Source organism: Eumetopias jubatus, unplaced genomic scaffold (genome assembly GCF_037043125.1).
Source record: "Eumetopias jubatus isolate StellerSeaLion01/CBP00866 unplaced genomic scaffold, mEumJub1_p1.0 scaffold_4, whole genome shotgun sequence".
NCBI classification, from domain to species: Eukaryota; Metazoa; Chordata; class Mammalia; order Carnivora; family Otariidae; genus Eumetopias; species Eumetopias jubatus.
Window position 1 is genome coordinate 41,934,348 of NW_028274810.1, and position 72,089 is coordinate 42,006,436.

At 38.2% G+C, this 72,089-nt stretch overlaps 1 protein-coding gene across 1 annotated transcript; it reads right to left on the reverse strand.

Annotated features, from left to right (window-relative positions):
* Nucleotides 1-13,643: 13,643 nt before the first annotated feature.
* PTGFR (prostaglandin F receptor) lies at nt 13,644-53,358 on the reverse strand. The gene is made up of 2 exons (XM_028102591.2): nt 52,561-53,358; nt 13,644-13,946 (listed from the first exon to the last, which is right to left on the reverse strand). The coding sequence occupies exons 1-2, from the start codon at nt 53,356-53,358 to the stop codon at nt 13,644-13,646; spliced, it is 1,101 nt and encodes a 366-aa protein (XP_027958392.1).
* Nucleotides 53,359-72,089: the final 18,731 nt, after the last annotated feature.

Below are 72,089 nucleotides of genomic sequence, written 5' to 3' on the forward strand. Positions count from 1 at the left end.
TTAAGGGATTCCAGTAAGTAGTCCATGCAGTCTTTGCCCTAGCTAATGCATTTTTAAACAAAATTTTAAACAAATTAAATAGGTTTTTAATCCTATTGAAGATTTTGGCACGCCTTGGAAAAGATTTAGAATGTGTTTCTCAAATACATTTGACCAAGGAAAACTTTGTTTAAGCAACATCAATTAACGGTTTATCTTTTATGCATTACAGTTTTGAAAGAATACGGAAATCCTGAAGGTACAAAATACCAAAGTCAAAGAGAAAACATAAACATTGCACTCTTTCTAGCATACCAAAAATTTCTCAAATATATAGTGATTTCCTACAACTGTATCTTCTGCTGTCTGCCCCATGTGCTGAAATAATCCAGTCTTTGTGATTTTTCTTTAGATGACCGTCCTTATCTACACCAGTGAAAGAAAGTGATACAGATAACTTTTAAAACTGAGGATGTAGAAACTTCTAGCATCACATTTGCTTGCCACAGTTCGGCAATTCTCAGAGTAAAGTCATTTCACATTCCCATGACAAAAATTAAACAGATCTCACTGGAGAGATTGACTGTCTTAGATTTTTCTCTTGTCCTGCCAACCAACACCCTATCAGTGCAATTGTCTTAAAGGTTTTTTTAGATTTTGGTGGGTTTTTTTCTAACATAATCCTCTACAACATTTAATATTTAATAGTATGGTTGTGATGTGATAGATACACAAAGCCTTTTAGAAATCTACAAAGTACTTTTTCTTTGGCTTCATTGTTAAATAATGATAATAATACATGTCTCTTGAGGTTTCATGAAGATTCAGAAACGTGTATCAACTACAATGACTGGGAGGGAGCATACTCAAAAAACGTATCTCCCCCTTTCTTATCTATTCACACTTCTATTCCTCCTTTCCCAGCTGGCCTCTCGCATCTGGTGTAGAAATATATGAGCATCAGAAATGTCAGATGACTGCCCCCCAATTTTTTAAAGCCAGTTATCAACTGGAAATCAATGTCTTTTAAAAATTTACATTCATCCTGATTATTCATTTATTCAATATACTTATAATCAAGATTAAAAATGGCTAGGTGTAATTCTGGAAAAACAAAAAATTTATTTTTTTAAAGATTTATTTATTTATTTATTTAGAGAGAGGGAGAGAGCCTGTGCATGCATGCCTGAGCAGGGGAAGGGGCAAAGGGAGAGGGAGAGAGAGAATCCTCAAGCGGACTCCCCACTGAGTGTGGAGCCCAACACAGGGCTTGATCTCACGACCCTCAGATCATGACCTGAGCCAAAACCAAGAGTCCAGACACCCAACCGACTGAGCCACCCAGGTGCCCCAAAACAAAAAATTTAATGAGTAGTATTTGGGGTAGATAACTAAACATAGAATTTCTTTTACTATTTTTTAAATTTCTTTAAGTTTTTGTTTTAAATCGTTAGTTCACATACAGTGTTATATTAGTTTCAGGTGTACAATATAGTGACTCAACACTTACATACAACACCCGGTTCTCATCACAGCAAGTGCCCTCCTTAATCCCCATCACCTACTCTATACATCCCCCCACCCCACTCCCCTCTCATAACCATCAGTTTGTTCTCTATAGTTCAGGGTTTGTCTCTTAGTTTGTCTCTCTCTCTCTCTTTTTTTTTACCCTTTGCTCATTGGTTTTCTTTCTTAAATTACACATATGAGTGAAATCATATGGTATTTGTCTTTCTCTGATTGACTTATCTCACTTAGCATTATACTCTCTGGCTCCATCTGTGTCATTTAAAATGGCAAGATTGTATTCTTTCAATGGCTAAGTAATATTCCATTATATATATATATATATATATATACCGTATCTTCTTTATCCATTCGCAATCAGTGGATACTTGGACTGCCTCCATATCTTGGCTTCTGTAAATAATGCTGCTATAAACATAGGGGTGCATATATCCCTTAGAATTAGTGATTTTGTATTCTTTGGGTAGTAGTGCGATTGCTGGATCATAGAGTAGATCTATTTTTAACATTTTGAGGAAACTCCATACTCATTCTTCAGTGGGTACACCAGTTTGTATACCCACCAACAACATAAGAGGGTTCCTTTTTCTCCACATCCTCACCAATACTTGTTGTTTCTTGCATTTTTTATTTTAACCATTTTTTATTTTAACCATTCTGACAGGGGTGAAGTGATACCTCACTGTGGTTTGATTTGCATTTCCCTGATGATGAGTGATGTTGAGCATCTTTTCATATGTCTGTTGGCCATCTGGATGTCTTCTTTGGAGAAATGTCTGTTCATATTCCTTTAATCACTGTTAACATTAGACAAATGGAATTCTTGCTAATGATTCTGATGTCCAGTCTTACAAATTAGGTAATCCATGTGGAATTTTAATTATACAACCACATTTAAAATGTTTTTCATGACAGCAATGTAACCTGGATTTTAAGAGACTGGTGTTTTAATCCTCTCTTTGTGCTTTTAAGCAAATAACTTCTTCAAGCTCTAGATTGTGTCTATTTAAAATAATATAATAATAGAATAGAATAATAATATCACAGTAAGGATCAAATTAGATAACTGATAAGCTCCATGAGTCTAAAAATTCCACTCAAGAGAATTTGAGTTTCACAACTTGATAAAGAGGCCTACTCATGGTGAAATCCAGTTAGTCTTCAGGTACAAGCTAGTTATTGGTAAGTACCCCTGATAATGATAGAAGGAGATTTAGAAATCTCAGAGAAGAGAGGTTAGAAGGCTGCTCAGACTCTAGAGAAAAGATCCACTACAGACAAGACAATGAAGAACTGTTTGTCATGCTGAATAGTTTGGACCTGATTTTGAAGGCAACGAGGAAAGGAATAATTTGAAAGCAGGTGGGAAAAGTAGTCATAATTATTTTTTAGGAAAAAAAATACAAATTCAATATGAAGAGACAAAATGGTGACTCTTGGGAAACAAAGTGGTGAAAAAGAAAACAGCTAGGCAGCTAGACATCAGGAAAACCAGGATGATGCTTGACCTGCAGTGGCAATTGCAATGAAGAGCAAAATCAAGAAGCTTACACGTTGGGACTCATCAGCCATGTATCATCTCTTAATCATCAGAGCAAAGAATGACTTCTATTCCATAAAAAAAAAAAAGTGTCATTAGGCAAGTGAAGGTTAAACCACAAGCTTTCCCTCAGATGGTAGTAAGAGTTACAAATTTAATAATGACACTCTTACCTACTTGCAAAACTTACTCAGAATTCCAGTTGAAATGTGAAATTTCAGAGGGTGGTTATAAATCTTTACCAGTAAAGAATTACTGGTATTACTTATGAGAGTTGAAGTATTTCCAAGAGCAATGTTGTAATGTGATGGTTGATCATCTTCCATTCTTGAAATCTGCAGAGTTTTTTCTTCTGAGGCTAGAGATATTAAAACCATCTCCCTCTTAATCCCACTCCATGATTACTCCTCACAAATCAGAAGTGTGAAAAGTTCTTAAACACATGTACAAGTGAATAACAAAAATGCCAGCCCATAGGCTAAGGCTTGATAATGCTTCATTAGGTCAAAATGAACTGCTGCCTCCATTCTGGATTGAATCACAATTCACAATAAGTTCTCTTCACATGTGAAGGCAAGCTGGTCCAAAATACATTTATATTTTAGTTGGACATAAGCAGTAATGGGCTTAAATCAGAAGGGGACCAACAACCTATCTTCTCAGGCCTGAAGGATGGGCTAACATGTTTAGGGAATGTAGGAGACAGAAATCAGTTGACACCTGTTTATTTAGCACAAAACCACAGCCACCACAAAAATTCAAGCTCCTTTTCACCTCAAGACCTTGGCACATAGGGTTCTTCTTAGAAAATTCTTCCTGGTGCTTAAAAGTTGCTGATTAGTGCAATTAATAAAGGCTTAGGAGGTGTGTACCACAAATCATACAAAGGGTAAAATCCAAAGGGCTATAGCTAGATCTTCTGGAGAATTCTACCTCATGGGAAATGCCATTATTTTCTAAGGTATCACTAGAAGCATCACAACAGGACAATTTTAATATCTGCCTAACCACAATTTAATTCTCAGAACATTTTTGAGCTCTCTGTTTTGCATTTTCTTATGAGTATTGCTCTGAGGAAATCACTAATCTTATAAAACCATAATCGTAAGTGATGACAAATGTGACAATCATCAGGAAATTATATCCTGTTGTTATTTTCAACTCTTCTAACAGTTGAAATTTTACAAATTGGTATACTTTACTCTGAGATTGTAGAATGATATATTTAAATAATTGACTACTTGGGTGCCTGGTGGCTTAGTCGGTTAAGCTTCTTCTTCAGCTCAGGTCAAGATCCTGGAGTCCCAGGATAGAGCCCCTCTTAGGGCTCCATGCTCAGCAGGGAGTCTGATTCTCTTTCTGACCCAACCCCCTCTCATGCTTTCTCTCACTCACTCTCTCTCAAATAAATAAATATTAAAAAACTAAATGACTACTTAAAACGTTTTTATCTGTGTTTATGTTTGATATTCTTTGTAAGTCTCCCAGAGGCAAATGACATACTCTTCTTAAGAGAGAAAAGAATTTTCCCGAGTGGAATCATGTCTTGAGAAACTTCAGCCTGGGCTTTTTCTTCTGTAGTTACTTTTTTTTTTTCCTGACCTTAGAAATGCTACTTACTTGGATTTATACAAAAGATGCTGTATTTTTAATGTCTTTAGAATGAGATTTTGAATTCAAGTATTTTTATTTAGTTTGGGTCCATTTATTCTCTACTGTCATTCTAATTGTTCTGAATAAAATCCACTATAATAATTTATTTGTCCCAAAAGTATTAGTATTATATTTTATTTGGAAACTGAAAAAGCTTCAGTACTCCCTCCTCCCCTTGGAAACCAACAACTGACTCAGGATTTATTTTACTGAAGTAGGAAATTATTTTAAGACTAACTGGACTCAAATAAGAGTGGAAAATGTAAGGATCAAAGAAGATTATAAACATTGGAAGCATAAGGAAGAAAAAAAATGTAAAGTTAATCCAAATAGCATTTTTCTTTTTCCTTTTTTTTTAAAAAAAAAGAGGTTTTTGTTTAGTGATAAAACATAAGCATTTCCAGACTACTACGGGAATTTTGTCTGTCTATATGACAACAAAAGTCTTTTTGACACCAGTAAGGGACATGTGACCAGCTAAACCATAGCCTCACTTACATCTGCTTTCTTTTTGTACGTGACTCTTACTTAAGTCAATCTGTAGCATCCTGCATTCTTCTAGCTCCTTCTTGCATAACTCTGACATTTTTCAGGTCCAATTTGTTTCAGGTTAGAGAAAAACAGTTCTTAAGAAAGGAATTAAATTGCCAGTACCAAAATAGTGGTACAATTTTGCATTGTCTAAAAGTTTCATTTTTCTTTGTATGTTTCATATCATGTCATCTGTGGCTGATTAGCACAGTTGATTAAGCCAGTGGTTCTCAAAGTGTGTTCCTCAGATCAGCAGTGCCTGGGACCTTCCCCGGGACCTTGTTAGAAATATAAATTTTCGGGGCGCCTGGGTGGCTCAGTCCTTAAGCGACTGCCTTCGGCTCAGGTCATGACCTCAGGGTCCTGGGATCGAGCCCCACATCGGGCTCCCTGCTCAGCGGGAAGCCTGCTTCTCCCTCTCCCACTCCCCCTGCTTGGGTTCCCTTTCTCACTGTGTCTCTCTCTGTCAAATAAATAAGTAAAATCTTTAAAAAAAAAAAGAAAGAAATATAAATTCTCTGGCCCTACTTAAGACTGACTGAATCAGTCACTGGGGTGGGGCCCAGCAATATCATTTAGCAAGTCTTTTATGTAAAACAGATGCATGCCAATATTTGAGAACCACGGGATAATAAACTTGTGATAACAAGCTCAATCCCTGTGTGGGTCAGTTACTGTAACTTTATCTCAGGATTGCAGACTATACTCTTGTTAGGGCTGAATTGTGTCCCTTCAAAATTAATATGTTCAAGTCCTAATTCCCCAGTTCCACTGAAGGCCACTGGATTTAGAGATAGGGTCTTCAAAGGGGCAAGTAAGGTTAAAGGAGGTCACTAGAGTGGGCCCTCGTCCAATAGGACTGGTGTCGTTATAAGAAGAGGAGATTAGATACTGACGAAAGACCTTGTGAGGGCCCCGGGAGAGGACAACCGCCTACAAGAGAGGGAGACAGGCCTCAGAAGAAGTCAATCTTACCAACATCTTGATTTCAGACTTCCAGCCTCCAGAACTGTGAGGAAATAAATCTCTGTTGTTTAAGCCACCCAGTCGGTCGTACTTTGTTATGGCAGCCCTAGCAGACTAATATAGCTCATAATGAACCCACTTAACCATCTGGAAATTGTTGGTCACATCAGACATCTGGCAAAAATGAAATAGCATTACATAAAATTATGTGGCATACACATAAAATTTCTTTACTGAAGAAAAAGAAATCCAAAGCCTGTTTCCCACTAATGATAGGTCTTAGGGTCATTGTTGAATCCTAAGAGTAGTATTACTTTTACAATTGTGTGGTCTAGACTAGTATTCTCAACCTGAATTAGTAATAGAGGCCAGGTGAGCTAAGTTCAATATTTCAAAAAGCCTAATAAAAGGGTACCCCAGATAAGACTCCAAGGATATAACCAAAAAAAATATTTTTTCTAAAATTGCTGTCATGATGTTGGGTTTATTGGTTACACATTTGATATATATATATATATAATAAAAAAATGTCCCTATCTTACATGGCACAAAAAAATAAATAAATTCCATGAAAACTACAATATCTAAAGATAAAAAACAAAACTCTAACTGTAGAAAATGACAGAGGCAGATATTTTTATAATCTTTGAGGACAGAAAGCTTTTCTAAACAAGAAACAAAATAAAGAACCCATGAAAGTTTAGCTCTGCCTAAGTAAAAATGTAGAACTCATCTAGTATGCTGAAAGATGCCTTCAGCACAGAAGAAGATGGCAGCCTTGGAAGAAAAGTATTTGTTAACATTCATAAAAAATAAAGTCTAGTATGGACTGAATTGTGTCCCCCCCTCAAAATTCATGTGTGTGAGCCCTATTCTCAGTGTGATGGTATTTGAAGACGGAGCTTTTGGGAAGTAATTAGGTTTAATGATGTCATGAGGGATGGGATCTTCATGATGGGATTTGTGCCTTTGGGACAAGGGTTCTCTCTCTCTCTCTCTCTCAGTCTCTCCTTTCCCTTCTATCTTCTCCCCCTCCCCACACTCCCATCCCCTATCTCTCTCTCCACCATGTGAGGAAACAGAAAGAAGATGGCTATGAACAGAGCTCTCACCAGGTGTCTAATTGTCTAGCACCTTGATCTTGGACTTCTGGACCTCCAGAACTGTGAGGCATCAATTCCTCTTGTTTAAGCACCCAGTCCATGGTATTTTGTGATAGCAGCCCAAGCTGACTAAGACAATATCCTTAATATACACAGTCTTCCTGAAAGTCAGTAAGAAAAAAATTAACATTAAAAATAGATAAAGGTCAGGAACAGAAAATTTACAGAGGAAGTGGAAATGACTAATAAAGGTATGAAAAGATGCTCAGCCTCATTAGCAATGGGAAATACAAGTAACATAACAAAGCTAATATTAAATATGATTTATTTTTGCCAATCACATGGGTGACAATAAAAAGACTGCTGAAATAAACAGTAGGTGGTGTCAGGAATAGGGCCTTTTCTTAAGAAGAGAAGGAGAGTACACACGTCACAACGGGGCGGTTTCTATGGATATTGAAAATGTGCGTGCCCTTGGGGCGCCTGGGTGGCTCAGTCGGTTAAGTATCTGCCTTCAGCTCAGGTCATGATCCCAGGGTCCTGGGATCGAGCCCCGCATTGGGCTCTCTGCTCAGCGGGGAGCCTGCTTCTCCCTCTCCCTCTGCCTGCTGCTTCCCCTGCTTGTGCTCTCTCACTCTCTGCCAAATAAATAAATAAAATCTTAAAAAAAAAAAGAAAGAAAAGGTGCGTGCCCTTAACCCAGCAACCCCACAGAACACAAGAAAGGATAAGGATGTGCATATTGAAATAGTGTAATTGGAAAGAGGGAAACGACTGAAAACAAAAACAGCTCTCCTTCAATAGGAAAATTGTTTTTTATAGTACACTTCTCTTATGTAAGAGTATTAAGTTGTTAAAAAGAATACTCTGCATGTACCAACATGGGTTATGGAAAAAACAAAAGTTTTACAACACAACAGTATGTCTAGTAGAATCTCATTTTTTTAAACTAAAATTATTTAGGTGTATACTAGTATAGGATTCCCTTATTGAACATGGGGAAGTTAGCACTACAACAACAGAAGGCATTTTGTTAATTTGAGGTTTTACCAATCGGATATTAAAAAAGAACTCAAATGTTATTAAATACAAAACTCTAAGAGTTTATATGCTTGTATAAGTGGAAATGTAAAGCACACTTTAAATCTAAAATACAGTTCCTCTAGATTTCAGTAATTCTGCTTCTACTTTGGTATGAATAAGGATATATATAAAATGGCATTTTCAGGGTGCCTGGGTGGCACAGTCGGTTAAGCATCCAACTCTTAGCTGAGGCTCAGGTCGTGATCTCAGGGTTGTGAGATCGAGCGCCTCCATGTCGAGCTCTGAGCGGGGAACAGAGTCAGCTTGGGATTCCCTCCCTTTGCCCCTCCCCCTGCTCTTGTGTGCGCATGCTCTCTCGCTGTCTCTCTCAAACTAAAAAACAAACAAAACAAAAAAACAAGTGTTTTCACTTATTCTATATTGATTTTTTAACTTCTAAAATTCCTATTAATTGCAAACAGCATATGTGTTCATTCTAACTTATCTTTATATTTTACAAGCTACTTAGAAGAATGAATCCTATATGCTTTCATTCCATGATTTTCTTAAATAAATAAAAACTTTAAAATAAACAGTTCTAGTTTGAATTATATTAGAAGGGCAAGAATGAAAATATTTGACCTAATATGGAAATCATTTGTGCTGTCCACCAATTATTTTCAGTTCGCCTCCAAGGCATATCATAGTATTGCCTGCACTAACCTGCTTCCTTGAAGGAGGTAGGCCATCACTTGCTTTGGCCAGAGATGTGTGAGCAAAGGAATACTTCTTACCTCTAGGTGGAAGCCCCAGGAGCCAGTTCATGATTCACCAGGCCTTTTTCCCTGTAGCACGGCAAACAGCAACCTAGAAAACCGTGGCTGCTTTGTCACCTAAGGTCTCTGAGTGATTACAATGGACAGAGCTCCCCTTCTGACTGGACAGGAGCCATGGGTGAGATATAAACCTTTGAAGGTTCATGGCATGAAAACTTGGGCGGCGATTTGTTATCACAGACATTTCTCTGCTATCCTGACACATCTAGGTCAGTGTGTTTTGGAAATTATCAGATTCCCATCAAAATTTATGACCTGCCTGGGTGAACCCCAACAACAAGAACAACAACAACAACAGGCAGGAAACAGATACCAAAGGTAATAAAAGAAAACAAGTTGAAATTCTTCTAACCAGTAGCAGAGCTTGCAAACCCAGGCCTCAGGTATTTAAAAGCCATGTTTCATTCTACCTTGGACACTGAGGGGTCTTCCAGCTGGGAGCGAAGGGGTTTGTTTTTGAAGCTGTTTCTTTTATTTATTTATTTATTTTTTCTTTTTTTTTTTTTTTTTTGGAGAGAGGACGAGTGGCTGGGGATTCAGTCATCCTTGTTGTCTGCATGGGCAGGGGGCTCTTTTGGTGCCGGCCTCGGAAGAGGGGGTTCAAGCAGTGAGAGGGTTAGGGTGGGGAGAGGGTTGACTAGGTGAAGGTTCCATTTAAGAAGCGGGGTCTGTCGAAGAGGGGGCTCCCATAAGCAAAAGGATGATCAGCTCGGATGAGGAGGGCTCAGGCGGTGGGAGGGTTTGGACTGGGAGTTTGAACTGCTGGTTGGAACAGGCGGCGATCTTCCCACCAAATAGATGAAAATGGAAGTTTAGGTTCAAGAGTTCCAAGCTTCATATGACCTTCCGAAAAATAGCCACTCTTGATAAACACTAGTCCAAGTTTATTGTAAATCATTTGTTTGAAGTTTTAAACTAGTCAAAACACTAAAATTACATGAGTCGTACACTGATACAAGTCACAAAATATACATATCACTGTTTAATCTCATACAGTCCAGCAAGTATGAAGAACACAAAATATATTTATTCACATAACACATTGTATCTACTGTTAAAATACCTCAGTAACAAGTTGAAGTCCAACATTATTTGCCATGTGGTGAAATATTTGACACCCAGATGAAGAAGTAAGAAAATGGACATTCTCATCTTTCATATTCTGACCTTCGTTTATTAATTTGGAGCAATGATGTGATACAGGCGAAGCTGGCGGCAAGTTTCACACAAAGTTCATCTATGTGTTTAGCAAGTGCTCTTATCTGGGATCTAAATTCAGATTAGACACAAAGCTAAAGTGGGTCTTTCTTTTAAAGACTGAAAATGAGCAAACAAGACCATTTATTGCGTAAGACAGATACATCTGTGTGCGTGCGTGTGTGGTGTGTATGAGTTAACTTTTAGGTATTTTGCACTTCAGCAATACAAATAATTAAAAGGAACTTTCAGCCTTTAGAAAAAAATGTAGAATATTTGTCACTTAGTTAAAGCCTCAGTAAAAAGTGTGATACACTGGGATGCACCTACAACTAATTATGAGTCAACATTATCTGTCTTTGTATTCATAATCATAAAAACCCATATGCTGTTGGCTTTTTTTTGTCTCAGTTTTTAAATTCACTAACAAAAGGAAAAGCCTGGCATTTGCAAGTCATGTGCCCAGAATAATAAATTCTCCCAGAAGTAATATGATCAAATAGTAAGTGAAGTGATGTTGATACTACTTTACCCAATGAGAAGGGCAATTCAGTTGCTCTGACAGTTTAATTATAAATTTTAAAACAGAGCTTAAAATTTCAAAATTGGTTAACCTGGTGAACACTATTTGTACTATTTATTTCTAGTAATCGGAACAAGTATATTTTCACTTTGAACATTTCTATGAAAGTGGTTGATGGATGTTACAGTCTATTATTCAACACACAATAAGATGCTGAACTACACTGAAATATATATAATAACAGAAATAAAATTCTGAAGTGAGATATATGCATATTGTGTTCACTTTATTTCATTTTCCTTGGACAAAAGGCCTAACACAATGTAAATGCATATTCTTTTACTCCTTTTTTTTTTTTCAATTTTTGGTGTCTACTTCTTGGGTTTAACCTCATTATAAACCAACTTAGTTGCCCTAAGCCTGTGCTCAGATAATAAAGAGAATCCTTCCAGGATATGCAGAGAATGACTGCCCTGTCATTCCCTAACACCTTACATGCCCATGCATTCCCACATATAGTAAGGTCACAGTATCTCCTCACTATAGATACATGTGGCCAGGGTGACATCATGGCAATAGAACAACCATGATGCCATTTACTTAGAAGCCTTGAAGAGAAGAGGCCGGGAGGCCTGAATGAGAGTTTCTCTGCACGCCTCTCCCGGGCCACAATACATGGAAATGTTTGCTACAGCATCCTATCTAGCATGAGAAGGAAGGATGAAGCTGTGGTTCCTTGTGCCTCAGCTGCCAGGACACCAACACTCTCTTAAGGAGCTGTGGGAAATAAATGTCTCCTCTAAGCCATCTCAATGCTCTAGGCTTTAAGTGCTCTTGAAACACATGAGAACATTCCTGTAATGTAACAGCAATCAGAAATTGCAATGGCTTTTTTTTTTAAGTATATACACTGGATATTTAAATATACATAGACACACACATATATATCAAAATAACCAATATGTAGTTGTCATTTTAAGTAAAAATGCACAAAAACTTTGCAAGTCCATGCCCATTTTGCATCAAAAAAACTCTTGTCTGTAACTCAATTTTGCAAGTGTTTTATGAGCAACTACTATGTACTCTATACATGAGAATAACCTAACTTTGTGTGATTCATCATTTACTGGTCTTAAATTAAGAATATCATGTGCCCCTGTGTGTGTGTGTATTTCCCCTCTTTAAATTCACTGGAAAAAAGTGGTTTCCTTTAAATCTTCAATGAGGTTATTTGCTTAATTTCTTTTCATTTGTTCATAAGAATTTACCAAAAGTCACAAAAGTTGACAACAACTTCCAATGTATATTACCAGTCAAAAGCAAAAATTTGTGAATATAATAATTTAAGTCTAGCTGAAACACATAGATTTCCTGGAGAATGTGAAATCAGGCTCACAGAGAAGGTTAATTTTTTTAAGTGGACCACATGTAATGAAAGCAATAAATCTTTTACAGAAATAAATTTCCTTACTGTGAAGCAGAACTCCCTACCCTATGTTCTGCTAGCCCCAGGACATTTTCAAAGATCACTAAAATTTGGGGGGTTGAATTATACAAAGAAGCAAAGAAGTTTGAAGTATTACTGGGAAATTTGAAGAGAGATCATTATCCCCTGATCTCTTGGCTACCCATAATAATGATCACCAAGTTCCTGACTAACTGCCAATTTTCCCCTTGACATAGGTAACATAGGCTCTAGAAGATGCCATCTTACAGATTTAATGAACTAGCTTTCAACAGAAATTTTTGATATGCTGTGTACGTGTGTGTGTGTGTGTGTGTGTGTGTGTGTGTGTATAGAAAGCACAAACACGCTAGCTGCAGATAGTCTTTGAATATTATATATAGATTGTGTTTCTTTTGTTCTCTAATACAGAAATGACAGTTCAAAGTAGAGCTTCTTTGCCAATATGCTTTGTACCTATCATGGGGTTTTAAATTCTGTTTGTTTGCATTATCTGCGGCAGAGCTTCACAGGAACTGCTATAAGGCAAATCACCCAGATATGTGCTGAGATGGAGACTGTTTCTCAAAAAATTATTTACTGTGCACTAAAACTTTCAGAGGAAAAGGAGATTATGTGAAAACTGGGTAAATCTATGACACACAAAAAAACCTTCAAGCAACAATTTATCTTCACAATAATACATGCAAGCAGTCATATTTGTCAAAATGACAAGGATAGGCTCATTCTAAGGAGGCTCACGAGGTCAGGCAACCTGATAGCCACACCTGGTGTCATGGAAGTCACTATAAAAAGCCACCATGAGTCCCATGAGACATGACCATACATACATTGATTGAAGCTACATAATGAGGGGTATAACAGACCAGACCCAACAGTGAGCGTGCTCCACTTCATGAGCCTCGTTTATCAAGAACAGCTGCAGAGCAACGACACCCAAACAGCTATTTCACTGTGCAAGTCAATAGTAAGATGCTCTTTGACAAATAGAACATGCAAATGCTTTAGGCTTCAACAGAGTCACTCATTCCAAAAGCGTGAATAACACAAATAAGCCAAATTTTTTTTTCATTTTGACTCCCATGGCATCATCGCATCATGTTTACCTCCAGTTGACAAAAACAAGTGAAAAGATGCAATTGTACAGTGAATTTAACAAATTTCAACAGCCAAATCTGACAAAAGTACCCCCCAAACTAACTGCTGAGGTCTGAATTTTCTAGTTAGGCCTTCTATCTCTATCCAATTAACTGAAATATTGACAAAACTCGCCTGAATGTTGCCCTAGATCTACACTGCCTTACTGTCCTATTAAACCAGGTGTTTGCTGACTTATTTTCTCTGCAACTGGGGACTCAGAAATAGCAGCAACCTTTAAGGAATTTTTAATGGAGCTAAGCTCCCACACATGCAAGCTGATGACATGCACTCCACAGCAGCGTCTGGCCAGTTTGTAGAGGTTCTTAAGGACCGCCTTCCGCAGCAGAATGTACACCCAGGGATCTAAGATTTGATTCCATGTTGCCATTCGGAGAGCGAAAAGTGTTGTTTCACAGGTCTCCAGAGAATGATCTCCATTTATTCCAATGTTGGCCATTGTCACCTGCAAAACAAGCAAAATAACAAAATCCATTGATACAGATATTTTCTCAGTCCTTTAGTTGTTTAACTTAACTAGCTAAGCTGCAAGATATCCATTTCACATTCCACAAAGTGATGTTATTTTGCAAAATACTGACAAAAAGAAATGAACAGTAGCAGGAACATTGATGTAGACATCTGGATCCTTTGAGTTCAAACTGACATTAGAACTACAAAAATGACAACTTATATGGCAAGTCAAATGTGCACAAATAGAACGACCCAAGAGAGGACAAACACTGATACAAGTAATTGACTTTTTCTTACTTTGGGGAATAGTTAAGTTCAAAGCCAACACACATGTGTATGTTTCCATGAAAAAAAACTAAAGTTTATTTATGTAAATAAATTAAAGTACAGATAAACTATAGATAAGAGGTTTTTAGAATGAATTCAGAGCATCTGATACGGGTAGATCGTGACATAAAATATCCATTCATTTGGGCCATGCAATACAATTATACCCATTGTTAAGGTTACCAAAATTAACAAATCTGCCAGGCTGCTTTACTCATAGATAACAGTTTTCTTCTGCAAGTTCTATAAGCCTCTACCGCAAGTCTATGTGCATCTGTGGGCCACTTCAGGACTCCAGTGGCTGTTCACATTTAAAAGCAAAGGTAATTTTAAAAATTATGCTTTTGTTCCTCTGAGTAATCATAAAAGTAAATTAATCTAGATCTCACTCATATGTGGAATCTAAAACAGACAAACAACAACAAGTTAACTCCCAGGTACAGAGAACAGATTGGTACTTGCCACAAGTGAGGGAAATTTGTGGTGACGTGACTAGACTTATTGTGGTGATCATTTTGCAATATACACAAATATCAAATCATTATGTTGTACATCTGAAAGTAATATGATGTTATAGGTCAATTTTATCTCATAAATCAATCTAGCAGTGAGTAGCTTTTGAGTGTTTACTATATCCAGGTATTGTGCTAGATACGAGTGATGCAGAGGTGAATATTTAGAGAAATCCCATCTAACATATGATATATGTTGCTTATTTATCTAGTTTTTATTTCTGTCTCTCACATTAAAATAGAATCTTCTTGAAAACATATATTTTTCTCTGATTGGTTCTCTGTTGTATCCCCAGCACCTGGCATACAGTAGGGCAATTAATATTTGTTGAATGAATTAAATGAATGAAGTCCCTACGAGGAGAGCCCAGCAAGAACACAAACCGTTAAATGTTGTAGCATAACACAGGCACGTAAAAGGTGCCATAGGCAGGGCTATTTACTGACCTGTGATCTCAGGTGCGGTTATTGAAAATTTTAAGTTTTTGCAATTTTTTTAGTGTATCAAAACTTCAATTATTCAGACTTGACTAAGTTTGAATTTATAGTGATTCTGCTGTAGTTTGTCTGAATTTTCCTTGGCACTAGTTTTTTAAGGAAATTTAAATAAATACATAATCAAAACTATTTCTGGTGGAATGTCCAACTTCTTAGACACCAAACCATTTTCTAGAATTTTATCAACATCCATTTGCACATGAACAATGTCTCTAATAATTACACACGGTTCTCATCTAGTCACTGAAGTGGATGTTTTCACATGTGGTTCCCTTATTCTAAGAAGCAGACTATTCCTTTTCTCTTTTCTGTCAACACAGAACACTAGTTCAGAGACGGTGACTTTGGGGAATGATAGGGTACACAGAAGTACAATCCACTGATTTGCAAGTTACTGTCCCTTATAATATTATCATCCAAACACTGATCTTTGAGTCTGACACTTAAATAACCACAAAGATAGGGGCTAGTTGTGAATATGCAGTTACAATCCAGCCTTATTGGATGGTGAAAAAGTCCCATCTGGAAGCTTTGCCAAGGGACCGTTCCATTCCATCTCCGTGTTTCAGAAGTTGAACTTCTGTGTTATTTAGATGACTGGTGATTAAAGAACTAGGTACAAATGATGGATTTTTAAATACCACAGCACCTATGAGTATTTGCAAATGAGAAATTTCATTTCTTTTTTAGGATTTTATTTATTCATTTGAGAGAGAGAGCATGAGTGGGGGGTGGAGGGGAGGCAGAGGCAGAAGAAGCAGACTCCCCGCTGATCAGGGATCCTGACACGGGGCTCGTTCCGAGGGCCCTGAGATCATGACCTGAGCAAAAGGCAGACGCTTCACCAACTGAGCCATCCAGGCACCCTGAGAAATTTCTTTTTAATTGAATTGCAATGGCAGTTTTGGAAAAGGAACCTTACGTAAATTACTGAATCCATCTCAACTAAACAGGTGACTTTTAGAGTTAAATATATTTGTGGTGATTTAACCATATAGCATTCGTGAAATAGAATATTTTATCTCTGCAATAGTGACTGCAAGAAACTTCGGGGGAAAAAATTACTCTTACGCAAATCCAGAAATATAGATTTAAAAAAAACTGTAAAAAATTGAAATATAGAGGCTCTGAGAGGATACTTCTTTACAACTATGATTTTTTTCCATACTTAAATTGTTATAAGTGTCTACTCCATTAAATATAAAAGGTAACAATATTTCAGTCATTTCCCATTTACTGACTACTCATTAAGAATTTTTTTAAAATAGTATTTTGAGCATGGTAGATGATTTAGAGATTAGTAAGACAAAAATACCACAATGGGGGGAGGACAAGAGCATATGGTATTTCTTATACCCCAGCGTAGAATAGCTGCATAATGTTGCCCATCCCTAAAGTATAGATCGGTGCTGCAAAATAGAAACACTTGTACAGAGCAACTTTTTATTTCCTACTGGATGTATGTATCGATAGAAGATAAACCAATGACCCAGCTGACAGCACATTCCTGCCTCTGCTGAAAGACTGTCAAAGTTGCAAAGAAATGAGAAAACAGGGCATGCTGTTTAGATACCGCCCCCTTTGGAATGGGACAAACAACCATCATACTTTATGTGCATATTTGCTCCTTCAGACCAGCTGAAGAAATGATGTATAAAATGAATAATGGGGAAAATTTTAAACTAAACAGTACATAGAGAAGAAAAAATATACCTAAAAAATCAAAAAGTTCATCAAAATCAAGAAAGTTCATTTGTAGAATCCATGCATTTTCATTTGCTATTCCAGTCTCTTCTCCCAGGCCTGCATTTTTTTTTTTTAAGTCTGTTGGGTGGAAAGATTTATGCGAGAATTCCTAGGAATAACTGTCCATATGGTCCTCAGCTACTAGTACTTACAAAATAATGTTTTAACTTCTTTTTCTGACACTTTTTAAAGGAATAAAATATAGCCATTTATCCCAGAATACCAAATATAACAAAATGTAAAATAAATAAAATGTATATATGTTATGTCACATGCGATCCCTTCTTTAAGAAAACCTCCAGAAAATGTAAAATAAGTACAATCAAAAGATATACGCTAGAGACCAAATAGAGAATGTACTAAGTTACAATAAAAATAAGTTATTCCTAACTGAATGAAAACAAACTATACAGTTAAGAGAACATCCTTATGACAAACGGCAGACCCCTCATAGGTTAACTGACCACTATGAAAACACAGGCCAGCACGAGTCCAGAAGAACTGGTCATTCTAGCAGTTATGGGATCCTGAATCATGGGAAAGGTAGAAAGTCTCTTGTAAACCAGAATGTGCCACATAGGAGTGAGAGACATAGCCATGAATACTAACAATAGAAACTAGAGCTGAGTATTTCCCTGTGCTAGGAAGCCTCTTTTTTATGTATAGGTCAAATAATCTTCCTAACAACCCTGTGACATTTGCATTATCTGCATCTTACAGATAAGAAAAGTATGGTTCAGCAAGATAAGGGACCAGTCCATGGGAAGCATCAGAGCCTGTCCAGGGCCTGTTCTTCTAATGACTCCATTAGACTGCCTACAGCCCCGCAGTGTACTTGCTCGATTTTCTTACCAAACGTCACCCAGAGAGAGAGTAGAGAAAGCCTTCTGAGGAGTGGGAGACACTATGGGAAGCACTTGCCTGAAGGAACAGAGACCTCACAGCAACCACACCTAGGGAAGGACACCGTAGAATCTGTTTCAGCATCAAGAAAAGGGCATTTCCTGGCCCTGTTCCTGCCAGTTCTCCTGCTAACATCCCCACCCACCCTGAGGCTGTGTTGGGATGGAAGGAGAAAACAGTGCAGAATTGAGGCCTTGTTCCCATCATAAAAATGCCTGAAGAAGCCTTCCTCTTTCTCCCTTCAGATTAACACAGATACACAGACCTTGCCCCTAAAATAGGCCAAGGATGACAAGACAGGGGCAACTAAACAAGATTTAGGATTGATGTCTCCTAGTCAGAGGGATCCAGGGAATTCTGTTCAAATTTCTTAGTGCAAAGCTAGAGATGATACAGAGTAAAAAATTATGTGTTCATGTGATCACTACCACCAAGGTACAATTTCATACTTCAGAAAGTAAAGCAGGAATGTAACTGAACAGATTCCAAGAACAAAGGGAGACAGAATATGCTTCACTTATAAACACACAGAACTCTATATCGCCTCACATGAGAAGACAGAATCACAAAATCTTTGAGAAAGCAGGAAAGTTTCCTTCATCCAGTCCAATCCTCTTTATAAAGCAGAAATTCCTTGCAGGTGTCTTTAAGTATCTGGTGGAAAAGACTCAGCACGACTCATAGGAGAATCCCTTCCATTTAAACTGTGCGGGTTGTTGGGGCACCTGGATGGCCCCCATCAGTTAAGCACCCAACTCTTGATTTCGGCTCCGGTCACGATCTCAGGGTCATGATCTCAGGGTCATGAGATCGAGCCCCGAGTCAGACTCCGCACTGAGCATGGAGCCTGCTTAAGATTCTCCCCTCTCCTCTGCCCCTACCTCCACGCTTGTGCACGCTCTCTCTAAAAATAATTTAAAAAAATAAACTGTGAGTTGTAGAACATTCTCTATCATCATGAGTTGAAATTTACATATTCTAGTATTTGTCTCCAGAGCAGCATGGAATAAGTGCTATCACCTTTTCACATACGTTAAAAAATAACATTAACTTCTATCTATTTCTCCATTTCTTCTACTGCTCCTCATACAACATGGCTTGCAAATGCCTGGCTGTCCCCCTCTTATACACTAGTTTCTTGATCTTCCTTTAAAAAAAAAATGCAGTGGGCGCCTGGGTGCCTTAGTCGTTAAGCATCTGCCTTCGGCTCAGGTCATGATCCCAGGGTCCTGGGATGGAGCCCCGCATCGGGCTCCCTGCTCAGCACTCCCCCTGCTTGTGTTCCCTCTCTTGCTGTCTCTCTCTCTGTGTCAAATAAATAAATAAAATCTTTTTAAAAAATAAATAAATAAATAAATAAATAAATAAATAAATAAATAAATAAAATAAATGCACTGGTCAGAAATAAAATTTACGCTCTCTATATAGTTAAACAAGGACAGAGCGCAGTGAAACAATCATTGCTTAAAATCCAGACAAACGACTCCTATCTGTGCCTCCAGGATTATCTCAGCTAGTTTCTCCTTTGAATAGGTCCTAACTCCCACTGCATTACAAGAAATAAGCTTCTTACTTATTAGATGTACTCCTAGTGAATATGTGGAACAAGACAACCATCACATTTCCCTGCTTATTTCCAAATTATTCAGACTTATATGTATGGATGTATAAATATTTAGACATAAATATGCACAGTTACAGTCCCATATCTGTGACTCTGTCTTAATGGATTAGCTTTGCAGTATATATATCGAATTCTGGAGCCTCAGATATCAAACCCGGGGCAGGAGCCCTGTACATGCTCTCTGATCCACTCACATGATGTCACTCAAACCCTCTCAAGTTTGCTGTTTTATCACTTAAAAACCAGACCATTCTATTATGGGCTCCTAACTGGTCCTCCAGACACAATTTACTTATTCACTTATCTTATTTCAATTTGTTCGTTGTATTTGTCAAATATTTCATAAATGCCACAACACACCATTTTCCCTGTCCTTCCCTCACCAGGAAGGACCCGTCTAAATCCTCCACCCTTCCCAATCCCATCTTCTCCAAGAAGCCTTCCCTAATCTCTCTATATCTCATAAACTCTCTCATTCTATACTCCCCTCACATTTGCCACCATTCCACTGGCACTGATAGACACTAGATCAGTACCATGTGTAAAATATATAGTGAGAAAATGTCCACATAATAGTCCTTCGATTATATTGTATGTGCCTTATGTCTTTAACTTCTTCAAATCTTTCTCCTCTACTTTTGACAGGATAATTGGGAAAAGACTCCCACAGTTGAGATGAAGAAAGACAAGAAGAAACAGGTAGTTTCAAGTGCAGAATTTTGGAGAGTTAAGCAGAAAGCAGGCTGCGCAGCCCCAAATTCAAGAAGTCAAGGATTTACAGTGAAAAACAAGAGAAGTAAATGAAAGCTTATGTGGACGCGTGTTTCAAAGACTGCCTCCGACTCTGAGACCATTCATCTCTAGCCTGTCCGAGTGCCTATGTACTTAAGATTAAAGGAATCTGCTACAATTAAAGTTAGTTTAAAATTTTTAATTTTCTTAAGGTGATAAATCAAACATTTATTTTACTGTTTAGGGAAGGGTCCCTAATCTCTGGTCAAACTTGAGAATCATTGTGGAGGGTAAAGGGCAGAAGCACAGATGCAGAGATTCCTACCTGGCCAGATCCCAAAAGGGTTTTGAGGACCTAGAAAGGGCAGGGGGTGCGGGGATATCTTCAAAATGCTACAACAGAGACTTCTCTGTCTAAGAGGTCCTCATCTGGGCTAAAGGGCTTCTGCCATCCCTGCACCTCCTACATAATAAGTTGTTAGACTCAACAGCTAACACTGATTAGTCAGTGAGTTTGATTTAACTCTAGAAAAGCTCTGACCTACCTACAACTGGCCATTGACTGTTCCTGTCAGTGTGTGACCGCTCCAGCCACAGGGGAGAGTCAGGAAGACCAGACCAGTCCAATAGGGTGACTTAGGCCCCATAGGAACAATGGAATTCCTTTGCCCTAACATGTCTTCAAGAAAGGAAAGAAAGGGAAGGGAAAAGTCCTGTTGGCAATTTATATACTTTAACTATTTCATCCCCACAAAATTCCCAGGGATAGTTACTATTTTTCTGATACTGCAGATAAGAAAACAAAATCACAGAGACATTAACTTGCCCAAGTTCCCACTGCTGGTAAGTGGCAGAGGCAGGATTTAAACTTGTCTACCTGGCTTCAGAGCTTCTGATCTTTTACTAAACCATTCCCAGTAATGAGACCAATAATTGTGTATTTATGAACAAGATGATAAACCAAAAATAATAACAAACATTTATGAGTACTTACTATGTTCCAGACGCTGCTTTATTTATCTTTTAGAGATTTTATTTATTTATTTGACAGACAGAGAGAGCACAAACAGGGAGAAAGGGAGAGGGAGAAACAGGTTCCCTGCTGAGCAGGGAGCCCCATGCAGGGCTCAATCCCAGGACCCGGAGATCATGACGTGAGCCAAAGGCAAACGCTTAACCAACTAAGCCATCCAGGTGGCCCCAGACACTGTTTTAATATTTTACAACTATTATCATATTTAATCCTGTTAACAACTCTTTGAGGAAAGCAGTATTTTCCCTATGTCAAGATGAAGGAGCTGAAGCATGGAGAAAGAAGTTAAGTAATTTGCCCAAGGTCATAGAACTAAAAAGTGATGGGGTCAGGATTTGAAGAGCTGGAGATGGTGAGTGAGGATGCATGTATTTGTCTCCTTGGCATTAGTAGGTCTCATTTTTAACTCACTAAGTTTTTATTTCTTTCTGCCATATCTGGTGTTCTTTCTAGCTGATTCTAGCACTTTTTCACCCAGTATTTCTATTAATGCACTTTCACTAGTATCTTTTGTTAAAATCAGGAATGTATGCTATTAAATATGTTGCTCCAAATCTCTCGTGCCCATAACAACAGATGTGACAGGTAGGTCATTTGGGTCCAGTACCCCTCAGCTGAGGTGTCCTTCGGAAGCATAGTTGTCAAAAAGACGCAAGGGCAAAGGATACCTATCTGTCCTGGAAGGGAAGGATTTTTTTAATTTACTAATAAAGTGATGCAGACAATAAGACAAAACTCAGCATCCTTTTTTTTCCTTCATATCTACTCCACGATAAAGGGCATAATTTTCATTTTAGTACCCGCTTTTGGTCTTCAGATGTCCTTTTGGATCCCGTTTATTTATTTTTTTTAATCCACACTTGTAATTATTATCCTTATTCCATCATTTCTGTTCTTTGACACTGATGAAAATAAAAAATCAATAGGCAAATTTTTTAGATCTTACAAGATAACATGTGTATGAGAATATATGTGTTTGTTTTTATGTCCTGCCTTGTTATAAAAGTAGTCTGAGGCATTTTACTTTGAACTATGCTTTTAACAGCACTGTAAACTCTGGTTCTTTCTAGCTGTAATTATCTACCTCAAACCCATAGTTAAGCTAACAAACATGGATTATGTTTTAAACATTGGCAATGATAGACACAGAAGACATTTTCATCCTAATCAAGAACTTTTTAACTAACATGTCATATCTAAAGTAATTATTAGCAACTCATCTTTGAGTTAGAGAGAACAGACCTAGTTGGAAATTAGTCATAGTATGGGAGCGACCCTCTTTCAGAAACAAAAGACTACTTTGACTGTTGGCAACACTGTTTCAACAGCAAAAGTGGACTGTAGAGGAAGGTGTTTCAGTAAACATCTGCTCTGAAACATATTATGTTTTTCCAAAGAGAAATTTCCAACTGGCAAAGTTCCTTTATTATTAGAGAAGTTCAGAAAGAATTTCTGAAGCATTCTCTAAGTTCTAGGACAATAATTCATTAGCTAATGAGAATTTTTAATGAAATGAGCGTCCCTTTGAAAATAAAAAGATAACCATGATCTATTCTTCAACTGTCTTAGCAGCAGATTCCACAGCTCCATCAACCCCATCAAGAAAAAGACTTTGTCTGTCTTGTGGACTCCTTTATCCTCAGTGCCACACTCCATACTTGGTATATAACAGGTACTCGATAAATACCAACTGAAGAAATAAATGAATAAGAAGAAAGTTTAGGGTCCATGGAGACCACAAACCATGACTATTGTTATACTGTGCTGGGCTAATAGTTGGTGCGTAACTATTAACTGGCATACAACCTTCTCTATAATGCACAAAACTATCCCAATTTACTTCAAGGGCCACATGGCCATCATAAATGAATAGCTTACATCAAGTTTATGATACCATTATGTTCAACATCCAATAGAACACAGATTTAATGGGTTTTGGGATCTTAAGCAGGGTAAGGAGGGGATCTTTTTAATTCATTTTATTTTACTTATTTACTTATTTATTTTTGCTAAGAGACTAAGTTATTTAAAGTGGTAAACGTGGGCCTTGAAAGTTTAGCATAACCATGTCACCGATGTATCTTTCTGGTATGATTTTAGGGATGCAATTATGATGGCATTTTTGCATTCCATTAATCGTTACTTCCCTCAGGCTTCAAAAAGTTAATCATGTACTGCTGTAATCAATATAATAATAATCATGTAATCAGCATACTAATAATTTTTAAAAAATAATAAATTGCACTAAATTCTTTTGTTAGTTACAGTTAAGACTGAGACCAGCAATCACTGTCTAAAAATCAATTTTACTAAAATATGAAAACTTGCTACCTTATGCCATCTAAATTCCTAAGTAAAGATTCCCATAGCTTTTTTTTAAAAATCACAAAAATCCAACTTTTAAATAAAAAGAAAATTTTTACAATGCAGAATATATAGTTATTAGGTAGAGCTGATGTTCTTTCTGAAAAAAAAAATTACTAATTGCCAGATCTCTTTTACCTAAGAATTCACAGTTGCTAATATGAATTGTATCTGCTACCACTGTAACCGAAGTCTAGGGCTTATAGTAAAGCATGAGAAAACTTCTGAGAATGTGTCAAAAAGGTCTACTAGAAAGGATACATCAGCCATAGTATCATTTATCCCTAACAAGGGGTTCACAGTCCTGCAATATCTGGCTTTTATGAAGCAGACTGAGTCCTCCAACTATTTTATGGATAAATCGTGATTATTTTCTAAAATGAACACCAAGTTCATTCCATCCCTTTTAATGTTACTGTAACCCACGCATGAAATGTCCTCTGCTTCACTACTGACCCCATACTTTTGCTTCACTGAAGGCACCTCATTCCCATTGCTCTCACAGACCACAATGCTGGTCAGAAGTATCTCACAGACCACAATGCTGGTCAGAAGTATTTCCTTGTCATGCTACTGACTGAGATATTGCTCACTGCCTCACTCGTAGCTTGCTAAACAGTATGTGGTCACCCCGTTCTTTTCCTTTGTCCAATCTTGAAGACCTCTATTATAAAAAGCCGGTGGCCTGCCTTCATTCCAATAAAATCACTGGTGTTTTTGTCCTGCACCTTGATGTTCAGGAAGATCTGCAGGTGAAACTGTTTGGAACCCTGGATATCTGGGGCAAATGGAGTGTTAGGGCTATATAAGTTATACCTGTCAACTGACACTGCGCATGTCAATCATTCCTGCTGACAAATGACACCAAATAAAGCAAAAGGCAAAAGCACCAGCACATGCCTAGTGGACTTCAATCATCTCCTGTTAGACCATCTCTAGAAATGAATCATGCCAATAGAGGATGTTCAGGAATGCTCCTACCTCCTGGGATCTCAGTATGGTGTTGAATTTGATGCCACATTAACCCTATACTTCAGCAGCCTCTCAGAAAAAAGTATCGGTTGTCTTCAATTTTCTGTCACTGAATACGATATCACTTTGAAATAAAGGTCTAGCAATAATTTTTTAGGTCCAATGAATAACTTAAATTGTGTATAGTTCTTGCTAGTTCTTGCAGTACAGAGCAGGACCTGGGTGGGGTTTTTTTATTCATTTATTTTTGTTTTTTAAAGGTGTATTGTCCATCTGATATAAACAAGTCTTAGTAAGGGGGCACCTGGGTGGCTCAGTCCGTCAAGCATTGTACTCTTGATTGCGGCTCAGGTCATGATCTCAGAGTTGTGAGATCAAGCCCCACATTAGGTTCCGTGCTACCCACCCCACCCCTCTTTCTCTCTCTATCCTTAAAAAAAAAAAAATAATAGTCTCAGTAACAAACCAATGTCAACTACGGTTCTCCTTGGTATAATAATTATGTGACAAATTATTTTATAAGCATATTACCAATTCCAGAAGACTGCTTCCAATTTATAACTATTGAATCAGAACAATTTCTAAGATTTCAAGGCAACAAACAAAATATTGTTATATGACTTTCAGTATTGTGGTATAATAAAGAATTTGGCTGGCCATTTTTCCTGATTCCTGGGAGGGAGCGTCTAAAGCGTAGGAATTTCCTAAATGATGGGTGTGTCTTTATTACTCATGGTGGGCCCCTGAATTCATGGGTGTTTGTGCCAATGAGGTGATTCCTGGTGAACCCCTAGATAATTTCAGGATGGGGGCAGGCCATGGTGGAAAGACCACTCATGTAATTACAGATGGTCCCTAACTTACGATGGTTCAACTTAGGATTTTTTCAACTTTATGATAATACAAACCTGTACACATTCAGCAGAAACCATACTTCGAATTTTGAATGTTAATCTTTTCCCAGGCTAGCCATATGCAGTATGATCCTCTCTTGTGATGCAGGGCAGCAAGTGGCAACGAGCCAAAGCTCCCAGTCAGCCAATCACCAAGGTAAACAAATGATACACTTATAACTACCCATACAACTCTTCTGCTCTTCACTTTCAGTACAGTAGTCCATAAACTACATGAGATATTGAACACTTTATTATAAAATAGGCTATGTGTTAGATGATTCTACCCAACTGTAGGCTAATGTAAGTGTTCTGAACATGTTTAAGACAGGTTAGACCAAGCTATGATGGTTAGTAAGTTAGATGCATAAAAAGCATCTTTGACTTACGATATTCTCAACTTACAATGGGTTTATCAGAACATAATCCCATCATGATGTCGAGAAAAATCTGTGACGGGTTGGGGCTTTGAGCCACAAGATGTTAGCCTGACCTCCTAGAGATTGACATGGTCAATGATTCCGTCAATCCTGCGTAGGTAATGAAACCCAATAAAAACTCTGGACATTCAAAGCTCAGGTGAGCTTTCCTGGTTGCTGCTACAGACTGATGTACTGGGAAGGTGAAAACATTCTGAAGACATGGAAGCCTGGTGTTGGGGATCCTCCCAGATCTCACCCCCTGGGTCTCTTATTCTGGCTAGCCTGATGGGTATCTTTTACAATAAAGCTGTAATCATGAGTATAGTATTTTCCTGAGTTCTGTGAGTCATTCTAGAGAATTAATAAATCTGAAGAAGTAGTAGGAACTCCTGATTTTGTAGCCAGTTGGTAAGAAAAGCAAGGGGCCTGGGAATCCTCAGGCTTGCAGCTAGTGTCTGGAGTGAGGGCAGTCTTGAGGGAGACAGTGCCCCTAATCTGTGAAATCTGAAATAACTCCAGGCAGTTAGCATCGGAATTGCAATGCAGGTACCTTGTTACAACTTTGAGCATGTCAGAGTGACAAAGGTCAAGTAAGGCTGGAAGTATTGCAATAGCCCTGGATTCCTTCAGTTTAGGTATCCTGATATTGATCTTGCATGTTGGGACTGGATACCATTTTCATACCATTAAGAAGCTGTTGGGAGGATATACATGAACTTTTCAATTAAGCTGTGATGGTTATCTTAGGTATAACTAGCAGTAAAAAAATTCTCAGCATTTTGTTCAAAGAGCAGAGTTTTGAATGGAGTTATAACACAGTCCCCCTCTGATTGACATTTAAGACAAATATTCTATTATAGAAGAGATTAAAGGTTGCAACTGGAAAGGACCTTAAAAATCATGTGGCCTAATTTGTTCATTTCACAGGGAAGAAAACAACCAAAGCCAAGGAGATCAGTGATTTGCTCAATAGCTATTTAACATCCAAGCTGGGACAAGAGAAGATCTGTAATATCTAAAATCATACTGTAATTCTCATGCTCTTTGTGGTAAGACACTGTTCAGGAACTAAGGCAGATAAATTCTAGTCAGGTTGTCTTGCCACAGAGAGAGGCAGAAAAAAATGGCGTGCAGGATATAATCAAATGTCTTGTCTTCTATAGATCATTAAAGTAGCACTTTTAATGTCTCCTTTACATTTCTGCTGACAAAGCATAACAAAAGGGGTAGCCTATGCAGATATTCATCATTCTAGAAGCATTTATAAAGCATCTATTATAAATCAGTACTAGGCATTTAGAGATGTCAAGATGAATTATTAGGCCCCTCTTTTCTAATGGGAGGACCTTCATCCTTCATAAAAACATAAATGCAACTGTGTAAGTCCTGCAATCAAGACCACAAGGGAGCACTGCAAAGAAAGCTGTGAGTATTGTGGAAGGGACTTCTCTGCCTAACTAAGGGATTTGGCCCTTATTCTTCAAATATGTCAGGTCATTAAAAGATTTTAGGCAACGAAAGGAAAACCAAACTTCCTTATTGCATACATGGGACATGACTTTGCCAACTTGCTTAAAGCTCTCGAAAGGAAGGCTTATCTTGTTGCTGTCCTCTCTATAGGGCTCAGTGCCAACAGTGGCTTTTCCAAAGCTGTAAAGAAGGTACACCTCTCTAACTTTGTATTCTTCAGCCTCTATTACAGAAGTCTTGTGACAAAGAATGTAGAATTGATTCCTTGTCTGAACAATGAAAACTCCGTTCTATAATTCCTGGCTCAAGTGAGGGGCATGAAGGAATCTGAACCACATAGAGAGAATCATGCACGCACAGCTGAGATGTAAGCACGTTCAAGGACAACCCCTCACACCCCCAGCCCCTTGAGTGGCCAAGGCACTGTCTGAAGGGAAATGCAAGTAAGAGACTCTGGCTGCAGAAGTCCTTCAAACATGAAGCTCTCCAATTCTATAAGGAACAGCAGAGGGAATTTTGCTGCTTGTACAAATTTTTGCTTCTCAAGATTCTAGGGATTCAAAGTGATACAGTCCATCAAAACATACAAATGTAAACTAATCATACAAAAATAATACATTCATCTAGAAAATACAAGAAATCTTTGTTGAGAGGCCTGGCAGTTGAGAATATCAGTTTTATTATCAGACAAAGCCAAACTGAGGGGCATCCTACAAAATAACACAAGAACTTTTCAAAAGTGTCAAGGTCATGACAGACAAGGAAAGACCAAGGGAACATGACAATGAATGCTGTCATGACAATATAATGTTGGATCTTGAATTGGACACTGGAACAGAAAGAAGACATAAGTAGAAAAGCTGTTGATCCAAATAAAGTCTTTACTTAAGTTAATATATGGAAACTCTCCGTAATAATTCTGCAAACTCTTCAGTACATCTAAAACTATTTTTTAAAAATTTTTAAAGCTTACATTTTTTTAAAAGAAATGTAGATTTTAGAGTCAGAGTCCTGGGTTTAAAACATGGTTCTACCACTTTTTAGCAATGTGGCCTTGAGCAAATTCCTTAATCTCTCTGTGCCTTAGTTTCCTCATCAGTAAAAGGGGAATTTAAAACAATTTTATAAGTGAATAAGATTAAGTAAAATAATGTATTTAAACCCTCAGTATTGTGTCAGGTACATAATAAGTTCTTAAAAAATTATATCTAGTATTTGCTTATAAACATGACCATAATTATTATACTTGTCATTACTATAGTTGTTATTATTAGGATTTCCTGGTTCTGGAGTCACTTCAAGAACTAATAAAAGTCCAATACTACTGTAGATAGTATGCATTTATCCTTTTCTTCATTTTGTTAGAGTGGAGTAACCCTGCTCCAATACGTTCTGGGACCAACTAAATAACCAGTCTTGGGTGTGTGCAGTTGCTGAGTGTGGTATGAGTGGGGTGGGAGTTGAAAGGGACAAGTACAGCGATGGAGAAATTCTTACTAGCTTCATCAAGCTATATCATTCTCTATTAATGAGCAGGTGATTATATACCAGCAGCAGAAAGGCATCACCAACATTAAGCAACGCATACACTGCTTATATGCTGTCAGTTACAACTAGATCTCTGTGTGCCAGAAGTGTTGCTGAGATTTTCTCTTCAGAAATCTGGTGCTGATACTTTTGCTGGATTGCATACCACTCTTAGATATCCTAGGTATACAGTTCCCAAGAGTTAGGAGTGTACCAGGACAATATGTGAACTAATGAATTACCATGAATGAAATAAATGAAATGAATGGGGCGCATGGGAGGCTCAGTTGTTAAGCATCTGCCTTCGACTCAGGTCATGATCCCAGGGTCCTGGGATTGAGTCCTGCATCAGGCTCCTTGCTCAGCAGGGAGTCGGCTTCTCCATCTACCTCTCCCCCCTGCTCGTGATCTCTCTCTCTCTCTCAGACTGATAAATAAAATCTTTCAAAAAAATGAAATGAATGAATGAAAACCCTCTGGATCTCTTTTTTAAACAATGACACGCAGACAGTCCCCAATTCATAAACTTTTGAAATATCACTCATTTATAAGTTACCATTTAGAGCTCACAGAATATAGCTCACCGTAACAATGTAGAGTCTACTTATTGTGTAAGCTAATTTAAAATATTGTACCACTGACACAAAAAAATTAACTGAAGTAAAATTCTGTTGCAATATTAATAATCAAAAGTTTTCTAAATTGAACTGTATGTCACATCTGAATACTATATAGAGTTCCAACTTCTGGAATACCTATTTCCTTGTTAGTCCAAAGGTACTCATACTTGTCTTTCACATTCTCCTTTCCCCCAAAACCTGTACTCCAAATCAGACTTCTAATCACAACCACTTCCCCATGAGCTTTGAATCGAACTATTTCACCTCCTTCCACTGCTCTAAGGGACTTACCCCTAAGACTCACCCTCTAACATTATTGCATAATTTAAAAAGTAAGTGAAACTTCTGGGAGGGAGTTCAATCTTTTTGCAGGGCAATGTGGTAAAATATATCACAAGTCTTCATCAGGTAGTTCCCCTTGAAAATACCAATTCTATGTCTATGAATCTATTCTCATCAAGTAAATAGAAATAGTGTGCAAAAATCCACAAGATGCTCAACTCAGTGCTGTTTATAAAGTAGGAAAATAGAATCAACCCCTAACAAAATTGGTTATAGTATACCTACACAATGGAATAGCTTGCAGTCATTAAAATGACGTTGCCTAAGAATGCTTACAGATAAAATATTTATGTTATAGTTTAGAAAATAAAGATGACAAAATAACAGCATTTCAGTTTGACTAATATAATAATTATCACAATAGCTAAAACTTACTGCATAATTACTATGGACCTTCTGAGACAAGTACTACCAATATTCCCATTTCAATGATAAAGAAAAAGAGACTAAAAAAAGTTGATTAATTTGCCCAAGGTCAAATCATTAGTAAAGATAATCTGGTTCCCAAAGTCATACTCTGAATACAGTCTCTCTAATACATGTGTATATGTTTTGAGAAAAGCATGGAAGTATATAAACAAAAATGGAACAGTACTTAACAGAGCCTGGGTATGTACTTGTGTAAAAAAAAAAAAAAAATCTAAAATGGCTTCCTAAAGATGCCCCAACCCCAGCTGAACCCACCCAGACTTCTGACCTACAAAACTATGATATTTTAAAGCAGGTGCTGTTTCACACTGCTAAGTTTATTGGAATTTGTTATGTAGTAATAGAAAGTTAACACAGTACTTATGAAGGACTTAAAATTAGGAAATAGTAAAATCTGTATCCAGGAATCTACAACAGCCATTACATTTAATGGAGAAAATATAGATACATTTTAAGATCCAGAACAAGACACGGATACCCATTATTACCAACACCTCTGAACATAGTATAGCAATTCCTGGCTAATGCTTTGAGGAGAAAATGAGGTATATAAGAATTAGAAGAAAAGAGATAAACTTTTGTTATCTAGAAATGATTAGAATCAATAAATTATTAAAACTGATAAAAGAGTGGTGCTTGGGTGCCTCAGTCGGTTAAGCGTTTGCCTTCAGCTCAGGTCATGATCCCAGGGTCCTGGGATCAAGTCCCACATCGGGCTCCCTGCTCAGCAGGAAGCCTGCTTCTCCCTCTCCCACTCCCCCTGCTTGTGTTCCCTCTCTTGCTGTGTCTCTCTCTGTCAAATAAATAAATAAAATCTTTAAAAAAAAAAACTGATAAAAGTTCAGCAACTTGCTGAATATATGACCAACTTAGATAAATCAGACACTTCCCTAACTAACATTACCAACAGTAGAATGTAATAAAAAATACCATTCTAAATAGCATAGAAATTATAAAGAGTCTAGGAATTTACTTAAGAAATTAACAAGACCTTGGGGTGCCTGGGTGGCTCAGTCAGTTAAGCGTCTGCCTTCCGCTCAGGTCATGATCCCAGGGTCCTGGGATCGAGCCCCACATTGGGCTCCCTACTCAGCTGGAGCCTACTTCTCCCTCTGCCTCTGCTCCCACCTCCCACCCCGCTTGTGATGTCTCTCTCTGTGTGTCAAATAAATAAATAAAATCTTAAAAAAAAAAAATAAACAAGACCTTTAAAGGGGCTTACATTTTTAATTTGTCTTTTTCTGTATTTTTCCAATTTAATATAATAAACATCTACTACTTTGGGGCGCCTGGGTGGCTCAGTTGGTTAAGCGACTGCCTTCGGCTCAGGTCATGATCCTGGAGTCCCGGGATCGAGTCCCGCATCGGGCTCCCCGCTCAGTGGGGAGTCTGCTTCTCCCTCTGACCCTCTTCCCTCTCATGCTCTCTATCTCTGATTCTCTCTCTCTCTCTCTCTCTCTCAAATAAATAAATAAAATCTTTAAAAAATAAATAAATAAAAATAAACATCTACTACTTTGCTAATAAAAATATACCATATCAATGGTGATATTCAAAATATGTAGAACATTGGCACCAATCAATCAGAATGGCACAGGCAATAAATAAGCAGTTCAGCCTTGTACCTTATAATTGTTAATTAAGTGATTATTATATTTCTCACTCTGAATTGGCTGGGAAGACAGACTTCAGGTTTCTAACTTCTCTGAGGTTTTTCTCTTACTTAATTATATTTCCTTAGTAGAAGACAGGGAAGAGAGCACAATTAGATCAGGAAGGCAAGAGGCTTTACTGAAAAGATTGCAGGCAGCAAAAACAGAGCTGGCATGGAAAGGGGAAGGACTTGTCTCTGAGGCTGGAGGCTGGAAAAGCAAAGGGAGTTAGCCCTCATGGTCGGCACCTGACACTTCTCTCCTGCCTGAGGAGACAGAACAAAAAAGTGAGCATAGCTCAGATTGCATCTCTCTGCATGAACTCAGTTGTTTCACGAACGAGAGTGCTGGGGACCTTGCCATCACCTGCCTTCAAATGATGAAATGAAGAGGTTAAATGTCAAGATTATGACATGACGAGGTTAAAAATCCCTCATGGAGTTTGATTCTCAGACCCCAGGGGTAATCCAAAGATATTGATTAATGCACAAAATACTTAATAAGTACCTTTACAAAATCCACCAGAGCACTATGCAAACTTAATATAAAAAAACAGCTTAAGAGGTCAAATTAATTTCACTTTATAAACATAATCAAGGGAAGCAATGGAGACACCCTCTGTATACTTTAACCATGATCAATCCCACATTGAAGGCAAATCATCACAAACTGCACGAATGATTCACACACATCACTAAGAAACATGTAAGTAATCCTATGACTTGGTCTGAAAATGACCACCAAAAGCACCAAGACTGTTCTCCTTCCCTTAGGAGACCATCACCCAAAGCTCAGAAAACTTCTTCCTTGCATACTGTAAAACTGTGGCTCCAATTCCACTCCCTTCTTTCCAGTATAAATTATGTTATTTTGTCCATCAAACTACCAAGTTCTGTGCTATTATTTGCAATACCAGAAAGCCAAGTCCTTCCTCCATGGTTGTATAGTAGACATTGTATTCTTACAAGGTTTTCCACATAATACCACGAAAATGACCTCACTTAAAAGAACATGACTTTTCCCAGAAATAAATGAGAAGTAACAAAATATGTAATCAACAAGAAATTAGGCTTTGCATTCAGGTAAGTGATTTGATGAAGAAAATGGGCTTAACTAGCCTTCATATTTCCCTGGTTTGATTAACCAGTGAAAGACAGAAGGGCCAAGACTCCTCTAGCCCTGAGGGTAAAGGTCCAAAATCCCAAAACCAGATCCTATCTTAGAGAAGAACTGACCTTATTAAACACATTCATATTAAGAAGCACATCATGAAAAGAAAGGCTGAGGTATAAACCTAAAATGGCATTTACTACAAGTCTATGGAAAAGAAATCAGTGAGGAAAAGGGTGACGTCATTTAACCCAAGGAAGAAAAGAAAACAAAGTTTATAAATCAACAATTAAATCAAAAGACAAGAAATGCATTCCTGGGAGAGAACTCAGTCTCACGACTAGTGGTTAAGAGTCTACTTCACTAAACCCAAAGACTACCAGAGACCACAATGAACCTGAACTCAAGGGGGCTTTGGTCAAGAACTCACCACTCTTCGTCTCTTGGTGGAGACTAAATACAGACAAAGCTTCTCAGCAAAGCTGCCCCTTGGGAGGTCATGGGCACTTGCTCACACTAGTTCTTTTGTAAAAGAGCTGGTTCTGCTCATGCCTCCCCAAATAAACTACAAAATCCTCTGAAGTTAGGACCCCATTTTAGTCATGTTTATACACCCATGTAGCATATGTGCAAATGCCCATGCTAGGCACTCAGTAAATGTTTTTCAAATTGCCACTGGGTTTTACTATGCAACCAAATGGAATCATGGTCATAACAGTAATAATAGCTATCACACAGAAACTTTTACTGGATGCTTACCAGGTATCATGTAGAAAATCATGTTACTTGATTAAATCAGTGATGTAGTCAGTATTATTATTCATATTTTACAGAAGTTAAAATTGAGGCACACAATGATTCTTAGTAATTTCCAAAGGACATGTGGTTAGTCTGTCCAAACTCAGGTAGTGAGAAATGTCTGCATACTACAATAGGCTACAGGAGCTCACCTAATTAGAAGTAGAGATTCAAGGGTAGGCTAAAGAGATTCAGTAGAGTCATACGTTGTGGGGTCAATGCTGACGAAGATGCTCATTGGTATAAACAACATAAATTGAGAAACCTTTGCATATAATAGGTACCTGCTAAATATCTGATGGGTAAATGTTGCACTGAAGTTGGAAACTGGTTTTCCAAGTTAGTAAATCCTACTGAGGTCCTAATTATGCCATTCAACAGGGAACGAATACTGATCCTTCCTTCCCAATAACAGAAGGTAGAGAATAGTTAAGCACCTTGACTCAGAAAGCAGAGCCTCTTCTCAGGTCAGAATTTGCTAAAGTTTGTTATTTTGGGGCCAGCTGTCTTTCTCTTCCCAGAAAGATTCACTTCTGCAGGGTACTCAAGGTTTAAAATATTTTAGGACCCTACAGAAAAGCTCTGCAAAATAAAATTATATGCCTTGTTCATATTTGATACAGTTTAAATGGTGGGAACTGTGGTATTAAAATCAATAGCAAAAAAAAATGACTTTTATTCCAAAGTCAAACCCTAAATAAACCCTAAACAAGGGATATATAAACTCCTGGTCCATCTGGCATGTAATACACACCTTCCTATAAATGCATGTATGTGTGTGTCCTTCATATTATAATAACATATGCAGTGATGACTGAACATTTCTCTTTTGTATTAAAATAATTATTAGGGCATTTCAAAGCTGATTTCTCTAGAGTTAAGAAACAGAAAACCATTTGTAACTAAACATGAAGTTACCTATTTTTGTGTGCGTGTGTGTGTAATGCTATGCAAAACCAGAACCAAAAAATTAATAATAATAAAAAGAATTAAAAGTGGGCCAAATAACTTCATCTCAAGAGCAAAATGCAGATGGATAACTGCATATTCTCAGCCAAATTAATGCCCATCGAGGTGCCCTTTGCTCAACCAACAGAGAAGATATATTGAAGTTATTAATCAAGCATAATAGATAAGGTATAATTAAATGTTTCCTTTATAACTGTACTTCAAGCCTTAAGGAGAATTACTTTGAAAGTATTTCCTTTGTTACTCACAAGCTAATCTTTATTTAATAGTGATTTATTATTTGCTTTACTTCTCCATATAAATTCTAGAAAGGTAATTTATTCGTTACTCAAGTGTCAAATGAAATTTCAAACAAACAACTTTCTGCTATAGTTCTTCTCCATTGCAATCCATTCTTTTATATGGCAGCCAAAGTGATCTTCTTAAACCATGGAACAGATCATACCTTTCCCTTGTTAAGAAACTCTCCAAAGGTTTCCCACTGAATTTCAATCCAAAGCCACCATGGCCCATAAAAGAATCTGACCCTTGCCTTCCTCTCCATCCTCAAGTTCTACCACCTTCACCGGCGCTCCCTTGCTCCAGGTAATGGCCTTTGTTTTGTCCCTCATTACAACAGCTCAACCCCACTATTGGGTTTTTGTGCTGGCTGTTTCCTCTGCCTGACCACCGTGCCCACATATCTCCCCATAGCTGGCTCCTTTTTGTCACCCAGGGCTAACCTCATAGTGAGGCCTTCCTTGACCATCCAATCTAAGAGTCCTAGCCCCACCTTCAGTGACAATAGCACTTACCACTATTTGAAATCATCCCATTAATTTATTTACTTATTATCTCTCTCCATCTCTCTCTATATCTCTCTCTCTCTCCAAACAGCCCCTAGCCCTTGGCAACCACCACTACAAAAGAATGTAACCTTCATGAGAGAGGGGATATTGCCTGTCTTATCCAGCACCATAGCCTAACACCCAGAACACTGTCTGACACTTAGAAGGCACTAAGAAAAATATTTATTAAATAAATGACTGAGCATTTCTAAACATATTATATTTATAGATGTGTTTTCATTGCTTTTTTATAGCAGATTCTCACTAAGGCCATACCTTTGGCTCTCTTTAAAAATCAAGGACTATGGGGTGCCTGGGTGGCTCAGATGGTTAAGCGTCTGCCTTTGGCTCAGGTCATGATCCCAGGGTCCTGGGATCGAGTCCCACATCGGGCTCCCTGCTCCTTGGGAACCTGCTTCTCCCTCTGCCTCTCTCTCTCTCTCTCTCTGTCTCTCATGAATAAATAAATAAAAATCTTTAAAAATAAATAAATAAATAAATAAATAAAAATCAAGGACTATGGCATCCTCCAGCTACAAACACGCCTGGGTATGACTGCAGACAGTAGTGTCCTGATACCAAAACCATCAGATTTTGCAAGACATTTGGAATAAACAGGCTGTTCAGTGAAAGACGAACATATTTTCAACATAAAAGTTTGTTTTGTTGTAATCCTCATGGCACCCTCTGGTTTTAATCAAAGCCTCACTGGTCCCTCAAACATTCAGCAAAGACTTCTCTCTCCCGGAAGGGGCTTTACCCTTTCAATGACAGAAGAGAAGAAAAAGAACACTTCTCAAAGGGTAAAAAAATTCTGCCAAAATCCGGGTTATTTTTAATTTTCCATATCAACTAGCAAAGCTGCCATATTTGTTTTAATTGGAATTTTTAATTTACACAGATAAATTAGGACCCTTTAGGTTGAGGACAAGGGAAAGTAGGAGACTAACGACATTGTCAATGCTCTAGAAGAGAGAAAAGAAGCAAAAAAAAATTTTTTTAATTTATTGAAGGCAGCTGTTTTAGCAAATTTGTTCAAAGATTTATTTTAAAATCAGGCCTATGTCAGTACAACAATAAGAGTACAAAAATAATCCTCATTTTAATCATGTTTCTCTTTCTCCACAAATTACAATCAACTCAATGTCTTTGAACTGTCTTCTTATCAGAGCTCTTTCTCATGAATCTAGACTTAAATCTGAAGGCATTTTGATTTTAACTAAAATTTCAGTTATAATGCATGACCAAGGTAGTTGTGTAACTGCTCTTGATGTTAAATGCAAGTAACATCAAGCCTTCTATGACTGCATCCTTTGGGTGAACCCACTGCACACACAGTTATGTCTGAGAAAATATACAAGCAAAAATATAATAAGGATTCCATGGGTTAATATTAGTAGAATGCTGAGAGCATTGTGTCTCCATTGTATCTGGAGTTATAGATGAAGTTTTTAAATTAATTAATCCTTACAATACAAAACAAAATTTCTAAGCAAGAATGAACTTTACATTTAAAATGATCGTCACAATTAGAGTTTTATAGTTATATTTCCAAAACTTTATTCTTTAAAAAAAATGACCTTTAAAAAATAAAATCCTTATGTGACATTGATATGTTTTTAATAAACATAGCTATAAAGATGTTTCATCACTAATTTCATTTCTGATGAAAGAATTCTAAAGATGAGCTGCATTTTCCTTAAGCCTTTCCAAGACGTATACCAGACATCACAGGAAACAAAGCAGAAACATGACATTGACGTTGTCACTAAAGAGCTCCCTTTCCAGTTAAGAGATCAGACAATCACAAAACAAACAGTGTGAATTTTAAGATTATATAGAATTAGATGCTATATTTTATCCGTAAAGAGATAAATGTGGACTAAAATAACCAGAACAGGTTTCATGGAGAAAATTATCACAAATGTAAAAACACTGAATTTTAGAATTATAATTCCTCTAATAAAAGGAAAATCAGATTCGAATCAGCGTAATGTGCTATAGTAACATATTCCTACAGAGATGATTTTTAGCCACCAGGCATATACACACTTGACTACACTTCATGCTAACCTATGTAACTTTGGCAACTCAGTTACTCAATCAGCATTTATATATGAACATTCTTTTTTTTTAAAGATTTTATCTATTTATTTGACAGAGAGAGCTAGCAAGAGAGGGAACACAAGCAGGGGGAGTGGGAGAGGGAGAAGCAGGCTTCCCGCTGAGCAGGGAGCCCGATGCGGGGCTTGGTCCCAGGACCCTGGGATCGTGACCTGAGTTGAAGGCAGACATTTAACGACTGAGTCACCAAGGCGCGCCTATATATGAGCATTCTGACTTTAATTATAAAACATTATTTAATGAACAGTATGTACATATTATTACAACCACAGCATATTCATCCCTCCTTGCCCTCTTCAGGCTGGATGGGGTAGTAGGTCTGTCACTGGGAAGGAAGGCCTAAGGCTGTGTTTCTCCCTCTACCCACCACAAAGAGTGGCCTTCAGTAGACAGGGAAAATGAAGTTATTTCCAAAACAGAGATCTCCATCTTTCAAGCTAAAACATTTTTTAGTGTTTTGGCCTCACTAGGGAAGAGGGTAGGGAAGGGTAACAGAAATTCCTCAGGATTCTTTGGGTTCTGTTATTTTGCTCAGTACTTGAATATACAGGGCATCACTCAGAAATCACTGTGATGCATGATTTTTAATTGATTATTTGGTTGTCTCTTTATACTGTTTAGCAGATAAATAATATCTGGGTGAGTTGAATTGATTTGAACTTGAGATTTCGGCAACCATATAAAACAAACGAAGAAATTCAAAAGAAGGATAGCACCAACACTGTGGCTTACATCTTAATGTCAGTTCATACACAAGGGGGGTATTAGAGGCAAGGGCGTCAATATAGGTGAAAGAGGTTATCCATTCATCTTTATGGCCAAATATAAATGGTGTGCTAAATCGACCATGTGGAAATCCACATCAATCTAAAACTATCTAAATAAGCAGAATGACTTTGTATTACTACCATTTAGCTTATACAGATAAACCTAAAGCATGCAATTAGGAGGTCAATAGCACACAGCGGAAACTGTTCCTAGACAGACTGCTGGATTTGCCACCATCCAGGACAGCATTTAGCAAACTGGCTTCAGCACCCATATCCATAGATCAACCTGCTATAAGCTTCAAGGGATGAACTAAAAAAACAAAGATCACTTCTAACTGCCATGCATTTAGAACTGCTTGGTACATTGTTGTTGTTTTTTTTCCCAGCAATTCTTTATATTCCTTCAAAATAAGAAACAGTCTGCCTTAGTTGTCTTTGGACTTTCAGTAGAGAAAAGAATCACCACACATCCTATAATCATTTCAAAACCCCCTCATGCTATCAAAGTTTATTAAGACTCTGGAATTTTAAAAAAAATTCTTTGGTATGTCACATAGTTTTTTGATGCAGAAATAATGTACAAGAGAAATACTGAAATCATCAGTCATAAAAATATGTAGTTATAGAAGCACATGAAGATTAAACTATATCAGAAACTGATTCTCCATGCACTGCAAGGAACACAAGCATAATGATAAAGATATCTGTTGCTACTTTTGTGTTACAATTTGGAAATAAGCTTTTATATTAGGAAATGAGGAGTAAGAAGGCATTCACACAGTTCTTTCTATATGCAGTTCTATTCCAGCTTTTCTCCAGAAAGCACATTTGTAATATCAACAGACCCAAAGAACATGCTAGGCTGGAGGAATAGCCTCAGAAGTGTCTTCCTGGTGCACAGGTCTTGGGAAATTCTAAACCAAAACCTCAAGCAGAACTGGATGGATAGGCCAATTATAGGTGCTGATATTCAGAGTTGTCAGGAGCAAATTCCTAGGACTAATCAGAATCAGTTTGCTTTCTAAACTGCAAATTTAACCATGTTCTTCCATTCATTGACTTCCTTTGGATTTAACTTTATACTTACTAAATCAGCAAAACCAAAGCTGCTATCAGAATACAGGTAGCCAAATATAAGAAGAAAATGTACTCTCCACATTATTTTTTTTCAATGTCAGAATTCTGGAGTCCAACCAAGAGATATGGGGGCATGACAGAGAGGGGGAAAAATTTTTACTCGTTTTGTTTGAATGTTATGATGATGCTGTATTCTATTCATAAGAATGGCACTAAAAGTTCCTTAGACTGTATCAGTAATAGTAAATGCACAATGAAATCCAGAATATTCAAAAAGTCTATTGCTATTATTGCAATAATAATTGCTTAAGAAAACAGGATTCTATAAATACTATTGATTTAGTACCTATGTATTGAACTTTATCACTTAAAAAAAAGAACATAGATTCTTTTCAAATGCCCAAGAAGCATTTACAAAATCTTATAGTAAGAAGTTAACTAATTTGAAAACAATAAGATTTACAAGTTGGTATAAGAAATTTTTAAACTATTAAACCAGACAACCCTCTGAAAATTCAGCCTAATTTAAAAAGAAAAAATACAAATATTATACAAAATATTGGTAAAATAAACACATATAAATGTATACATAATTTTATATGTATGATAAATATAAATTAATAGATAAAAATATCTTCAATTATAAAGAAATTCTCAGTACAAAAATGTACTAATAAATTCATACTCTCAATAAAATTGGTTAAATTATACCAAAATACCAATGTTGGCTCAAGACAAAATAGAAAATTCAAACCAAAAATCAGAAAATTCAAACCAAAAATCAGAAAAAAACCCTGAGGCACATGCACTGTTTATAGCAGCACTATCGTCAATAGCCAATAGACAAAACATGGAAAGAGCTCAGAAGCCCATCAACTTATGAATGGATAAAGAAGATGTGGTGTGCATATATATAATGGAATATATAGTAGAATATTATTCAGCCATCAAAAAGAATGAAATCATGGGGCACCTGGGTGGCTCAGTCGATTGAGCGACTGCCTTCGGCTCAGGTCATGGTCCTGGGCATCCTGGGATCGAGCCCCGCGTCGGGCTCCCTGCTCAGTGGAGAACCTGTTTCTCCCTCTCCCTCTGCCTGCCACTCTGCCTACTTGTGCTCTCTCTCTATCTCTCTGTCAAATAAATAAATAAAATCTTTTTAAAAAATAATAAATTATTAAAAAAAGAATGAAATCTTGCCATTTGCAATGACATGAATGGAACTAAAGTATATTATGTTAAGCAAAATAAGTCAGAGAAAGACAAACACCATATGATTTCACTCATTTGTGGAATTTAAGAAACAAAACAGAGGAACTTGGGGAAGGAAAATTTAAAAGATAATAAAAAAATAAAGACAGGGAGGGAGGCAAACCATAAGAGACTCTTAAAATATAGGGAACAAACTGGGGGTTGCTGGAGGGGAGGTGGGTGGGGAGATGGGGTAATTGGGTGATGGGTATTAAGGAGGGCACTTGATGGAATGAGCACTGGGTGTTATATGCAACTGATGAATCATAAAATTCTACCCCTGAAGCTAATACTACACTATATGTGAACTAATTTGAATTTAAATAAAAGCTTGAAAGAAAGAAAAAAAGAAAAACTCTGAAACTCTATCAAAAAACATTGAAATGGGGCGCCTGGGTGGCTCAGTTGGTTAAGCAACTGCCTTCAGCTCAGGTCATGATCCTGGAGTCCCGGGATCGAGTTCCGCATCGGGCTCCCTGCTCAGCAGGGAGTCTGCTTCTCCCTCTGACCCTATCCCCTCTCATGTGCTCTCTCTCTCTCATTCTCTCTCTCAAATAAATAAATAAAATCTTAAAAAAAAAACACTGAAATGATGTCAAGTCATCACAAAACAGCTAACAACCAAGTTAGTTAAATTATTCCAGTACATAAGAGATAGAATTTCCCTATTGTTTTTTAAACTAGTATAATTCTAGTATTAAAAGCAGAATACAATAAAAGAAGGAAATTATAGACCCATATAACTTTTTTAAACACAAAAATATGCACAAAAGACTTTTCCCCAAAATACATGAATGCTCAACATAATTAGTCAGAAAGGAAATGCAAATCAAAACTATAATGAACTACAACTGGCTATCCACTGAAACAGCCATAATAAAAAAAATGTTCCAAAAGAAAATAACAAGTGTTGGCAAAAATGTAGAGATATTGGAACCCTCATACATTGCTGATTGGAAGGTATAATGGTGCAGCCATTGTGGAAATCAGTTTGGTGTTACCGCAAAAAGCTAAACATAATATTACTATATGACCTAGCAAACACCCTAGTAATATACCCACAGGAATTGAAAACAAGTGTTCAAACAAAACCTTGTATACAAATGTTCACAGCAGCACTATTCACAATAGTCAAAGGTGGAAACAACCCAAATGTCCATCAACTAATGAATGGATAAACAAAATGTGGTATATGCATAGAAATGCACATTACTCGGCCATAAAAAAAAAAAGAATGATGTACTGATACATGCCACTACATGCTTGAACCTTGAAAACATTATGCTAAGTAAAAGAAGCCAAACACAAAAGGTCACATATTTTAAAATTCCATTTATATGAAATATCCAACATAGGCAAATCCATAAAGACAGAGAGACTAGTAGTTGCCAGGGGCCTCAGGGAGTGGGAAACAGGCAAAGAATGGGGAATGATTGCTTAATGGGTGTGGGGCTTCCTTTTAGGATGATGAAAATGTTCTAGACAAGATAGTGATGACGGTAACACAACATTTTGAATGTAAAAAGCATCATGGAATTGTACCCTTTAAAATGGTTAAAATCGTGAATTTTATGTTGTGTGAATTTTGTCACAATAAAAATAAATTATTACTCAGAAAATGATTTCAATTATGGGAGATCATGGTCATGGAAGGGAACACTCTACATTGTAACTGCTAAACTGAATGCACGTCTAAATAAAATGTGAAGAAGATGGTAGTTGTACTTAAAGACAGATCAGTAGGGTGAAATAAAAGGTCGAGAAAGAGCCAAACACATTTAACAATTTCATAATTATAATAAGGGTAGAATTTTAGAGAGTTACAGAAAAATCATTCAATAAACTATTTTGGGCCAGCTAGCTAACCATTCAAAAGAAAATTTATATTATTAATTTGCAAACTAAACAAAATAAAGTATAAATGTATTAAAAACATAAATACAAAAAAATGAAAAAGCAAAAGTGCTAGGAAAAAAAGAGATGAATACCAACATCATCTCAGCCTGAGAAAAGTATTTCTGAACATGAAAGCAGTAACCACAAAAAAACTTATTGATTCATTCTCTACTTTTATAAATTAAAATACTAAATGAAAAGGCTAACAATGAACATGGAAAAACAACTGCTTTTACAAAAACTGATTTTATAATTATTTTTATATATTAGCATTATCTGTTCTTTGTTATCCAAAGAGTTCTTGAAAATCATTTACAGAAATCTACATATTCACAAAAAAGAAGATAATGACCAAGTATATAAGAAAAAGAAAGTTTATTCTATTAATCAAAGAAATTAAACCAATATTTTTTCCGTATCAGATGAGTCAAAGTATGCGCTCAGAACGCTAACAGTGGTAATCTCTAGAGAGTGGGATTTGGAAGATTTTTTTCTTAATTTGAATGTGTAGTTTACTGTATCTTTTTTACAATAAAATTTTCTACTTAGAGAAAACATTGCATTTTTTAAAGTAGCTTGAGAGAATATGATACACAAAATTTACTGTTCCTTAATATGGAAAAGATACCTGTGGAAATAAAGAGAGGCCTTTCCTTTCCAGTGGAGTTTCTAAGACCCTGGAGTGCCTGTCCACTCACTTGTGACTCCCACACCTGCCTTTCTGGCTTTCTGCCTCCTTCCTTGCCTTGAACCTGCTCGTCCCCCCACCCCGCCCGCACTCCTGCATCTGTCTCCCAGTCCTTCCTGGACATTCCTGTGGGTTTTGTTTTCCTTGTTTTCTGGTCCTCTGCCATGAACATAAATGCAAGCAGCAAAATAAAGGAATATGTAATCATAATAACAATATCAACTACTGTTGTCTCTGCCGCTGCAGCAGTGTTCTTACTGAATGCTTATTAATGCATCTTTGGGCCCAGACGTTCCTCCACTATTTACTAAAGCAATTCATACAGCAGTTAACCCTTTGCCCTGCTCCCACACAAGGCCAGAAAAATGCAACCAGTTATATTTATCCCACATTAAAAGTGGAAAGAGAGGGGCGCCTGGGTGGCTCAGTCAGTTAAGCATCCACTCTTGATTTTGGCTCAGGTTATGATCTCAGGGTTGTGAGATCGAGCCCACATAAGATTCTCTCTCTCCCTCTCCGTCTGCCCCTCCTCTCCCTCTCTAAAAAAATTAAAATTTAAAAAATAAAAGCGGAAAGAGAAGGAAAAGTATGAATTAGAGGTTGGAGAGGAGTGCAAAGACCATGGATAAAATGAAGCTAAAAGAGACAATTCCTAGAGGGTGCCTCAGGAATATTTTCCCAGGTCAAGTCTCTGTCTCTGCTTCACTGTCCACCTAGAGAAACAACCAACATTCCGCCCAGCAGAAGTCTGCCGAATGAGCAAATCAATGAGTAAGTTAACAAGTACATTAAAGCATAAATGATTTTTTTATTTTCTTCATTTCTATTACTAATGTTCACAGCAATCTGTTTTTCTCTATTTTCAGTCCTTTCTGACACTTTCCTAACATAAATTCTTAGAAAGACTTGGTTTTTGTAATGCTTCATTTCACCCACATTTATTTCTCTTCTATATACTGAGTCACTTTTCTTACCAAAAGACAGTATAACATACTGATTTGAATTATTAAATTGTTATTATCTGATCTATTTTTTCTGTTACTCATGTGTCATTACTTGAAAATTCTCCTAGCTTTTATTAATTTATCACGACCTGCTGTGTTCTGATATGGTAAAAGTCTGTCCCAAACACTGTTTATTTGTACATTTTTATATCTCAGGAATTATATACATTATTAACTCTTCACTCCTTGGTTTTTATAATTTACATTATTTCACTTAGGATCACATTTATTTCCAGTAATTTTTCCTCCTAAATGATGTACTATAGAAATTTTTCACTTTTATGTTATCAAAAATCATCTCATCCATATATATTCACAAAAGAATACCTGTTATTCTCTTATAACAGAAAACACAATCAAATACCTTCATATTTCAATTTCCTACACATGCCCTCTCTTCTCATCTTCTACAAGTATTGTTGCTTGCAGCATAGATATTGTGACAATTAAATCACAGAGATTGTTACTGTGGTATCTAAAACACTGTTTTGCACGATGGTAGGATGCTCAATAAATATTTGTCAAACCTATAAACAAATAATTGTGGGCCACCAAATCGGAAGGCACAGCCACCAACTAGATCATCCATTATTCATTTAATAACTAAAAAGTGCCTTCGATTGTCTCATTGACAAAGGTATCGTCTGGCAGCAGTAATATTTAATAGTAACAGCAACAATAACGATAATAGTATAATAACTGCAGTATACGATACTATGTCAGGCACTATTTTAACTTACATATACGAATTTATTTAGTCCTCACAACAACACAATGAAGCATTATAATACCTATCTTACACATGAGGAAACAGGCACAGAGTGGTTATGGTCACATAGGCGGGAAGTGGAAGAAAGAAGACTCTCTTAGCTCTCAGGGAATGCCTTTTACTTCCACTAAGTTACAAGCTCTTTGAGGAAAGAGCTTTATCTCTTACTCCCTGGAACTACTCACAACCCGAGCATAGTGCCTTATACATAACAGTCTCAATAATTTGGGGCTAATTTTAACTTGATCCCAGGAATTTATAAATTAATATCTTATAAATGATTATCATTATAAAATATTAGAGTATTTGAATTTGAATAATATGCAAAAGATTATCAGGCAACGTTTTTATTTCTGGTGAGACAGTGAAATAAAGAAAGGTAACCCGAAACTTAGGTGGAGAGGTCCAAGAAAAGTTTTCAGAAGCTGTGAGCCCCCTCCGCTCCTTTCCACTGCAACCAAACCTTCTTAAAAGAGAACATGGAAAACACCTGAACAAAACACAGATGATTAATTAATTTTCTAATTGAGATGGTGGGTGGCAGTAAAAGCAATAGACTTTTTGAGGATTTTTGGATTTTCAATTTACTACAGGCCACCCACTGTCTTATGAGATGTAGGGAGGTCAAATCATTTTTTCTGATAGTACTTTTAAGTAAGTCGTAGTATTATAACCCGTTCACAGACGTACAATATCAGCTTAGAGTAACTCCCTGTCACAGCCGAGAGGTGGTAGGGATGGGACCCTATCCTCCCTACCTGTACTTAAATAACCACAGCATCTTAAAAAGAAGGCTTGATTTGGAACTGTGCACAGAAAGCTAAAATGAATCCTTTTATATCACCCAATTGTTTCTGTCTCCCTCACCATCACACCACAGCCACTCCATTTTGGCGGTCCACCATCAGGAGGAGTGAGAAAAACCACCTCCCTGTCTGCACGAAGCCACAATTGTATCCACTCTTCTATGGCATTACCATCCTTACACCCAGGACAGAGGAGGGACAGAATGACAGTTACACAAGCTTTGAAAAGTAATACTTGGAAATGTCAAAAGATAGTTTTCTCCTATTGGGTGAAGTCTTCTCTAAATATAGAAAAATGGCATTGATGTACCAACTAAAATTTGGTGTGGCTAGAAATGCCTTCCCAAGCAAATATAAATGGAAGGTATTTTATACACCTCCTGTAAGGATAAGACTAAACAAAGTTGGGGCGTGTGTGGGTGGCTCAGTCAGTTAAGCGACTGCCTTGGGCTCAGGTCATGATCCCAGGGTCCTGGGATAGAGCCCTGCATCAGGCTCCCTGCTCAGTGGGAAGCCTGCTTCTCCCTTTCCTACTCCCCCTGCTTGTGTTCCCTCTCTCACTGTCTCTCTCTGTCAAATAAATAAATAAAATCTTTAAAAAAAAAAAAAAAGACTAAACAGAGTTGGGGCACCTGGGTGGCTCAGTCAGTTAAGTGTCTGCCTTCAGCTCGGGTCATGATCCCGGGGTCCTGGGATCAAGTCCCACATTGGGCTCCCTGCTCAGTAGGAAGCCTGCTTCTCCCTCTGCCTGCCACTCCCCTTGCTTGTGCTCTCTCTCGCTCTGTCAAATAAATTAATTAATTAATATAAATAAATAAATAAATAAGAAAGACTAAACAAAGTTAAAACTGGCAACCTAGATAGATTCTGGGCACATTAACATCTTGAATTGTTCTTTAAATGTTTTGGAGCTTAATAAAAACCCCAAGACGCATTAAGCCAGAAGATTTTTATATCCAAGAGGGTATAAATTTAATCCACATGTTTCTGATTCATTTACTCTTGAATCATTCAAGCAATGTTTTTAAGTGCCCTCCCAATGTCTATGGTATCTTTGGGCATTTTTATAACTCTTTCTCCTTAAAAACAGGAAATCATGTTTTGCCAAGAGTAAATTAACTTAAAATACCAAAAGTATTCCACACCACTGTACACATCTAAAGCAACTGACTTTTATGAAAATTCTCAGCTTAGCAATATCTTCTTTAATTGATTGACCTTTACTGGACCAATCTTACACCAGACACTTTCATGGAGTGAGATAATAAACTTGAAGGAATTCAACTCCAAAGGTCTATACATAGCTCAATATGTTAATCAAATCACACTGTAAACCTATCTGTAATATACTTTACGTTTTGATAATGTATGAACAACTGGACTTCTGAGAGACTGTGCTAAGCCAGGCTTTGCAGGAAAGAGACTTTGAGACAGAGATCTGTCTGCAGGGAATGTTCTGGGGGAGTGTGAGGTGGTCAGGGAAGCAGGATTTGGCAAAGGGAAAAGCAGAGCTCAGTGCAGTTGCAAGAAAACCTCAGCAAGCTCTGAAGCATGGATGACCCTTCAGAAATGTCCTAAATGAGGCAAGGGGGCCAGGGCTTTATATCTCTGCATCCACCCGTCACTGTGCACAGAGTGACCATAAAAAGGGGGGGCACCACAGTCAAAGCAGCTTCCTTTGGCTGAGGGTAATTTCCCTGTGAGAGCGAGGCTCACCCATCATTTGCTATAAGCCCTCTAAGACCTGTTCATTATGATGCCAATACCTGTAGTAATTTCAGTCAAACTTCAATCAGCTACCCAACTTTTTAATTTATTGCTGACAAACATCTTAGTGACTAAATGTTTAACTACACTGGCTAGAAACACTAGCATTAAGAGTAAATAATCTTTAAAAAAATCAAGTTCAAACTTTATATATGCAAGAGAACACATTTCTTGGGTAAACCCATCTACATAAGACATCTATTTACTTTTCATATGCTTTACTCTTCTTTTTCCAAATCAAAATTATCCTCTCTCCCTGAAGAGAAAGTAAACAAATGTATGTCCTTCTAGTAAAAGATTGCTAAAGTTTAATAGTGTCTACAGTTGCTGACTTAGGGAACAGATTAAAAATTACCATTTGGTTTCAGTATTTGCCTAATTAACTCTTACCTACAAAACTGAGAATCCACATTCTGGTCAATCATTTGCAATCTTTGGACATTCATACTACTTAAGTTACAGTCAACCAGTCAACAAGTATTTATTGCTCTGCCAAACTGATGAAATAAGCATAGCAATAATAATAAGTTCCTTTTAGGGTTATGTATTCTAGAACAGAACATTAAGAAGAATCATTACTTGTATAAAGACAAAAATAATATTAAGAAAATGTTACTTGAAGGGCTGGTAAATGTTTTTTTTCCTCCTCACCCTAGGAACATCAAAAGAATGTCTTTAAGATTTATTTATTAAGGAACCATGATTCACCTAGGATACACAGAAGACAATGACTCAAAGATTTTTGTATTAATTTGTTGTTAAATGAAATTGTAAACTAATAAGTGCCCCTTGTGGTTTCTTGCATTTTTCAGTTGGGATTATAATTAAATGAATTTATATGAGTTCACCATGTTTAAAACTATAAAATCAGATATTGTAAAAGTTTAAATTTTAAAATTTTAATGAGCTATAACTTAAACTAATAAGTTTGTACTACATTTCTAAATCTTAATTATTGAAAACATTTCCTCTTTCGGAAAAATAACACATTAAATTTTAAAAATTTAAAAAAAAACACCACAGGGGATTTTTAGGGCAATGAAATCATTCTGTATGATACTACAATGGTGGACACATGTCAATCTTCATTTATCAAAGCTCACACAATGTACAACATTATGGCAAAACACTACAGACTTTAGTCAAGAAGAATGGGTCATGAATTGTGACAAATGTACTACACCAAAGCAATACTTAATAATAAAGGTAACAAAGGGGTCAGTGGGAACATGAGCGGGTATAATGTGAACTCTGCGCTTGCCACTCATTTCCCTGTAAACCTAAAACTACTCAAGAAGAAATAAAGTCTATTAAATAGACAGAGGAAGAGAAAACTCAAACAACATGATCATCTTACCTTTGTATTGGTTGAACACCATCATCGAAATTAATAAAGTATTCCCTTTGTCATCAGCTACAAATTTAAATAGTTTTAGAAATTATGCCACTGTTGACAAGGTTCGATACAATGAATCTTATCAAGCACAACCGCTATTACCAGCATTATTCATCTGCTCCATTTAATGTGTGCACCTGTAACTTTGTTCCAGTTTGAGGCTTAAAATGACAGTGATAACAGGTCAAAAGTGGGTACAGATGTTCATCCAGATTATAAATCCAACAATTCATACTCATCAATCATAGAAAGAAGGCACATGATGTAAAGTAGGGCATCAGGGGAAGCTAGTCAGCATTATAGGACAACTATGGGAATCCAGAAGCTTGATTTCAAAGGCATTTTTAAAACTTCTTAGTTTTTATAATATAGGGTAGAGAGTGATGGCTCAGTCATTAACACCTATGCAATTTTTCCTAAGCATTGAAGGGAAAAAAGAGAAATGTTTCAAATGAGATGCTAGTGCTGGGTGTTATTTGGCATTCTCAAACATGAGTTTTTTACTCAGGTTCCATTTAGAGCTGTCTGATGGCCTTAAACTAATGCCAAAGGCACTAGTTTGTGTCCAGACCACAAAAGTTATAAATCTTTTAGTCAGAAACATGTGCTATGAAAACACAAGTCTCCACAAAAGAAACCAGGAACGCAAAGAACACTTCAAATAAAATATCAATCCATCAAGAAGTATCTGTGGTATATCCACTCTGCATCTAACACAGAAATAATTCTCACACCTAAAAAGCATTTTAGAAGTATTGATCCACTGGTGTCATAGGTGTGTTGATAATTTGTAAATAGAACATAGACCTTGGAAAATGTTTCACAAAAATAAAATTATGTTCCCAGTAGAAATATGTTCAAAATATGAACTAAATTGTAATAGCTACTTCAACAGTGAAGGAAACCAAAAATTCAGGAAGAAAAATTAGAGAAAAACATAAATTCAAAATATCCATGATGAGCATGAAATCTTGCTACCTTCCATAGTCTCATAGCAGTCAACCTATCAATCACTCCTATTTCTCAGTCAAAAGCCAGAACTAAGCAGAATTTTAAAGGGGACTGAGAACAAACAAAAACCAAAGCACAAGTGATTACCTCAGTTGTCCAGACCACCTGTCTCTCTCCCTGAGCTCCCTCTTCCATTGTTTGCAGGTTCTCTCTGGGGCGATGACCTTCATTTAAAATGTTTTTTAAATATTTTAAGGTACCTCTTTTCTCACCTTCTTCATATTCTCTTTCCAATCCCCAATTCATTTCAGTGCTACTCACACTCACTTTTTATTTTGAAAAGCTACTCTATTTCAAAGTTTAGGGGAAAAAAAGAAGTATCCTTCCAAGGGAATTCCCCTTGTCGAGTGGCATAAATTAAACTTAAAGAATGAACGCTGAAGTGATTCCATGTACTGATAGAACTGTTCTCTGCTATTCAGATTCAAATAACTAGACTATGAGCACAGATCAAATCCCTGCTTGGTTTCACCTCAGGCCTCCTGAAACAACAGGCAAGCCTCAAAATGTTGACTTGCCACCCACAGACCCAACCTGGCCTCCCTGGGCTTGGGTTCCCAGGACCAACTCAAGAACATCATGAAAAAAAATTTTAAATGATTTAACAATTCAAGCAGCTAAATTCAAATTGTGAGGACATGATATGAATAAAGAAATCTTCAAAAAGCAGAAATCCTTTTGTAAAATAAAATCAGCTGCCATGGGATCTGTCTGCAACAGCAGCTCTCACAAACTTCCTCGTGCTTCAGGATCATCAAGATTGTTTATTAAAACTCCACTGGCAACAACGTGTGGACAGTGGCCCTACTAAGGGCCAAGGAAAACTGCATCAGTAACAAGCACCTTCATACCACCAGGATGATCACAGCCTTTGTGGTCCATCTACCTTTGTCTCCCCATCTGTGAATCCCCTGTATTACTGTCTTTAGCCCATTTCTTCACCAGTACTGAGAAAGGAATGAAAATCATCTTTACTCTTATCACTAGCTGCATACAGAGGACTCTTTTTCTCTTTCAATGGCATGTTGTCACTCTTTCCATCATAAAGTAAAATGATAAAGGGAGTTTAAGGCCATACTTAAAAATCATAAGTATTTTTTTCTTCTATCTACAAGATACTATAAATGACTTATGTTTGTTGTTAATTCCTTAACCTTAGATTTCCAAATAAAAATATCGAGCTGTCAAACATAGTGAATGGCTACACTAAAAAGAAAAAAATTTTTTTAAAGGAATGGAATGATAAGTAAGGGAGGGTCCCTGGTTTTCCTGCCAATCACACCTCTCCCTGGACCATTGGCATTGTTCTTGGGTTGGTGAACTAGTGATTTCTTCACCTAACCTATCCATAGAGTTCACCTCAACTGTCCAACTATCTCAACTCATCACCTCCCTTTGGAAGCCAAGACCTAGTCTTGTGTGTTTAGAAAACCCAGGAGCTAATATGACTTTTACATAAAAGTCTGTCTCACTTTCTACCAAGACTTAGTTGAGTCCAGTCCAATACTGTTCTCTGCTATTCAGAGTCAAATAACTAGACTATGAGCACAGATCAAATCCCTGCTTGGTTTCACCTCAGGCCTCCTGAAATGACAACAGGCAAGCCTCAAAATGTTGACTTGCCACCCACAGACCCAACCGGGCCTCCCTGGGCTTGGGTTCCTAGGACCAACTCAAGAACATCATGAAAAAAAATTTAAATGACCAATATAGTTGGTCATTTTTTTCACATTTTAGAAACTAATCCTATTAAGTATATTAAAATTATGTTGCTCTGTTAAAATTACTTTATCCTCTTCTGCAAGCAGGTTACAGTATAGTTAGAATTGTTTAGCAAGACATTTCTTTCAACTCAGGACTTGTGGGAAAATAACCATGTGTACCATAAGTAGCTTAATCCTGAGCCAGAGCTGGGTGCTGAAATAAGTTTTGAGTAGGAGTAAACTCCAGCATTTAAAAGATTGATGCCCAGGGTGCCTGGGTGGCTCAGATGGTTAAGCGTCTGCCTTCAGCTCAGGTCATGATCCCAGAGTCCTGGGATCGGGTCCCGCATCGGGCTCCCTGCTCCTTGGGAGCCTGCTTCTCCCTCTGCCTCTCTCTCTCTCTCTCTCTCTCTCTCTCTCTCTCGGTCTCTCATGAATAAATAAATAAAATCTTTAAAAAAAAAAAAAGATTGATGCCCATCAAGACCAACAACTCTGGAAAAAGACAACAAACCTTGTATTAAACAGAGGAAAATGGAAGAAAGCAGAAATTGTCAAAATGTTAGGCTCTTACCAGAAATGGACTCCAGCAAATGCAGGAGACACACATTATAGCCAGGAGCTGGATGACCATTTCAAAATGATGAGACCTGCCTTGTCTGTGCTGCTGACTTTTAAATTTAACTCTTAAAAGTGTAATTCCTGTGACGGCATTGCACAAGAATGAAACGCCAAGGGCTAAGAGCCCCAGAAAAGAAAAGAGAAGAAGATAAAACCTATCTTCCCAGTCTTTGATGTGCTCTGTTTTGTAGAAACACCAGGTCCTCGATGCTTGAATTTTATAGTTTCGATGCCCAAGGATGGGAAGCAAAGCTATGAAAACAGCAAACAAGCACACTCCACTCAACATCATTTTCACATGTTTGGATGTAATTTTCGTAGAATGAAATATTGGCTTGGTCACTCCAATACATCGCTCAATGGCCATTACACTGCCTAGAAAAAGTGGGCACAGACCAGAGAATACCATGCAGATACCAAAAATACTGCAAAGGATGTTTGACTGGTCAAAGCGGATCCAGTCTTTATCAGAAGCGTATACAAAGACTGCTATAGCTCCATTGATGAGATGGCCAAAGAAGTCTGTGATGACCAGGGCACTGGCCAAAAGCAGAAACGATGCCTTGGACTTCTGTCTAAATCTCTGATAGGCCTTCATGAGAATAGCAATGGCAAGGCTGTTTGATAAGATCCCCACTGTCATGAAGATGATTGAAAAAAATACCGAAAACCGGTTTTCCGTCTGGCAAGTTGTATTTGAAAGGAGCCCAGCTGCAGGAGACACTGGCTGTTTGGAATTGTTCATAGACATTGTTGTGGAGATAAAAAAAAAAAAAAAGCTGGCCACTCAAGTCATCTCCCTCTCAGCACAGTGCAGGCTTGCAGTCCGGACATCTGTAGCATAAAGACAGAGGAATGGTGAGCACTGGATAACTGCTCATCTGACATTTAAGACTGACCGCCCCAGCGCCCTGCGGTGGGACTCAGATGTATCTGGCCTATCATAAGCAAGGCTGCATCATACCACAGCAGCACACATCTGCCCCCCCTTCCACATTTCATCTTCAAGGTAAACAAGCTGCCAAAATTGAGACTCCCTTCAGTTCACTCTGTGGCCCCTCTGCAAATGGGTACCTCCTAAATCTCCTCCTGACCGTCTCAGGCACCTTAAAACTTGTAAAGTTTACAAAGTCACCAACAAGATTAGATTTAAACCCAACAAAGTTTTTAAAAGCATGATCGTCTATTTAAATAACGAAGTGACATTTAAAGTTTCTGCTTTTTTCTTGGATGGGCTTTGTCCCCAAACTGCAGATTATTCTCTAAGTGTTTGTCAGGCAGACAAAACAATCTTCTTCAAACTTTGGCAGGGGACCGAGTGGACCTGCAAACTCACTGATGTTAAATGGGGCTTCTCTGAATACATTCTAAAACTGTTAGCTTTAGATCAAATTACAGCAAACCACACGCATGTGGGACCTGTGGAAGGTCGAGTGGTGAGTCTCTAAGAAGGTTTTCTGGTCCAGCTAGCACCTGTGCAGAAATCCTGGCTCGCGACAGGAAAGGAGGCAGTTCGTCGTCGTGCTCCCTGTGAGAACGTCTGCCTACATGCTGTTGATCAAGTTACAGCTTCAGGGTAGCAACGTCTCATACAAAGTATTCATTTGTATTCATTTATCGTTCTTTCCGTAGTGTGTTGAGGCCTGAGTCACAGACCCTCCATACCCACGACCACAGCCATACGCCTCGAGCTAACTCGATTGCTAATTCGGTTTCCCCCGAGCAGCTTTCCCGGAGGCTGGGAATTACCGAGCCAGCCTTCCTGGGCCGGACGGGAGTGGAGCCGCCCGGGCTGCCCGAGGACGGCCGCCTGCTCCGGGTCTTATAGCTCAACTTTCGCGGTGACTACCCCACCGCCCCTAAGCCTCTGCTTGCAACATCCTTCCCAAATCTAACTTGCTGAAACTTTCTGCTATTGCTCAAACGCCACAGGGCCCGTTTCCCTCCCTCCTTGGGGGGCGCCAAAGGCCTGCGCTGGCCCGGGTGCGGGACTCCAAGGGTCGCCGGCCAGGAACCACCGGACGGGAAAGAGATCTCTCCGTTGGTCCGGTTCCCTCCCCTGAGACCCTTTCTACCCGCAGTTCAGAATCAGTTCGGGTCAGCCGGAATACCCCTCTCTCTGAAGGTCTCCCCAGCTCGGGGCATCTGGTCCAAACTTGTTGCCAAGCTCAGACTAAGGTGCCCTCCAGTGCGGCCGGGTGAGGGTTCCACCTCGGTGGGGTGGAGCATCCGGAGGCCGACCCATGGGAATGCAGCCGCTGGAGGGGTGGTTACCTTGGCATCCCGGGCCACCGGTAGGGCTCTCGGCGGAGAAGGGCGCCCCGCTCCGAGTGCCATGGCGCGCCGGGCTCCGCTCCGCCGCCAAGGGGAGTTCCTCCCGCGCAGCGCCGCGGGCCCGCTCGGGCTCCGGCTCCGGCTCCCGCTCCCGCTCTGCTCGGCCCCGCCGCGAGTCCCTCCGTGCGCTCCCCCAGCGCGGAACCTGCGGGCGCACAGGGCTCCTCCGGTCGCTCAGCACCCGGCGGCGCTCGCAGCCTGGGCGGGATGGCGAGTGCGGGTGACCTCCGCCCCCCCCTTCCTCTCCTGTCTCCTCTCCGCCCCCTTTGCCAGGAGCCCGGAGCCCGACCGGGAGAGACCAGGGCTCCGCGCTCGGATGCTACGGCATCTGCACCAGCATCAGAGGAGCAGCCCCACCACTTAGGGAAAAGTTTTGTTTCAAACTCATGTTCAAGCTAAAGGCGCCATCTCTAAAGCTGCAAAATAGGAATCAGGAGAGTCAGGAAAGCCTACCGACAGCTGTCGTGGCAGCGTGTTGGACTGTCACATTGTAGTTTGCTGACTGAATCCGTCCCAAATCCAGCTCGAAAAAGATCAAGAAATCAGGCAGAAAGAAAGAGACGGTGTATTTGAGGAAAGGGCTTAGTGGCCGATATCCCCAGGGAGTTAAAAACAAGTATTTAAGCCACGTGGTTGTGAAGGAAAACAGTCACTGCCTTGGGGTTCACTATCAGAGGACTGGATTATGTTTCTAACTTTCTAAGGAATGTAAGAAGGGAAAGGGATGAGAAGTATTCTTGAAGGACACCTGCAGATAAGGTATTAGTAACATTTTAATGATTTTTTTTAAAAGCCCAATAGTGACAGTATTTCTAATGATATGTTTACCCAGAGAGTTCTGAATCTAAATTTTGTGGAGATCATTTTATTATCAAGTGAAGAAATACCCACTACTTCACTAGGAATTATGATTTGGGTCATTTTAATACTGGAACTGCTTTTTGCCGATATTGTTCTGATCCATACCTACTGTGTCTCATTTTTCCAGCTAAACACTTATAGGAATCTATTAGTGACCTCTGTTCTTTTTATTTTAGTAAAGTGTTCCACCACCTATGTGAAAAATTAGTGCCACATGGAAATAAACCCTCTTTACTCTGTTCTAAAGTCAGAAGGGGCCTCTAAATTCCTGGAAATTGAAAAGGATCGTAAAATGCTAAAGTGAGATAAAATAAATTAGCCATTAACTATAGAAAAGAACGATTGCACAGTTTTCCCCTGTGGTAGATATTGAGGGTTTTGTTAATGATATGATCATAACTTGTAAAATTGTTACTCAAGTATGGTGAGGGAATTGAACAATTTGACTAATCAAAGGTTAGTAAAGGAATATTATATCTAGATGGCCAGTAAACAAAGAACAACTCTGTAATAAACTACACAGAAAACGTGAATGCCATAAAGCACCAGTCTTTTCCTCAATGATTAAGAACACTTAATCACATTACATTGCAATTATGTGTTTATTTCTGTCTCTCCCACTGAAATGAATTCCTGCAGAGGTCTTATTCATCTCCACCCTCACCTAGGACTGTGCCTGTACACTTACCAAATGCTGTTTGAATTCATCGATGGTACAATCAGCCTTTTCAGTATTATAGTTTGAGATCTTGAAAATTCTCCATCTCTCACTGGAGCACCTCACTAACATCAGCTGCTCTGTCTACTGGGGGGAAACAAGTAAAGAAAGAAATCTCAATATAATGTCAAATCATAACATGCATTATGTAATATATTTAAAACAATAGAAATTTGTTTTTCAAAATACTACATAAATCCTTTCTTTTTTCTTTTTTTTAAGAGAGAGAGTGAGAGCACAGCAGGGGAGGGGGCAGAGGGAGAGGAACAAGCAGAATCCCTGCTGAGCAGGGATCCCAATGCAGGGCTCTATCCCAGAACCCCGAGATCATTACCTGAACTGAAGGCAGAGGCTTAACCAACTGAGCCACCCAGGTTCCCCATAAATTCCATTTCTTTTTAAATTATCTACTTTGCATGTATTCTTGGAGTTTCTTTTTTAGAATCCACTCCTTAATCCAGACGCATTCCACTTGAAGATCAATAAAAGATTCTAAAGCAGTGACATCTCTTCTCCTCAAGATAGAAAGAATATGTTACTAGTAGCAGAGCAAGCACTAATTGGTATGGAAGATTAGACACCTATTGGTAAAAGAAAAAATATACACACATGGGGGGCGGGTTCTGGCCTTATGGGATCCAAATCTGATCCTCTATTCAAAGTTCCCAAAGGCAGCCTTTGGCTGCTTATATAAGGAAGAAGAGCTGGTGATTCTACAGATAAGAGAAATAAACAGATTTTAAAAAAAATTAGTGGGGTCTGGGGCATGGCTCATAAACTCTCCTGAAATGTGGTAGTTGCTATTGGAACTTCTCCTGAGAAGTGGACACTTTCACAAAACTATTCATTGATATAGTCATTCAAGAAATTTTTGGAGAACCTACTTCATGTCAGGCACTGTTTCTCGGTGGCAGCGATACAGCTGTGTGAACAAAGCTTACAAAGCCCCTCCTCTGGTGTGACTTCTATGTTAAGGGAAGGCACTTACTTTGGGGGCACGTGTCCTGGAGACCTTGCAGTGATTTTAGATGTTCAGGATTCCCTTTGTGTTCAATGGAGGCAAAGCTGACCTCAACCAGTCTGCACGGAGCTAACATACCATGACAGGTGTGTGCTTGGCAATCACCTTCACTCAGAATTAGATGCAGGACACTTTGCTCGGAAGATGTGCACATTGTAATTAAAGTCAGAGAAACGGGGACTCAGTGACACTGAGGTTGCAATAAAAATTCCATAAAAGTTAAAGGGAGTGTTGGAAGTTGAATTTTATGGTTTTAATAAAACTGTCTAGAAAAGCTTTTCTGGAATTTGCCATTGAGATTAATAGTAGAAACATGCCCTGATTTGGTAGTGATGAAAATAATAACATCTTTTGTCTTTTTATTTTTATTATATAACTATTTGATACATGAAAAGTAGCATATGTCACACATTTGAAAATTGTGAATTATAAAAAATAAAACACCCAGGCACCTACTACCTAATATAAGGACTGCATTCGTTTCCTAGGGCTGCTGTAACACAGTACCACAAAGTGGGTAGCTTATACAACCGAAATGTAGTGTCTTACAGTCTGGAGGCTGGAAGTCCAAACTCAAGGTGTTAGCAGTTTTGTTCCTTCTGAGGGCTGTAAGGGAGAATCTACTCCATGTCCCATGCCTTCCTTCTGGGGATTTGCTGGTATTCTTTAGTGCTTCTTGGCTTGTGGATGCATCACTCCAATTTCTGCCTTCATCATCGTATTCCATCGTCCCTGTGTCTCTGATCTCACAGGAGGTCTTTTAAGGACCCCAGTCATATTGCGTTAGAGGTCCACCCCACTCCAGTATGACATGGTCTTAATTAATTACATCTGCAACAACCCTATTTCCAAATAAAATCACATTCTCAGATACTGGGGGTTAGGACATCAATATATCTTTTTGGGGGGGAGCAATTCAATCCATAACAAGAACTATATTAGAACATGAATAATATTGCTACATCTATATGTATATTTCTGCCTCCATTCCAATCCTCTGTACCCCTCCATCAGAAATAACAGAGATAACCACTATCCTGAATTGTGTGTTTGTCATCATTCTCTTGAATTTCATTGTTTTATCACACAAATATGCAGATGAACCAATATATTATTTAATTTTCCTTATCTTATGATTTACCAGTCCATAACTTTTTCATACAAGACTTGTAAGATTTGTGCATATCATTGTATGCAATAGTCGTTCATTCTTTAACAAACTTCTGTAATACCTCAATGTTTGGCTATCCAAAGTTTTGAATTATTCTGTCAATAACCCTCAGGGTTATTTCCAATTTTTTTTTCTCAGGAAATATTCTGCTATGAGTATGGTCTCATGCCCTTCACCTTATATGGGAGTTTCTCTAGAATACGTACCTTGAATAAAATTACTGGGTCATAGGGTGTGAGAATGTTCAACTCAACTTTACAAGATAATGCTGAAATCTTGTATCAATTCACACTCCTTAAATGGTGCATAAGAATTCCTCATCGGCCACATTCATGATAATGGCTTGGAATTGTCTAGCTTTTTAATTATTACCAGCCAGATGATAGTAAAATGATATTACACTGTGGACCTAAATGACATTTCCCTTTTCACTTATATTTATTCTTCTGTGAAATACCTATTTGTCTCTTTTGTCCAAATTTTTATTGGGTTGTTTGTCTTCTTCTCATTAATACTTTTGTGTTCTAGTTACTAACCTCTATCAGTTAATGTTTTGAAAATATCTTTTTTTTCTCCAAATCACATCTTGTCTTTTCTTCTTATTTTTTTTTTAAGATTTATTTATTTATTTGACAGACAGAGACACAGCGAGAGAGGGAACAGAAGCAGGGGGAGTGGGAGAGGGAGAAGCAGGCCCCCTGCAGAGCAGGGAGCCCGATGCAGGGCTCGATCTCAGGACCCTGGGACCATGACCCGAGCCGAAGGCAGATGCTTAACGACTGAGCCACCCAGGCGCCCACATCTTGCCTTTTCATTTTCTTTATGCTATCATTTTTTATGAGCAGTTCAGTTTTTGCATATTTTTTTATTTTCTATGTTGCACTTTTAATTGAAATATAGGTGACATATACTATTACATTAGTTTCAGGCATACAATATAGAATTACCATACAATTCAGGAATTTCACCTCTGTGTATTCACCTAAAGAAAATAAAAAGACTAATTCAAAGATATATGCACTCCTACATTTATTGCAGCATTATTTACAATAGCTAAGATATGGAAGCAACCTAAATGTCCATCACTAGATGAATGGATAAAAAAGATGTGGTATATACACACAATGGAATATTTCTCCACCATAAATAAAGAATAAAATCTGCCATTCACGACAACATGGTTGGACCTAGAGGGTATTATGCTAAGTGAAATAAGTCAGACAAAGAAAGATAAAAACATGATTTTATTTGTACATGGACTCTAAGAAATAAAACAAAAAACAGCAGCAACAAAATAGAGAAACAGACTGAAATACAGATTAACAATCAAGTGGTTGCCAGAGGGGAGGGGCAAAATAGGTGAAGGGGATTAGGAGCTACAAACTTCCAGTTATAAAATAAATAAGTCATGGGAATGAAAAGTACAGCATAGGGAATATTATCAATAATACTGTAATAATGTTATATAATGACAGATGGTAACATACTTCCTGGTGAGCATTTTGTAAACTATGTAATTGTCAAATCTGTTTTTAATTTTAATGTTATCAAATTTAAATATTTTAAGTGTTATCTCTTGTGTTGTATTTTAGCATTGTTGTGTTACTTTTTTAAAAATTTTAATCCCAGTATAGTTAACATACAGTGTTATATTATTGTCAGGTGTACAATATAGTGATTCAACAATTCTATACATGATTCAGTGCTCAAGATGAGTTTACTCTCAATCCTCATCACCTCTTTCATCCATTCCCCCACTCACCTCCCCATTGATAACCTTCTGTTTGTTTATAGTTAAGAATCTGATTTTTGGTTTGTCTCTTTCTTTGCCTTTGTTTTTTTAAATTCCACATATGAGTGCAATCATATAGTATTTTTCTTTCTCCTACTGATTTCTCTTAGCATTATGCTCTCTAGCTCCATCTATGTTGTTACAAATAGCAAGATTTCATTCTTTTTTATGGCTGAATAATATACCACCTCTTCTTATCCATTCATCTATTGATGGACACTTGAGCTGCTTCCATTGTAAACAATGCTGCAGCAAACATAGGGGTACATATGTCCTTTCAAATTAGTGTTTTTGTATTCTTTGGGAAAATAACCAGTACCATGATTACTGGATCACAGAGTATTTCTTTTTTTTTTTTAATTTTTTGAGAAATCTCCATCCTGTTTCCACAGGCTGCACCAATTTGCATTCTGACCAAAAGCACAAGAGAGTTCCTTTTTCTCCATGTCCTCACCAACACTAATTCCTTTGTTAGTTCTAGTAGTTTTTTGGTGGAGTCTTTAGGGTTTTCTCTGTGTAGTCTCACGTCATCAGCAAACAGGAAAGTTTTACTTCTTCCTTACAAATTTGGATGCTTTTTATTCCTTTTTCATGTCTGATTGCTACAGCTAGGATTTCCAGTACTATGCTGAATAACAGTGGTGAGAGTGGGCACATTTGTCTTGTTCCTGACCTCAAGGGAAAAGCTCTCAGTTTTTCCCCATTGAGTATGATGCTAGCTGTGGTTTTTCAGATAAAGGCCTTTATTATGTTCCCTCTAAAGGTATGTTCCCTCTAAACCTACTTTGTTGAGGGTTTTTATCATGAATGGATGTTGTACTTTGTCAAATGCTTTTTCTACATCTATTGAAATGATCTTATGGTTTTATCCTTTCTCTTATTGATATGATGTATCCCATTGATTGATTTGTGAATACTGAACCACCCATGCATCCTAGGAATAAATCCCACTTGATGGTGGTGAATGATTTTTTAATGTATTGTTGGATTCAGTTTGCTAGTATTTTGTTGGGGATTTTTGTATCTATGTTCATCAGAGATATTAGCCTGTAGTTTTCTATTTTTTGTGGTGTCTTTATCTGGTTTTGGTATCAGGCTAATACAGGCCTCATAGAATGAATATGGAAGTTTTTCTTCCTTTTCTATTTTTTGGAATAGTTTGAGAAGAATAGGTATTAACTCTTCTTTAAGTGTTTGGTTGAATTCACCTGTGAAGCCATCTAGCCCTGGACTTTTGTTTGTTGGGAGTTTTGTTTTTTTTTTTGATTACTGATTCAATTTCATTGCTGGTAATTGGTCTGTTCAAATTTTCTATTTCTTCCTAATTCAGTTTTGGGAGGTTATATGTTTCTAGGAATTTACCCATTTCTTCTAAGTCATCCAATTTGTTGGCATATAATTTTTCCTAACATTCTCTTATAATCCTTTGTATTTCTGTGGTGTCAGTTGTTATTTCTCCTCTTTCATTTACAATTTTGTTGAGTCATCTCTTCTTTTTTTTCCTTGATGAGTCTGGCTAAAGATTTATCAATTTTATTGGTCTTTTCATAGAATCAGCTCCTGGTCTCATCAATCTGTTCTATTATTTTTTTAATTACTATTTCATTTATTTCTGCTCTAATCTTTATTATTTCCTTCCTTTTTTTGGTTTTGGAGTTTTTTTATGTTATTTTTCTAGCTTCTTTAGGTGTAAAGTTAAGTTGTTTATTTGAGATTTTTCTGGCTTCTTGAGGCAGGCCTGTAATGCTATAAACTTCTTGGAACCACTTTTACTGCATCCCAAAGATTTTGGACCATTCTGTTTTGATTTTCATTTGTATTTTTTTATTTCCTCTTGATTTCTTGGTTGACCTCCTCATTGTTTTGTAGCATGTTATTTAACCTCCATTTATTTGTGCTCTTTCCAGATTTTTCCTTGTGGTTGATTTCTAGTTTTATAGTATTATAGTCAGAAAAGAAGCATGGTATGATTTCAATCTTTTAAATTTGTTGAGATTTGTTTGTGGCCTAATATGTGAACTTTTCTGGAAAATGTTCCGTGTGCACTTCAAAAGAATGTGTATTCTGCTGTTTTAGGTTGGAATGTTCTGAATATATCTATTAAATCCATGCGGTTCAATGTGTCATTGAAAGCCTCTGTTTCTTTGTTGATTTTTTGTTTGAATGATCTATTCATTGATGTAACTGGGGTGTTAAAGTCCCCTACTATTATTGTACTATTCTCAATTACTTCTTTTATATTTATTATTAACTGCTTAAGTATGGGTGCATAAATATCTGCAATTGTTATATCTTCTTGTTAGATTGTCTCCTGTATGATTTTATGGTGTCTGTCTTTGTTTTAAAGTCTATTTTTGCCAATGTAAGTATTGCTATCCCAGCTTTCTTTCCACATCCATTTGCATGATAAATGTTTCTCCATCCCATCACTTTCAATCTACATATGTCTTTAGGTCTGAAGTGAGTCTCTTGTAGGCAGTATATAGATGGGTCTTGTTTTCTTATCCATTTCATCACCCTAAGACTTTTGATTAGAGCATTTAGTCCATTTACATTCAAAGTAATTATTGATAGGTATGGACTTATTGGCATTTTCTTACTTGTTTTTGTAGTTCTTCTCTGTTCCTTTCTTCCATCTCTTCTCTTATGATAAGCTGGCTTTCTTTAGTGATGTGCTTGGATTCATTTATCTATTTTTTGCATATCTATTACTGGTTTTTGATTTGTGGTTACCATTAGGTTTGTATGTAACATCTTATGCATATAGCAGTCTATATGAAGTAGATGATCACATAAGTCTGAACCCATTCTTTACTCCTCTCCCCCCACCCCCTTCCCCATGTTTTAAGCATATGATGTCATACCTTACATCCTTTTGTGAGACCCTTGACTGACTTTTATAGATATATTTATTTTTACTGCTTTTGTATTTCCTACTTTTCTTACTCTTACTTATCATCTTTCTTTTCCACTCAAAGAATTTCCTTTAACATTTCTTGTAGGGCTGGCTTAGTGGTCATGAATTCCTTTAACTTTTGTTTGTCTTGGAAACTCTTTATCTGTCCTTTTATCCTGAATGATAGTCTTGTGGACAGAGTATTCTTGACTGCAGATTTTTTTCCTTTCAGCACTGAATATATCATGGTACTCCCTTCTGGCCTGCAAAGTTTCTGCTGAAAAGTCTGCTGATAGCCTGATGGGGTTTCCTTTGTGTGTAATTGTTTTCTTTTCTCTTGCTGCTTTTAAAATTCTCTCTTTGTCATGATTTTGTGCCATTTTTATTACTATGTATCTTGGTGTGGACCTCCTTGGGTTGATCTTGTTGGGACCTCTCTGTGCCTCCTGGATCTGAATATTTGTTTCCTTCCCTAGATTTGGGAAGTTTTCGGCTATTATTTGTTCAAATAAATTTTCTGCCCTCTTTTCTCTCTCTTCTCCTTCTGGGGATTCCTATAATGTTAATGTTATTACACTTGATGATGTCACTGAGTCCCCTAATTCTATTCTCATTTTGCATATTTTTTTTTCTCTAACCTGCTCAATGTGATTACTTTCCATTACTCTGTCCTCCGGGTCACTGATTTGTTCTTCTGCTTCCTCTAGTCTGCTATTTACTCCATATATATTCCATCTGTATTTTTTTAATTTCATTTATTGTGTTCTTTATCTCTGATTGGTCCTTTTTCATCTCTTTGTTAAGGGTCTCACTAATGTCCTCCACTCTCTTCTCAAGTCCAGTGAGTACCTTTATGGTCATTACTTTAAATTTTCTATCAGGCATATTATATATCTCTATTTTGCTTAGGTCTCTTGTTGTGATTTTATTCTGTTCTTTCATTTGGGACATGTTCCTTTGTCTCCTTATTTTGTATAACTCTCTATGTTTCTTTGTGTTAGGAAAGTCAGCTATGACTCCTGCTCTTGAAAGTAATGACCTTATGAAAAAGATGTCCTGTAGTGCCCTGCAGTACAAAGTCCCCTGTTCACCAGAACCTGGCACTTTAGAGGTATCTTCTATGTGTGTTGCATGTGCCCTGCTGTTGTGGCTGAGCTAATTTTTCCTTCAAATCCATTCATCTCAGTGGCTCTCTTTGCCTCTTGTGGGCAGTGTTTGGTCCCTGTGGTGTTAATGGACCAGTCTGGGCTGCCTTGGGCTTGAGTTGAGTCAGACCAGGCATTTGCTAGAGATGTAGTCACACCAAACTGCAGGGTGCTTTCCCTGTGTTGTCCCCTAAGAAGTATTCATTGGTGGGTGGGACCTACCATCAGACCAGCTGTCTTCCCCCAGTCCACTGCTGAGGCCTCAGTATGACTGGTGTGTGTGGTTATCCTTCCTTCTCCCTGGGGCAGGAGTCACTTTGGAGTGGTGCTGACCTCTGTCAGGGCTGCTTGCACACTACCAGGCTTGTGGCCCTGGTTTGGATGGGCTCCAGCCAAGAGCATATTAAAGGTGGTGGATCCAAAAGATGCATGGGGACAGGGTACACAGTTTTAGCAAGGTTTGCATGCTGGTTCTCTATAAGAGGGGACCTGCCACTGCCACTGCCAAGACTGAGGTCAGCCAGGTTGGAAGAGGCAGATCCATAAAGTGCACATGTCAGAAGATGTGTTAGAAAGGTTTGCACTGGTCTTCTGAGAGAAAGGATCCACAGCACTGGGACCAAGGCAGGCCTGGCTGGAGGGGACAGACCCGTTGAAGCACAGCAGGGGGTGGGGGGGCATGGTGTCAGCAAGTTAGGTAGGGAATGTCAGTGCCACACTGGTTCCTTTATGTGGCTATAGGTTTATGCTGGACAAGGGGAAGGAAATGTTACCTGCCAGCTCCTTTGAGCCTGAAGGAGTCTCCCAGTGATCTCTGTCCTTCTAGGACATGCTGAGATTAATAAATAACTCTGCTTCCCATATGCCCTAGGCATTTTTCAAACTGCTGCTTCTATATTTTATCTCCAGACAGACTATTATACTGTCTCTTTAAGGGCAGGGCCTCAGTTCTCTCTTGCCCTCCCCCCTCTTCCAAAGCGAAGTCCACTGATTTTTAAAAATTCCAGGTTTTAAGTCCTGCTGGTTGTAAGAGTTCATGAAATTCAGCCCCTCTGGTTTTCAATGCCAAATGTTACAGCGATTCATCTTCCCTATGCAAGCTCCCCAAGCGTGATAGTCTCTTTCTCTCCCCTCTCTGTGCCCACAAGTCCCTTCCCACCTCACCTTCCCCTTCCTACCATCTCTGATGTGGCCTTTTCTCCACATTTAGTTGGGAGGTTTGTTCTGCCAGTCTTCAGGTTGTTTTCTGGGTTATTTACATTGATATCAGTGTTATCTAGTTGTATCCATGGGACAAGGTGAGCTTAGGGTCCTCCAATTCTGCCATCTTCCCAGCAATTCACCCCATGTATCACATTTTAAAAGTTTTTCCAGATTATAAAGATATTCTACTATATATTTTCTAAACATTTTAACATTCTTGCCTTCCATATTTAAGTCTTCGATCTTTCAGATAAAAATACTTAATCTTCTAAACAAATGTAGGAAGTCCAAGTAGCCATCATTTCTCATCTGCATGATGGCAGCAACCTCCTCCTAATTGTCTCCATTCTTGTTTGACTCTAATCCATTACCCTGTGCAGTCAGATTCATCTGTTGAGTAGGGGTTCCAAGACCAGACTGGCCAAGTTCATGCTCAAGGCCCTCCATTTATAACTAGCTCCATAACCTTAGGAAATTACCTAACTCTTTTATGCCTTGATTTTCTCATCTTAACAATGTAAAAAATAACAATACCTACCTCATGGATTTGTTGTAAGAATTAAATTAAGTTAAATTAAGTAAGTGCTTTGAAGAGTAGCTGGTGCTCCATATGTGGTAGGTATTACTATGCATTTATAAACTGCAAATATGGTTATGTTGGGCCCCAACTTACAACCTTGAAACGGCTTTCCATTTATCATCATTTCCCCTCAAGCAGGTTCTCTGGGGCCTCAGTTCGTAAGAGGTTAATTTCTTAAAAGCATTAATTAGGTTTGGGAAAGCTATTAAACAAATGTGAAATGGAATTGTTTATTGAAGAACATTAACAGATACTAATGTGCATTGTGAATCTTCTGGAAGGGACAATGCTCAGCAGTTCCTCTGGACTCTGGTCCCAATGGGAAGAACTGTTTGGGAAGTGCTATTGTCACTCTTAAGATACTCTGAATGCTTTAACATGGTTTTCAAGGCCCTTCCTAATTTATTCAGCTACTTCTCCCCGATGCTTAACTCTCATTCTTCAGCCCTAGAACTCAATGCCTCGGCCCCACTGACATTCTCACGTCCCGAACCCTATCCCTTGGCCTTCATTCACCCCCTATATTTAAGAATCTTCCTTCAATCCCTCATGCATTGCCTGTCTCCTATTCAAGCTTCAGGGTTCAGCACCCCAGAAGTGAGTGTGCTCTTTGTACATCATACCAACTGTACATTTGCCAACACCACTGTGTTTTCAGCATTTTGCACATGCTGAGGAGGTGCTCAGGAATGAATGAATAAATGAATGCATGAATGATGAGTGAGTGAATGAATGAATGAACAAATAAAATATGTGTACTACAGATGTGGAAACCCAAGCATAAAAAAATAACTTGCCTGATTAGAATGGCAAGCGCATGTGACAAAACCAAGGCTATCTGACCACAAAACCCATACTCCAACCAACTCTTCATATTGACTCTAGGTTTAATAAAACATAAAGTTCTGTCCTTTATATACAAGGTTTGTTTCTACTAATCTTACCACCCGAAGGACAGATGCCTATATTGTTTTTCTTTCAGTGCAAAAAGTTTTTCAATAATCCATCTACATTCTTTCACAATATCCAAGACCCAGTGGTGGCACATTTTTGGCACTAATGTTTGTGTTAACTCTTTATGTTAACAAGAATTCTTCATATGTCAGAATAGAAAGTCTGTGAGGTAAAAAGAAGGAAATGATTGGAAGGAGGCAGAATAAAACAATAATATTTGATTTCCCGCCCAGCACTCTGACAGGCTCTTCTCATGTACACATTAACACCAGCAGGTAGTTATTTTTGCCTTTATTATTCAGAGAAGAGATGAAGCTTCAAAACACCGGTATCCAAATCCAAAGCAAATCTACAACTACCATGAAGGATGATGAGATCGACCTTGGAAAAGTAAAGAAAATCACACCTTAAAAAACTGAAAATTCATCTCTTGAACTGCAATTCAAGTAAAGAGAGCTTGAAGGGGAGAATATTGATAGCTCGCTATTCCTCTAAGTCAGCACAAAGAAAGAACTGCTTTCCATAAAAGATAGAGCCATCATAGCTATGGAAACAGTATCAAAAAACTGAACTCCAGAATAGGACTAGCTTCTTGGGTATGTAGCCAGTGCCACCTTGAAATTCTGAATCATTTTTTATTTGAATTTGTGTTTTTAAGTGAAGTTCAATGGTACAAAGGAACATGCACAAGGGGCTTAAAACCTCTGGCTCCTGCACAATCACACCTTCCTGGGATGGGCCTCCCTAGGACCAGTCCACCATGACCTAGTCCCCTGTCCCACACCCCAGCCAGCCTCCCCAACTCTATCACTATCTGTAACTGCTGTCACTCTTCAGCTACAAAGGGGCCTGGCCATGAGCTTGGGTAGGGTTGGGGTCAGGCACACACCCTGTGGCATCTTAGGCCTAGCTGCTGCCATTCCCATTCCAGGTGAGATCTGTGTGGGCCAGGATAGGGGCAAGCCTCTGTACTTCATCCGGGCACTGAACCATATCCTGGCACAGAGGTTTAAGATCTTTAGCGCCTGTCCATCTACCAGGGGTTGGGGTCATAGGCCTATAGAAATAAGGGACCCCTGGCTTGACTCCCATGGCCTCAGCCCCCTGCTGGGATGCTGCTTATAGGTTCTTTGGCTGATGGGAAGAGGAACTCAGTAGTAGCCATGAGGCCCAAGCAAATGCACACACACCCCAAATCATGGAGCAGGACCCTTGAGTGCCTGTGATGGTCTGTCCAGCCCCTGAGTGTCCTTGTGCCCTGAGCACCCCCTCAGCCAGCTCCATGCCTGAGGAGATTTCTCTTCTTCCTTCTTACCTTCTTCATTCTGTCTTAAGTTTATCTCTGACCAGCTAGGGGCATCTGCCAAGGACAAGCCACAAATTACAAACTGTGTAATTTTGGTGACTCCACACAAAAGAAATATTCTGATATTTGTTTTTTAATTGGCATTGCACAATATAGAGATGAACAATAAAATTCATGCTAATCATTTAACATTTTGAGTTTTATTTACTTAGAACATCAAAAAGCAAATAAACACCACCATGACAAGTTGAGAGAGACACAAAAGAAATGAAAAAGCTTTATATTCTTGTACTTTTTCCCTGTTTTTGGCATTTCTTTCTCAGCTTCCACACTGAACACTGGATCTTAATCATCTATACAGCCCCTGTCATAGTGCCTAATGCCAAGAGTAAATATGTGGTAAGTGAGTGCATAAATTCCTATAACAATTTCTCCCTTATGGAATTAAGATCTTTCTACCTGCTAAACTGACAAAAGAGGCTGGGTTCTCTGTATTCTTGTATCTTCCATAAAACTTAGTACAATTCCTTTGGTGGTGTCCATTGAGGTGTATTGAATAATTATATATACATTTGTGTTTTTCCCTTGTCTCAGTGACTATATCTCTCTAGACAATATGAAGTGGACAAAAATTATAGACTGAGTAAATTAAAAAATACTCTCAAATTATCCAACACACAAGGCAGAAAAAGAAATGAAGAGGAAAAGTCATTCTCGGCTGAATCATGCAATTAATTACCCATATTTTCCCCAATATGTTCCATGTCCGGGCAGAGCTGAAGATTCACGTCTCATTTTCTAAGAGCCCATTATAACGTACTCTCACATGGTTGACATTGTTTCATCTATTGTAAAATTTTTAAATATCAAATTGAAAGCCCTGCGTGGTCATGAATTTATTCTTTAAAGTTCAAAAAAGTGCTGGCTTTCAGAGTTTGACTTGTCTGACTGTAAGAGGAGTTCACTCATGAGTGTCAGTCAGAGCCCGTCCTCACTAAGCAGAAGGAACAAAACTGCTATCAGAACACTGTGTCCTTGACAAATAGAAACTTTGCTGTTTTTACACATGTTGGGAGTTTGTTCTTTCACATAATTGAGGCTTTATTCTTAAGAGGATAATCATCGGACAGAAATGTCTCCCTCTCCAGAGTGCCTCTTCTGCACACTGAACACTTCTGCATGTCTCTGCCACAGTTGGCAGTTTAAACACACCTGAATGAGGGTAAAACTTTGTTTCAAAAAACATACATTCTCCTGGCATCTCTATTCCTTCAAACAATCCCAGGTATCCAGAGGGCCAATGTCTTAGTCATCACTGAGGCCACCCCTCTCCCCACTCCAACAGTAGTTCAACATGCCACCTCAGTAACCAATCAGCTGATTATCTCGGACAAGTCACTGGATCCCTCTAAGCTTCAGATGCCCCATCTACACTCTGGAGAGCAACAGGTAAAGGAAAGAAAAAGAGGAGAAAAGGCTAGGTTAGAATGGTCTTTAAGATTCTGTATTGGTCAAAGTTCTTCAGAAAAACCATTAAGGTGTGTGTGTGTGTGTGTGTGTGTGTGTGTGTGTGTGTGTGTGTGTACATAAATATATATAAAGAGCTACATACAGAGAAAGAGATTACATATATACATACATTATACATACATTACATTATATACATCATATCCTTGGAGAAGGCTGTGTTTTTGTTCTATTCAGGTATTCCTATATATATCCTAATAGCTCTGTTTCTCTGAAGAACCCGGATACAAACCCCTGATCATACTCTGGCCCATTAAACAAAACTGGCCCTCCATATACCCGCAGGTGGTCTGAGCAACAGCCAGTTGGAGTAGCATTCTACACAGAGAACCAATCACACAAGGAACTAGAGCATAAAATAAGAAACCAAGAGAGAAGCCTGTTTTATAAAGATTAAATGTAGTGGGATTAGTGGAAGATTCACTTCACTGGGCATACAAGTGCCTGGGACTCATCCCAGGTACCCCATGAGCAGGGTCTGCTCCAGTTCCCCTTGGCTGATGGTTTGAGTCTGATGATGCAACTCCATCTAATACCAGAACAGGCCCAGGAATCTGCAAAAAGTTCAAAGTTAAGAGTAGCCAGGGAAAGCAAGGACAGTCCCTGTTAATTCAAACATTGGTTTATTCATTTTTTTCTACAAATACTTATTTGTTTAGCTTGAACAAAATTCTGATGCAATGATTCTAGATTGTTTGAGGAGTGCATTTGCCATGAAGTTATATAGCCAAGATTTAAGTGGGCAAGAGGCCTTTGATAGAATTGGCATGGTAGACATAATCCAAATAGAACATGTGAAGAAGAAAGAGAAATTGAGCTCATAACCACACCACATCTGAAGGTGATTTTAGAATTTAACCACATCAGGGTGTGGAATGGAAAACACATTGGGTGAACCTCGCTCCCATTGAAAGGCCAAAGGTGCCTGGAATAGTAAATGAGCCACTGGGCCAGGACTAGGCTGGCAATCATCATGCTATGGTGCCTTCAACTTGCCAAGACATCTGCTCAAAGCAATCAATCCAGGCTCTTCTGCCATGAGGCTGACCCCTGGAACTAAACGTTAGCCACTAGTCTTTGACACCCCTGCTTCACACACAGAATCTGCCACAGTTTCAAATATATTGAATCCAGATACAGATTGTACCAAAAGTGGATGCTGTCATCCAAAACCGTTTCTTTTACTAAGAAATTATTTCATCAAAATTATGAAAGTTGGACCTTAGAATAATCAAAAATTTCTAAAAAGCAGACAGTGACACCAGCTAAAACGCAGTTGGCTTCAAGGAGAGTCCTTGTATATTTACACTCAAAACCAATGGAAAACTTCTGTCCCGCATACATAATCATTTGATTGATTTCATTCTTCCAATCCAGTTTGGTGTTTTGGGACCAGTGGAAGAGATGCCTCCGTGTCTGTGGTCCTCGTCTAGCTTCTCCTATCAATAATTGTTTTTCAATCAAAAATGATTTCATTGAATTGACCTGCTATGTGTTATCTTCTAGAAAAGAATTCTAATAAATCTGTAGAATGGTTTCCTCTTCCTAACATTAGGCTCTACAGGGGCTACCAGAGCTCAGCTCATCAGCCCGCACCTATGCATCTCTGCTCTCCCTGCTCCTCTTCCTCCCACTTTCATCACCCCACCTGTTTCCTTAAACACACCAGGCAGACTCCTGTCTTAGGGCACTTGTACTGTTGCTCTCTCTACCTGGAATAGTTCTCACACAGGTCCACGTAGCTAACTCCTTTACCAGCTCATGTCTTTCCTCACGTTTCACCTTCTCAATGAGGTCTGTTCTGCCGACTCCTCTTATACTGTAAATCTCACCCCATGGCTCACCAGCACCCCTGCATGGATCAGGCCCTCTCCATCCCTCTTACCCTGCCCTACCATCTCTCCTTTCCATATTACTTATTACCTTCTAACATACTATATGATTTGTTTACTGTCATCATTATTTACCATCTCC

Bases quoted from the DNA above. Each gene is read 5' to 3' on its own strand.
- PTGFR (XM_028102591.2), bottom strand. From the start codon at position 53,358: ATGTCTATGAACAATTCCAAACAGCCAGTGTCTCCTGCAGCTGGGCTC. The intron at 13,947-52,560 runs GTAAGAGCCTAA...CTTGTTTTGCAG, and splicing joins TTTGCTGGAGTCCATTTCTG to GTGACAATGGCCAACATTGG.